Source organism: Sphaerodactylus townsendi, linkage group LG04, assembly GCF_021028975.2.
Source record: "Sphaerodactylus townsendi isolate TG3544 linkage group LG04, MPM_Stown_v2.3, whole genome shotgun sequence".
NCBI classification, from domain to species: Eukaryota; Metazoa; Chordata; class Lepidosauria; order Squamata; family Sphaerodactylidae; genus Sphaerodactylus; species Sphaerodactylus townsendi.
The window spans coordinates 71,070,155-71,142,243 of NC_059428.1; positions in this window are offsets into that span (position 1 = coordinate 71,070,155).

Sequence of the window (72,089 nt, forward strand, 5' to 3'; positions counted from 1 at the left end):
GCTTGATAGGATATACTTTATTATGCAGCAAGATCCTTTATGAGCTGCTAGTTTGGCAGCAATAAATATTTGTCTTCCCAGCTACTGTTTGAGTAATGAAGGCCAAATTTGACCATACCACGACTATAGCATCAGAAAAGGTTGGTTTAATATGGAAATGCTTGTCGATGCAATGGCCATTACTCAGTGAGAAGAGAAAGTTCTTAGTCTATATGTGATATAATATACTCTTCCTCTCTCTCTCTTTACACACACACCTGTGCATGGGGGGAAGGAGACAGATATGAACCAGATATTTTTCTCATACTTTGGGGGAAATTATCAACCTTTTGCTATCCACAAATTAGTGGATTTCTTAAGTATGCCAGTTACCTAAAAACAGTTTCTTCCTAATCTGCTCTCATAAATTCTACGTCATAAATCTATACATGTTTGATGCTAATGGAAAATCTGCATCATGAGTCCTCCCTTGAGTGAGCGACCAGAGGGTGTGACAATAAATAGCAAATATGCTGCCTAAAGTAAATGTGCTACGTAAAGGGAAAGAGATCAGAAAGATGGTGGTTTCTGTTTATGTTATATCTGAGCAAAGGAGTCTCTTGGTATCTCAAGCTGGAATTTAGCACAAGCAAAGGTCAATTTTGTATGGCATTTACATTCTTTTTTCATTTTTTGAGTATGTGCTTGTGTGTGTGTGTATGTGCGCACGTGCAACATTTCAGCTGAATGTCTGCTGTATAGTCTTGAGCTGCAAATCCAGCAGATTTAAACAATAGCTACTTAAGGAGCATAGGTGGTTGCCCTTACCCTTTAATTTATTAGCATTCTTATCCAGCTTTTAGACAGGAGTGCAGAGAATACATCAGAGTACCAGGATAATGAAAATGCCATTTTTACTTAGGCATAATGCAGTATGGGGTCCCTATAGTCAAGAATTAATGGAGACAAGCTGTTTCCTATAACCCACAGCTGAAGTAAGGTCAGAATAGCTATTTTCAGTAAAAAGAGCATTGTCTTCTTGAACCTTGCTCCAAAGCTGGAACCAAGAACAAACGACGTCAGTAGTTAAGTGTAGGAGGTATAACTGCTCATTTGACATTTGGAATTTTTGCACATCTGCATTTCCATATTATAAAGAATGTTGGGATATCATATATAAGGCTGGGCAGAGGAGGAAAGAACCCCCAAACTTGACAAAATTTGCATTTGTTTGTTTTTGTATGAATTTGAGCTTGGCAGCTTGCCAAAACTGTGAAAAGCTGCTTTTACTTTGACAAAAGAAAGTAAAGTAAAAGTCTGACAGTGTAATTCAAAGGGATAAAACAGCACTGAAGTTAATGGGCTATAACAGCACTGTTTTTTTTAATAGCTTTTATTGACAAATCAACATAAATCACACATACATTTTTAAATGCTTTAAAAATATTACAAACGTCATTCCATTCAAATAACTCATATCTACTTCCTTGTCTTTTCCCTAGTTCCTTTTTTCACTAAGTAACATAACACATCGTCATAATAAACTTATGTAACATATCTTCCTTACTGTTCTGCTAACTTCCTTTCCCCCCCCTCTAACTTATATTATTTAAGCAGTATCTTATTCTAACTTCCTACTAGCTTCATTCCTAAAGTATAGAATTTAATATTTGCTTTGCTTAAGACTTTTTTCTTCTCCTAACTTCATCATATTTCTATATAATCCAACACAAATTTATATTTACATTTATGTTCTTACATATATTTACATTAAAGAAAAATCAATAAATGAATGAATAATCTTTACGTATTTGATTCTTGCCTTTTGTTTTAAATAGAACAATAACTCATAATCTCTTTACATTCTTTCCTAATTTTCATATATGTTAAGAACGGAGACCAGTCTTCAATAAAATCCTTATTCTCCTTATTTTTCAATAAGGATGAAAGTTTATCATTTGCTGCATAGTCCGTAAGGGCATTCAACCAGTCTTCAGCTGCAGGCACCTGCTCCGACTTCCAATTCTTGGCTATCAGTATCCTCGCTGCTGTTGCCATATATAACAAAAGTTTTTTATATTTCAGCGAGTTTCTTAAACTCTTATCCAAAATATTAAGTAACAAAAATTCTTTAGTCAACTTAAGTTTTGTATTCGTAATACACTCTATTATATCCTGGACTTCTGTCCAGAATCTTTTTATTTTTTCGCACTCCCACCATATGTGATCATAAGTTCCCACCGCCTTCTTACATCTCCAACACCTGTCGGATTCACTCTTATACATTTTGGCTAATTTGGCCGGGCACAAGTGCCACCTGTAAAACATTTTAATCCAGTTCTCTCTTAAATTGATATTTTGTGTGAACTTAATATCTTTCCACAGATTGTCCCATTCCTCTAATTTGACCGAGCGCCCTATTGACTGTGCCCAAATTATCATACTATTTTTTATTCTCTCTGATTCCGTTTCTTTTTCTATTAACATAGTATATACTCTTTTTATTGCGCCTTTCTCTTCTTTAAACAAAGCTTCCCATAATTCACAGTTGTTTAATTCAAAGCCCATTTGAGCATCTTGTGCAAATTTATCTTTCATTTGAAGATAGAGGAACCACTGACACTGTTGGCCATCTACTATAATTTCTCCTCTTTCCTTCATCTTCCATTTGTTGTTGTTTTCTATAACTATGTTTTTATATCTGATGGGATTATATACCACGTTCATTTGTCTTAGGGATATAGCCTCTTGCGGGGATATCCACCATGGTGTCTTTGTATAGGTTGAATTTTTGTAACTTTCCCAAACCATTCTCAATGCTTTCCTCACATAATGATTATCAAATTCCCTGTTTACCTTAACTTTACCATACCATAAATAGGCATGCCACCCATATATTAAATCATAACCCTCTACATTCAGGATCTGTTTGTTTTCTAGTCCCATCCAGTCTTTTATCCACAACATGGCCGCCGCTTGATAGTATGTTTTCAAGTTTGGCACTCCTAGTCCTCCTCTTTCTTGCCTATCACAGACATTTTTGTAATTAATTCTCGGTTTTTTGTTATCCCAAATAAATTTTTGTATTTCTTTTTTCCATTGTTGGAAACATTTGTTATTCGTTATAATAGGGATCATTTGAAAAAGAAAAATCATTTTTGCCAAGATGTTTTGTTTGACTGCTGCTATTCTGCCCAACAGAGTTAATTTCAACTTGGACCACCTCGTCAATTCTTTTTGCACTCCTTTCCAAACCATTTCGTAATTATTTTTATAAAGCAAAATATTCTGTTTGGCCAATACTATACCCAAGTATTTGACCTTATTTACTATTTTGTAATTCATAATTTGCTGTAATCTCTCTTCCGTCTGTTTTTTCACATTAAATAACATTATATTAGATTTATTTTCATTTACTTTAAGACCAGAGATTTCGAACTCTTCTAAGATTACTTTCAGAGATCTAATCAATTCTAATGGGTGTTCACACATGACTATTATGTCGTCAGCAAATAATCTTATTTTATATTCCGATTTATTAACTTTAATGCCGCTAATATTCTCGTTTTCCTTGATTTTGGTTGCTAATATTTCTATTGCAAATATAAATAAAAGCGGGGATAAGGGGCAACCCTGTCTTGATCCATTCCTAATATTTATTGCTGCTGAGAGTTCATCATTCACTCTTATCTTTGCTACTTGGTTTACGTATATCGCTGATATCCATTCTACAAAGTTGTCCCCACACCCCGCCTATAACAGCACTGTTAGTGATCCCACCAAAACATATTTTTATAGAATACAAAGCAGTTTGAAAGTAGAGTTATTGTTTGTGGTCGTACTCTCATCCTACTTTCCTATTGCATAAAAACAGTTTGTAGGTTTTTGTGTTATTTCAAAAATCAGAGAAATCTGTTTTACCAAAAATCATTAGAAAAATTAATTTGTTCATTCAATATGGGAAGCTAACCCTCTTTTGTCACAGGGTGAGAAACGGCAGCACCCCAGAAGGGAGTGCGCTCCTGCAGCTGCACGTGCATGCGCGCGCGCAGCCGCCTACCCCCCTTCCAGCTCAGAAGAACTCAAACCATTTTCAAATGGGTGAGCAGAGGGGCCAACACCCCAGGCGCCACTTTCAAGGGTCATGGGGGTGCATTTGACTGCCCTTCCCCTCTGCACCCTCACTCACCAGCCTCTGCCCATTTGCTGCTTGCCCAGCCTGCCCACTGGTTGCCTGGTCCACCGGCCACTTGCCTGGCCTGCCTGCCCATTTGCCCAGCCTGCTGCTCACCCGACTCACCCACCACCCACTTGCCCAGCCTGTCCACTGCTCACCCATCATACCCACTGCCCATCCGCTCACTGCCCACCTGCTGAGAGGTAGGCAAGAAATTGAGGGCACCCTTTCCCTCCGCCTCTCCCAAGAAGCACAATTTGGGGGTGGTGGTGCAATTCTGGGGGGGGGGGGATTTAGGTCTTGCCCCGGGTGCCATTTTCTGAGTGTACGCCCCTGACTATGTTTAATAACTATTTACAAATCCACTGAAAACAACATTTTGATTAAAGCTTAGGAGGCTTCAACAACGTTGCCTCAGCATAATAAAACAGTAAAAATGGGAGAAAGGCAGAAAGAGGCAGTGGCCGTGGCAGCTGACTCCATGAATAACTTTAAAAAAAGAGAGAAGAAAGAAAGAAAAGAAAAAAGAAAGAGGAAAGGGAGGAAGGGAGGAAGGAAGGAAGGAAGGAAGGAAGGAAGGAAGGAAGGAAGGAAGGAAGGAAGGAAGGAAGGAAGGAAGGAAGGAAGGAAGGAAGGATGGATGGATGGATGGATGGATGGATGGATGGATGGATGGATGGATGGATGGATGGATGGATGGATGGATGGATGGATGGATGGATGGATGGATGGATGGATGGAAGATGGATGGATGGATGGATGGATGGATGGATGGATGGATGGATGGATGGATGGATGGATGGATGGATGGATGGATGGATGGATGGATGGATGGATGGATGGATGGATGGATGGATGGAAGTGTTACCCCAAATAGAGGGAACAGGATAAGTTACCCAATTCAGATTTAGAGAATCAAAGAGACAGCAAAGAAAATGATTTCAAGAAGTTAGTAAGTTTATTAGAGAGGAACAGGATGCATTAGCACCCTGGGAGGAAAGACTCAACTTCGGCTTTGGGGACCGTCCCTTTTATAGAAAAGCATCACATGCTAAGTCATTAAATTCCGATACATCACAGAATTCTATGACACCTCCAAGGGAGTCAATTACAGGACAATCAGCAAACAGTTTTTCCACTTTATTAAAACAACTTTCTCCCGAAGCTTCTCAGAGTCCCTGCGGGCACCATCTCAGTGCCCTGCCTTCCACCCGCTTTAGATGGATGGTAAAACACAGGAATCCTGACAGGATGGGAAGTGCAACTGAGAGAGGCAAGTGTATTCCTAACCACAATATGTGTCCCCTTTAACTTAGTTCTCTTTCCTCCTGACCTTGGATTTCCGATCCCAGGAGGATTTACTGCTGAACGCTTTGGCTGGGTAATACTTACCCTTAAAGGCCTCCTTTTGTTATGTGTTAGGGGCTTCTTTTAGGCTATGTTTTACCTATGCCTTTAGAGTCTGCTGAATCAGCAGAAAGTGTAGACATCCATGTTGTCTAGCTCTCCGCCATCCAGCTCAAGTTGAGAGCTGAAGGCCTTCCCACAATGAGCAACTCAAAATAGCTAGTATAACATGGGAATAAGCATATCATAATTATTGAATATAAGTGAGTAATAAATGTAACTAAATGTGACTAAACGTGATTAAATGCGATTTTACTTTCAGTGCTAACAGAAGGAAGTGTAAGGAATTCCATAGAAGCAGAAATAAAAGGCTTTTTGGGTGTAAAAGTCCGTTTATTAAGACATCTTAGAAAGCTCACGTACACGTAGTGGCAGGAATGACACTTCCCGCCAGAAGCACAGGTTATAACACCATTCACACCCCATCCCCCCTCCTGCTTCCCATGGGAGCGGAGTCTTCATCTCAGCGCGCAAAGATAAAGTGTCATGGTGAAGCTGGCCCATCGCCCGGGCTGTGGAATGCACTCAAAGTTTACTTCACCATCAACACTAATGAATCCCTTTGCAGCTCTGCCTCCCTTAAAGAAGACCCCTCCCCCCCAGGTTTGTCTTGGGAAGAAATTTGTGATTGGAAAGCAAGAAATAAATTGGGGAAAAGTCAATATTTTCGGAATAAACTGCGTGATTATACCCAGAGGAATATCCCACCCAAGAGACTAAATATTGCAAAGCGTTTGCGATTAAAAGCGAGAGTCCAGGATAAGCGTCAATTTAAGTAGTGCTTGTGACCATCAATAGTCGGTGGGGGCCTCTCTGGTGAATCGTAGGTATGCTGAACTTTGCTCCAGGCGGGAGCCTCCTTGAGCAAGCTGGGAATGGAAGACAGGATGAATATTGCCTTGCTAAGAGTTTAGGCAAAATCTAAGCGGGCAGTGACATCATTAATCGCTTTAGTAATCCTGAAAAGGTCCCACCGAATCTTTTGCCAAGTTTGGAAAGAATTGCTTGCGTCTAAGATTTTTTGTAGATAAATACACCCAAGAGCCCACAGGAAATCCGGCCGGTGTTTATCCGCTTGCAGCTTTTGGGGAGTCCATATATAGCAACTTCATTGTAAAGGCGGTCTGGACCGAACCCATCCCTCGGCTAGGGGGATGAAATCCATTGTTGAAACTCTGGAGGGTCCAAAGCTGCAGCGGGTGGTGCGTAGCAACTGGCGGGAAGGAAGGCGACCAAACACAATTTCAAGGGTTTTCTTTGTACTGCTATGAACCGCATTGTGCCGTACTCCGCCAACTGGAACAGCACAATTTATACTTGGTGACGGCGTTGGTGTAACAAAAATACTGCTCTAGGAGTTCTGTTACGTTCCTATACCGTCGTCACTTTGAGCGTGGTAGAGTGGCGGCAGCTAACAACTAACGCTTTCAAGAACTTTGGAAATGAATTGGGGGCCATGATCGGAGACCACTACTATATGAAAGGCGGAATGGAGGCGGTAAACATGTTAGCAGACGGAATGAACAATTAGAGTACCAACTTAGGAGCGGAGGGGATGGAAAGCGCACATGGAATAAAATGGGCTTGTTTAGAAAATAAGTCCACCACTACCCACGAAAACCCGTGTTGCCATGGCTTTTCGGGCAAATCCTGTGTAAAATCCATGGAGATGACTTCCCAGGAGAATTTTGGAGAGGTTTCAACAGTCCATGGGGCTTTCCCGGGATGGTTTTGACTGCACAAGCAGAGCAGCCCCTTAATGTATGCCTCCAATGTCCTTGCGCATTAGCAGCCACCAGAACTGTCGTGAGACCCAAATGCAGAGTTTTCAGAAAACCCAGAATGTCCAGGCTTGCGGGCATCGTGGCAAGCTTCCAGAACCTGCTGCCGGAGGGAGGCACGTGCCAGCATTCCTCCGCCGACTCCGTTACCTCCAAACGCAATTGGTGAAGTCTGCCTTCTTCAGCTGGGAGCCAGGCACAGCCCTGCTTCCCTCGAGTTCCCTTGGGAAAGGAGAGGCAGAGACTGTAGGAAGGCTGGGGAGCTGAAGGAGGAGTGGGAAAGCGTTTGAGACCGGGTGACAGTGGCACAACTGGAGAGGAGGAGAGAACAGTGCGTGGAATGTCTCGTAAGGCAGCTCCACCCCCCCTCCCGGAGTAGTAGCGAGGAAGCGCGTCTAACAGCCAATTTGTAGGTTTTTCGAGAAATGGGCTGAAGAGAAACTTGAGAAGAAATACGGCCCAGCAGAGTTGTTTCTGCACGGACATCTGGGGTGGAAAGAGCTGCCAGGTTTTTGTAGATCCGACCAAACCTGAAAGGGGTGTTCAGCCCCCCTCTCCAGCCAATTGAAAACTGAAGGCTAGGAGAGTGCTACTTCAATGGCCGCAGTCTCTTTATACCCCTACAGTCCAGTTGAGTTCAGCACCAGAGAATTTCTTAGACAAATAAGCACACCGCAGGAACAATACCCACCATCTTTATTTTTTTCTGCAACAGGGCTCGCGCCAGGAGTGCTTTATCCGAGGCATCCACGTGAACCACTGAAAAGCGGAGATCTAGGTCAGGGTGCTTTAGGGGATAGGTTAAATTGATACTTGCGCATGAACTTTAAAAAGTGAAGAGCTGTTTGGCTGACACTCCCTCAGTAGGACCAGAGGAAAGGGGGGCCCCGGGCTTGGCGGACAAGTGGATCTTTATGAAAAGGTCGTAAGAGGTCTGTGCCAAGGAGGGAGAGTCCAGTTCAGCCGGAATTGGGGTATAAAGTCACGTGCATTTAACTACAGCAAAAACCAAAAGAAAAGATTGGAGCTCTTCGCGGTTGGTGGAGGGCAAGGAGCCATTGGAGGACTGCGTCAATCTTAGCAGGATCCATTTTCAAAATACAGGAAAAGGATCCAGTAACCCAAATGGTGGTAGGTCTGGTAATGGCATTTTGAGAGTTTGGCAAAGAGAGAATTATCGAGCAAAGCGTTTCAATACCTCTCAGACCAATGTTTCATAATATAATACCTATGGTTTTGTGAGTAAATCAAAGCGTCATCTAGAAATTATACTGCAACTCCCTTGTACAATAAATCATGACTTCGTTGCAGGGCCATAAAAGCCCCGGGGGCCCCACTTAGCAAGAATAGCATTTATCAAGTATTCAAACTGTCCAAACTTTGGCTATTCTACGCATGATCTGAGGTGTTCATAGCCTACAGCAATTCTGACGGCCTGTAGTAAACTATACTTAGGTCCAATTTGATAAAATAAAGCGCGCTTTACCGAGAGTCATCTAAAAGGTCTATGATCAAAGTACAGAGGATATTTATTAGGACAAAGAGACCGCTTATTAAAGAGACCTCGATAATCAATACCAAAATAAAGGGCCAATCTTTCTTTTTTACAAGCTCATGGGAGCAAGCGTGTGTGTGTTCCTTCCTTGTATATGAACATGGCAGGGTTGCTATCCAAGAACCACGGAGTTCCAGCCTCTCCTCATTGGGACTCATCGCGGCAGATGGGTCTACCTTTGGGCAATTGCTAATTTTACTTGATGATTTTACAATTCAGTGCATCTGTGGGGTGGCAACTGGTAGCATTCTTGCTCTATGAAAAACTCTGGCTAAAATCACTTGATCACATAGGTGGGATACCAATAGAATTGGGAGCAATCGCTGAAGAAGCCGAGGGAGGGTGTGTCAGGAGAAGTTAGGTTTCCCCGATTCATGTATTCTACGCCCAGGGAGGGTCAGTGAATTCTAAGATCCAGTTCTTTCCAAATGAACTTTGGTTCATGCTGTAACAACAGCGCATGCCCAAAACGCTATAGAGTGTTTGGCCACTGGCATGAAAATAAAACTAATTTTCTCTCCCAATGGTGAAACATGGAGGAGAACCGGCTGTGATGTTTTAATTGGGCCGGTCCTTACCGTTTCGAGGGGGCCGTGTCCGTAGGTGAATGGTATGGAGGCCAGGGGGGAATTTGGTCCAGACCCGGCTCCTCTGCCACCTGGGGCCGCATTAAACAGTGGGAGCAGCCAGAATCCCACCAGGGCCGAGGCTCTCATGAGTGTGTTGTTTTAGCGGGGTTGGCCAAGAAGCGCTTGGACCTTGATAATGGGAACGCTGCCTTCACTCACAGCGTCAGAATTAGGGCCCATGTCCATGGGGGGGGGCTGAAGAAAGGCAAACAGCTGCTTCCCCCTCCTCTGGTGCGCGCCGATGGCAGCTTTAGAAGGCGAGCCCGTCGGAGCCACGGCCCCGATCTGCGGCGTGGCTTGGCGGAGTAAATTCGCGTGGCTGGAGCCCGGTTAGTTTTTGTTTCTTAGGACCAGTTGGCTCTGAATGACCTGGCCCTCCGCGGTAAACCTGGCAGTCGGCGGCGGCGTTCAGGAGGTGGTTTCGGTGGAGGCGGCTGGAAATTTGGCTTAGTGGGCACAGTGGCGGGTTTTGGTAAGGCTGACCTCCGGTACGAGCGTATTCCAAGCGAGGCGCCACCTGGGACCCTAACTGGATTCAATCTACCGTAATAGTACGAGGGCAGAATTAAAAACACCATTTCGCGCGGCTTGCCGTCAGCATCGAGTATTAGCATTTCATGCCGTTCAGGCCCACTCAGGAGGAAGTCAGGCAGCCGCCGCGCGTTAAATTCTGCAAGCGGTTGCCTTGCTGGATAGTTTTGATGGTCTTGGTCGATAGGCTTCATTCAGTAGCCTGGATCTTGGAAGTAGCTCTGCAAGGCTTGGAGGAATCACGGGCACCGTCTCTGCGAGAGTCTTGATCTTGCAAAATCCAAAAGAATCCGCGAACCAATGCGGCTGCTGCATCCAGGACTGAGCGAATGTCCCGTGTTCACTACGGCGCTCAGACGGTTATAAATCATCGCGTCTAGATGGGCATTGAGTTGCAAAACAGAGTAGGGGAAGTTTGGAGGCGGTCCCATCAAAGCGGGCTGGTGTCGGGGGCCGATAGTAGCCCCATTCTGTCGCAAGCGCCTGCTGGAAGGCCCGGTGGTTCGCAGCGGGTTAGGCAGGTTGGGCAGGCAGCTGTTATGCGGAAGCGGAGTCCTGGGGCGCTGGCGAGTGCCGCTGGCGTTTCAGGTGGCAGGACCCAGGTGCGTGGCCCCCCTGGCGGCGTGGTCAGTGGCTAGCATAAACTCCAACTTAGGGCTTCCTGATCTGCCCGCCTCCTGTAGCTCCCTCTCCAACGCACTTGGCCAACTCCCGCGCCTTTCCTTGCGGGTCAATGCATCCTGGAGTCCAGCGCATGCAGAGGCAGCTTTTTCTGCGTTCCAATTTAGCCAGTTAGTCCCGTTTACAGAGCTGGTAGGCACAAGCTTTACAAATTGCTTGCGCAGAGCCTGAGCAGCTTTACCAGGCTGCCGTTTCATAAATCCAGTCTATATGGAGTGTTCCAGGACTTTATCATGGATTACATTGAATTCTGGAAGCATATTAATGGTGGAAGCGCATCTTTGGCACGACCCAGCTCGAGTTGAACTTCTTTAGATTTGCCGTTCCAGGTCCCTCTGGTTTTGCAGCTGTGCCGATTATACCTCCCATAGCTGGCGGACCGGTCCCATGCTTCTTGGGCATCTACGCCCCTGATCGCCCCACTTCTTCATCCCAGGTCTCACCAGTGGGAGAGGGAACAGATCCGGCTGGGAGTGCAGGCTTTCTTAGGACTCTTCGTCATCTGGAAGACCTCGGAGACACCGTAGCCACCGGTGGCTCCCCAGGGCACCTCGGAAGATGCGGTCGCCCAGCCCGAGGATCAGGGAAGTCCCGATTGGAAGGCCAGTGCGGATACCCCACCCAATCCCAGAGTTTAGTCCCAGTATCGCCGGACGGGCCCCAGTGCTGTGTGCCCGCGGTACTGGTGGGTTCTTTAGAACATCGCAAAATACGAGTCCAGGAGTCGTTCAATGGATTCCTGGGTTGCATGAAAGGTGGTCAGGCCGATCTCCTCTCCGCGGCCGGTTGCATCTGAGGTTTGTAATCACCACAGCGGGCAGAGATCCGATCCACAGAGGCTCGATCCGCGAACAGCGCGCTAAGCGGCTCATAGAAGTCCCCATGGTGGTCGTCACGTCCCTCACCGTTCCAGCGGAGTAAAGGAAGGAGCTGTTGCAATCTGAGGGGCGGAAAACCTGCGAGGCCCGTTCTCCTGCGGGACTCCACCAGATCCAGAAGGGAAAGGTCGGAGAACCCTCTTTGGGGAACATTCTCCGCTGATGTGTCCAACCTCTCCATGTCCAAGACACCAGAGGTCCACTGCACTAGGAATATAGATGAATTAAGGATTCCTGCCACCAATGTAAAGAATTCCATAGAAGCAAAAGGCTTTTTTGGTGTAAAAAAGTCCGTTTATTAAGTTGTCTTAGAAAGCTCACATTACGTAGTGGCAGGGCCGAGCACTTCCCGCCAAGAAGCACAGGTTATAACACCATTCTTTACCCCATCCCACCTCCTGGCGCCGGAGTCTTCATCTCAAAGATAAAGTCTCCGCCCGATGAAGCTGGCCTATGTCGCTCCCAGGCATGGAATGCACTCAAGGTTACTTCACCATCCAACACTGTGAATCCTTTGCAGGAAGGAAGAGGAAGGAAGGAAGGAAGGAAGGAAGGAAGGAAGGAAGGAAGGAAGGAAGGAAGGAAGGAAGGAAGGAAGGAAGGAAGGAAGGAAGGAAGGAAGGAAGGAAGGAAGGAAGGAAGGAAGGAAGGAAGGAAGGAAGGAAGGAAGGAAGGAAGGAAGGAAGGAAGAAGAAGAAGAAGAAGAAAAAGAAGAAGAAGAAGAAGAGTTGGATTTATATCTCTCCTGTAAGAGACTCAAAGGGGCTTACAAACTCCTTTCCCTTCCCCCTCACGACAAACACCCTGTGAGGTAGGTAGGGCTGAGAGAGCTCAGAAGAACTGTGACTAGCCCAAGGTCACCCAGCTGGCGTGTGTGGGAGTGTACAGGTTAATCTGAATTCCCCAGATAAGCCTCCACAGCTCAAGTGGCACAGCGGGGAATCAAACCCGGTTCCTCCAGATTAAAGTATACCTGCTCTTAACCACTATGCCACTGCTGCTGAAAGAATCAGCACAGTGCATCAAAACCCACCCTAGAAGGTTCTCTCATTCAAATTAGACTCCAGAGATTTTCCAGCAGGGGTACCCAAAGGAGAGCCTCTGAAGGTGACAGGAGTGGTCAGGCTGGTTTGTATAATTATACGTGGTCCTTCAGGTATGTTGGTCCCAAACAGTATAGGACTTTGAAGGTGCAGACCAGCATCTTGAATAGTGCCCGTGTAGACAGGCCAAGCCTGGAGCAATATGGTCCCTAATGTTGGAAGTGAAGGACTTTGTACTGTCTCTTAACTTCAGACTTCGGGGCGGCGGGGGGGGGGGGGACTTGACCAGAGAGTCAGAGAGATAAAAGAGTCAAGGCACTGTGTATCGTTTCTCTACTGCTCTGACACTGTCCCTTGATGTGTAGATTGCTACTCTCAGGGAAACTTTTTTCCTTCTGCTTCTTCTTACATGTCTTCTCACATGCGTCCACACTTCTCCATCTTGCCACCATGAGATCCTGTACAGTGGAACCTCGGTTTTCATTGCCTTAGGTTTTCATCAATTTCAGTTTTCATCGATTTTTTTCATTGAAAAATTTGTCTCAGTTTTCATCGATTTGCAGTAAGGTGCAGGTCTTTGTGGAGAAAAATCACCCGGACAAAGCTGTTGCAGGCCATATCTGCAACTTGTTTAATAACAATATCTTGCCCCATTTCAGACAAATCATAAAGAGGCATCAGAAACAGGCCTCTTTGGACAGCTTTCTGGTGTGACATTGGTCCACTGGCTCTGAAGCTGGTCCTGGTGTTATTGCTTGTTACTGTTTTCAGCATTAAACACTATGTTTATTCACCTAAAATGTGTTTTTGGTATGTTTTTTTTTGAGTGCCTAGAACGGATTAATTGGATTTACATTGATTCCGATGGAAAAGTTTGCCTTGGTTTCGGCTTTCATCGATTCTTTTTGGACGGATTACCAACGAAAACTGAGGTTCCACTGTATCTCCCTCCATCCAAGTTAGTTAGACTAGATAAAGAAACTACACTTGCTGTCATCAGCAAACGGTTATAACTGTACTGGAGATTGTATCATTACACTGAGGTCGCCATTTTTCTGGTATATTGCTGCTGTTTTAATTATGCCATTAAAGGTTTATATATATATAACTACACTTGCTATACCCTATCCAGGAATGGAGTTCCTACAATAGCTGTAGGATATTAGTTTGAACAGACAAAAGGCTCTGAGTGATTTTTTTGTGCCTGGCACACACACAGGTTAGATTAGACTCTACTGCACACATGAAAGCCTTTTGCACTCTGCTAAATTATTGAAGCAAGAATCTGACTGTTCTTAAGGGGCCAAAATTTTTGAATATCCAACACCTACAACTTATACCTGTTAACATCCTGGCTGCAGCATTCTGTGACAATTGGTATGTGTGTGACTTGTATAGCCAAAATTAAGCATTTTATTTCTAATTGATTCTACAACTAAATTTTGTAAAGCTAGTTGACTTAAAATATTATAAATAAAACACAAGCAAAGGATAAATAGTGCTGGACTGCTAGTTTTGCCTTCCAAACTTTGGTCTAGAACAGGTGTCGGCAACCTTCAATACCCAAAGAGCCATTTGGACCCGTTTTCCAAGGAAAAGAAAACACTTGGAGCCGCAAATACTTTTTTACATTTAAAATGAAGATAACACTGTATATATTGTTTTTTTTTAATTCTTGGACAACTGTCCTACTTGGACAACTGTCCATCTGTAAATCTGGAAAGGGCTGAGCAGGGACAGGGGCTGCCCACACCTCCCTGCTGCGGCCGGTTTAGGAGGATCTTGCACATTTGGCGAAAGAGATGCTAGAAGTTCTTTTAGACGTTTCTTTTGCTCAGCCTGCTTTAAAGCCATGTAGATAGGGAAACGCTCTTATTTGGGGAATCGCATGCTAAGCCAAAGTCTTCACCTCACCCTTTTAACCCTGGATTCCGGAGAGCGCTGCCTCTGAGGAAAGTTGGGGGTGCCTCGGGGGGTCAGCGTGGCACCTTGGCAGGGGCTGCGCTGGGGCGAGGGCCGCGGGGGGACTGACGGAGGGCCCCCTCTGTCGCCGCTGCTGGGGTGGGTGCCTGCCTGGCTGCCTGCAGGTGTTGTTGGCACAGCTGGAGCGAGACGGGGGGTGCCAGGGGTGGTGGCGGCGGCGATAGCCGGGCAGGGCGATTGCCGTGGCCAGTCACAGGAAGCCCGGAGCCCTTTGGAGGGGTGTGCTGCTGGCTGCCTTTCCTGTGCCCTGCCCGGGTCTGGGGATGAGCCGCTCCGGGTGCTGCCTGTGGGGCTGGCTGGGGATCAAGGACGTAGGTAATGGGGGGGGGGTTCTTGGGTTCAAACATCCCCATTCATGTCCGAAGCTCCACCCCCCTGTTTGTGGGTTTTAAAAACATATTTAGTGGTTTTTTTCGGCCTGCAGGGGGTGCATTGTTTAGGCTAGCAGCACCAAACTTTCAGGGATTGTTTGGGGGACTCTCCTGATGATACTATCCAGGTTTTGTGAAGTTTGGTCAGGGGGTCCAAAGTTATGGACTCCCAAAGGGGGTGCCCCATCCCCCATTGTTTCCAATGGGAGCTAATAGAAGATGGGGTCTACACTTTTGAGGGTCCATAACTTTGGACTCCCTACACCAAACTTCACCAAACCTGGGAGGTATCATAAGGAGCACAGGCGTAGCTACCATGGGGACATCCGGGGACAAGCGCCCCGGGCGCCACCTTGTGGTGGGTGGAAAAATTGCAGGTTCGTTTGAAGCTTTCTGTATTTTTTACTGTTTTTTCCAATTTTGGTCTGCAGGAGGCACAGTTTTTAGGCTGGTGGCACCAAAATTTCAGGCTATCGTCAGGTGACTCTCCTGATGATATCAGCCAGGTTTGGTGAAGTTTGGTTCAGGGGGTCCAAAGTTATGGACCCCCAAAGGGGGTGACCCCATCCTCCATTGTTTCCAATGGGAGCTAATAGCAGATGGGGCTATCATTTTGAGGGTCCATAACTTTGGACCCCTCTGAATCAAACTTCACTAAAACCTAGGGGGTGGTATCATAAGGATAGTCTCTTTCTGGATACCACTCCAGGTTTGGTGAAGACTAGGTTCAGGGGGTCCAAAGTTATGGACCCCCAAAAGGAGTGCTCCATCCCCCATTGTTTCCAATGGGAGCTAATGGTAGATGGGGCTACCCTTTTGAAGGTCCATAACTTTGGACCCCCTGAACCAAACTTCACTAAACCTGGGTGGTATAATCAGGATAGTCTCCTCTAAAAGATAGCCCAAAATTTTGGTACTGTTATCTTAAACATTGCCTCTCCTGACAAGCACCCTCAAATTTTCTCCTCGATTCTCTCTTTAAATCCACCCTCCTTGGAGTGGATTTAAAGGGAGAATCTGGGCTCTCTAGATTAAAAAAAACATTGAAAGTATTGTTGAAGGCTTTCACAACCAGATTCAACTACTTGTTGTGGGTTTTACAGGCTGTGCGGCCGTGGCCTGGTAGATCTTGTTCCTAATGTGCCATTTCAAGTTTCTCTCAGGAGCTGAGTAATCTTCAGAGGTGTATCACAGGGAGAAGTCTGCTATAAGAGAAGTCTGGACACAGTGTGGCAACAGACTCCTCTCTCTGTGATACACCTCTGAAGATACCAGCCACTCTGCGATACACCTCTGAAGATACCAGCCACAAGATCTACCAGACCACAGCCGGATGCAGCTTAGAAAACCCACAACAACCAACTTTGACAATGGTGCTGTTTGGGGTGGATGGGTGGGAAATCTACCCTGAAACAGCATCACTTTCAATGTTGTTTAAACTAGAGAGCCCAGAGTCTCTCTTTAAGGTGAATTTAAAATGAGAATCTGGGCTCTCTAGTTTAAACAACATTAAAAGTGATGCTGTTTCAGGGTGGATTCCCCCCCTTCAAAAATAGCATCACTTTCAATGTTGTTTAAACTAGGGAGCACTGGGTGTGTTCAGATTCATGTGTTGGGGCATGTTCTATAATGTGATGGTGTTTGGTCATGGTGGGGAAGGGGGAGGGGCGCTGCCCATATGCCGGGGGGGGGGGGGCGCAAAACTCAGATTTTGTCCCGGGCTCAATTTTCCCTAGCTACGCCACTGATAAGGAGAGTCTCTTACTGATACCACCCAAGTTTTGTGAAGTTTGATTTAGGTGGTCTAAAGCTATGGATTCCCAAAGGGGGTGCCCCCATCCCTTATTGTTTCCAAAGGGAGCTAATAGGAGATGGGGGCTACACTTTTGAGGGTCCATAACCTTGGACCCCCTGAACCAAACTTCACCAAACCTGGGTACTATCATTAGAAGATTCTCCTAAAGATACGCTGAAAGTTTGGTGCTACTAGCTTAGCAATTGCACCCCTGACAGCAGGCACCCCCCCCCCCAAATTTCCCCAGATTCTCATTTTAAATCCACCCCCTTCGGCATGGATTTAAAGGGAGAACCTGAGGTCCCCAGCTCCCCAGAAGAAGGAGAAGAAGAGTTTGGATTTATAACCCCTCTTTCTCTCCTGTAGGAGACTCAAAGGGGCTTACAATCTCCTTGCCCTTGCTCCCTCACAACAAACACCCTGTGTGGTGGGTGGGGCTGAGAGAGCTCTGAAAAGCTGTGACTAGCCCAAGGTCACCCAGCTGGTATGTGTCGGAGTGCACAGGCTAATCTGAATTCCCCAGAAGCCTCCACAGCTCAAGCAGCAGAGCGGGGAATCAAACCCGGTTCTTCCCGATTAGAATGCACCTGCTCTTAACCACTACGCCACATTGAAAGTGATGCTGTTCCAGGGTGGGAGATAATCCACCCGAAAACAGCATCACTTTCAATGTTGTTTTAACTGGGGACCTCAGATTCTCCCTTTAAGGTGGATTTAAAAGGAGAATTTGGACTCTCTAGTTTAAACACCATTGAAAGTGATGCTGTTTGGGGGTGGATTCCAGCATCACAGTTATGACACTTATGATACCTCCCATGGGGAAGGCGCAAAACCGGTGGGGGGGGGCGGGGGAGGGCAGGGCAGGGGAGTCTGCAGTCCTGGCCTCGAAGAGCTACTTTTATAAGCGCTAGGTCGGGGTGGGGCTTGGAGAGGCGTGGCCATGCCCTAGGGGTGGGTGAAGGTGTGGCCCCGCCCCCGAACCCACCCATTAAAAATCTATACCTACGTCCCTGCTGGGGATGAAGCTCCGGCCGTGACTTCCCTTTGTGCAAAGGCAACGGCTGCTCCTGGCTCCTTCCCTCACGCGCTCCCTCCCCGTGCAAAGCTCCGGCGTTGTTTCCATTGGGCCAGGGCCAAGTTTTCCTTCTCTTGCAAAGCCACGATCCCCCCCCCCGTTTGCCCGCATGGGTGTGTGTGTGTGTGTGTGTGTGTGTGTGTGTGTGTGTGTGTGTGTGTGTGTGTTTGGAGGGGTGGTGGTGGTGACGGTGGATGGGAGCCCGCGGCTGGTGTGGCTGCCTGGGTTCTAGTGGGTCTGCTCTGTTGCCTCTCTGGGAGTGCATCCCTTCTGCCCAGGCTTCCCAGGGTGGGGATTGTACCGTTCGCCCTAGGCTGGGCCGAGGCATCTTCGCCGGCCGGCCTTCCAACCCCTACCTTTGCTGCCTCCTTTCAGCTGGAGCTCCGGAGCAGACCCACCAGGAGCCCCTCTTTTTACACCCGTCCCCTTGGCGTGGCTGGGTAGTTGAGAGGTGGGCTGGCGGTGGAGGAGAGGTAGGCGCCCCAGAAATGGCGGCGGCGGCGGCACCACTTTCCCACATGAAGGAAAGTGGCGTCTTCTTCCCCCTCCCTCGCTTCCTTCGCACAGCCGGGCGCTGCTCTCCACGCCGCTCCAGGAGCCAGCTGCGGGACTCAGCATTGGCCAGGCTGGGAGACGCGCAGCCGCCTCTCTCACTGCCCCCGGCACTGGCGTTGCTCCTCGCTTTGAGCGCCTAGTGGCAAGGGTCCCAAGGAGCTGCAGAACAACAACAAAAGGGCTGCTTGGGGCTCAAGAGCTGCAGGTTGTCGACCTCTGGTCTAGAAGTATTGATATCTGTAGATTCACACCAGATTTAGAAGCTGAGCTAGAAGAAGTCATTTAAAAATCTTGCCTACAAGGAGGAAGTCAATCTATGGCAGGGGTAGGGAACCTTTAACACTCAAAGAGCCATTTGGACCCGTTTTCCCTGGGAAAAGAAAACACTTGGAGCCGCAAATAATTTTTGACATTTAAAATAAAGATAACACTGTATATATTGGGGGTTTTTACCATTTACTCCGCTCATTCCGAGAAGCGCATGGATGCGTCCGCCCTGCTGCCTGCAGGGCAGGCAAGGATGAAGCTGGCGGCTTGGCCTTGCTGGCCTCGGCCCAGCTGGCTGCGGGTAATTGGTGCGCTCGCCCTGCTGCCTGCAGGGCGGGCAAGGATGTAGCCGGTGGCTCGGCCTCACCGGCCGCCGGGAAAGCACCCACCCCGCTCGAACAGGGCGGGTGAGAGGGAAAGCCCGCGGCGCAGCCCAGCCGGCCGCGGGCAATTGGTGCACTTGCCCTGCTGCCTGCAGGGCGGGCAAGGATGGGGCTGGCTGCTCAGCTCGTGGAGCCGCAGTGCAAGGGTAGAAGAGCTGCATGCAGCTCTCGAGCCGCAGGTTCCTTACCCCTGATCTATGGCTACCAATCTTGATCCTCCTTGATCTCAGACTGCAAAACCAGGTGCTCAGGAGCAGCAGCAGCAGAAGGCCATTGCTTTCACATCTTACACGTGAGCTCCCAAAGGCACCTGGTGGGCCACTGCGAGTGCTGGACTAGATGAACTCTGGACAGATCCAGCATGCTTGTTCTAATGAAACATACATTGCTAAACTATCAACATTACTTTGGAGCCATGCACAAAAAATTAAGTACGATTCTATTTTATGGGTCAGTAGCCATTTTTGCCTGTACAGCAGTAGTACATCAACCTATTCCTAACAACTCTCTAGAGTATACATAAGCACTTAAAGAGATATTGATTAGAACTGCTTTTGGAGAAAGTGAACAAAGGCCAGAACACACTGCAAGAAAAAAGAATTCCATTAAGCTGTTTGGTGTATGAAGTACATAGATTCTGCCATAAGATGTGAAGTTCACTTCTGAGGAAAAGATTGCATAGTCCGAAGAGAAGAAATATTCTTAGCAAATACTCTGAGAGAGGAAACAGTATGTTTAAGATATAATAATAAACCAAGGGATATCTTCAAGGGGTTTTGAAGCACATGCTCCCCTTTTCTTCCCCCTGCAAACCAACTAAATAGAAGGCTCAAACCATAACTGCTTGTTAGGACTGAACTACTATCTAAAGTCCTGTTCCACTTTAAATGGTTTGCCAGTTTAAATTGTGCTTGAAATTCTCTTTGTCAAGAAGGAACAAAACCATAGTTTGTGGTTCAGTTGTAACAACAAACCATGGTGATGACAAAAGAGAAAACATTTCATCAGACCACTGAATATAAGGAAAGGAGTGAAGGGGAAACAGCAAGATAGACAAAGGATTCCAGCAGACACCACTCAAGGAAGTTCCTGCAACTGGACTTCAAACAAGCTACGTAATCCCTGAGCTTGTCCAACAAACCTTGGAAAGCAACCCACTGAGCTACAGCTTATAAATGTTCTCAATAAAGCCTTCCTCTCAGGTCATAGGACTAGCAACAGCTCTGCTCCCAGCTCTGCCTACAGTTTAGGGGAATGGGATTGCTTCCAGAGCGTATGAAAGGGTTTACCTAAGCTTTAGCACAGTCCCATAGATAACCTTCCTCAAAAAGGAGGGCTTCTTTTTAAAAATATATGTTTCAAGAATAATAAAATAGGATACTGAAAAGACATAAGAAAGCAGCAGGAGATATGCTGTAACTGACAGAAGATGGCATTCTTACGTGATAGATAAAATGTTATACCACTTGTATTTCTATGTCAAAAATAGTTTGGTTTGGTTTTTTGACCCTGTCACATTGCCTGACCATCTTTTAAAGAAATGAGGTTATCAAAATGAACAGTCTTCTTTTTCTTCTGGTTCTTTGTACTGCCAGAATGAAAAACAGGATTCGAATTCCAGATTAAAGAGAGACTGTCCCTTTTTGAGGCTTGTGCCTGTCAGAATTAAAATTTAAATTTAAAATTCTCCACATGAAGGCATTTTATGAAACCCTTCTGTCTGAGAGGAAAACCACTCTCCCTGCTACCACAAGCCTTATAAGAGAGTGGCTGCTCAGTCACCTAGTTCTTAATTGTTCATTTCAGTATGTTAATTATTTTCAGCTGGCAGGGCTAACAATGATTCTTCTACTCCCCCTCCCCCTCCAAATAGCTCTGCAATGCAGGACAGCCAGGCATTCTGAGAAACAGAGTCAGCATTTTGAGAAGCCAGTGTGGTTTAGTGGTTAGATCATCAAGTTTGGCTGTGAAAATGCCAGTACCAATCCCCACTCAGGGCCAGCTCACACTTAATCCTTTAACCTCTGAACAAAAAGACAAATTGCATGCAGATTATAGTCAATTGTGTACAAAATGGCCTAATTTACCTGTTAGTACATACATAGGTAGCAATCAGGAAAGGATTTGGCCTCTCTGAAATGTTTATTATAGGGAAACCTGATCATTTAAATGTACAGGCACTATTTAGAGTTGACAAGCATATTTTCCTGTTCAAACTGGATACCTCTTACTGTCAAATAAAAAAGTAAGGGCTGTCAACCATACAACTCAGGGCCAATTAACAAATTACAGAGTCCTCATGTTTGTTGGGGTATGGCATGAAATATGCAATACATTTGGGATGGGGGTGCTTTCTCTGGACCATCTGCGGCCTGGGGAGCTTGGGGGTGGGAGAGGGCAGGGCGGGGGTGGCTGTTTCCAGGCCCCCTGTGGCCCGGCTTGAGTTGGGGGTGGTTGGGAGGGTGTATGGACCTGGGGGGGGGGAGAGAGAATCCACGTGCCTGCTGCACATGATCCGCAAACCGGACAACCCTGTTGAAGAGTGCGACCCTCACTGCCAAGCAGAACTCATGGACGGCATCCATGTCAGGCCCACAGCAAATTGCTCCTGGACCTCACGGAAACAGTTGGAGCTGGCCAGATACCAGATGGCCATGCTGACTGTCATCTCCAGGCAATGCAGCCCACATGTTCATTTCCTGGCACTGCAGGTGGGGTCTGAGGCTCTTGGCGATCCTCATAAAGATCCTTCTGGTCATTCAGAAGTTCCTCAGCCATTCCTCGTCACCCCAAGATGACATAACACAGGTTTTCCACCAGCCCCTGGTTCTTGGGGGCACTGCAGGACTGTCGCAAGGGCGAGCCATGCCTGCCTGCAACGTGCCTTGATCACAGCAAAGTTAACAGATGCCAGAGTTAACAGAAGCCAGCAAGGGCAGCACTCAAGAGGCTGTTGAGCGATGCCATGAGTGCAAGGAACACATGCAGCAGCTGCGCCACCTCTGAATCTAGATGCATGATCAAGAGCATGGCCTTCCCAAATTCTGTGAATTTTTCAAATGCGAAATGCAGGGCGGAGACTGTTGTTCAAGATCTGCCCCACAGCTACAGCTAATCTGAATATGGGGATGTCGGGAATGACTGTGCATGCACAGAAATGTTTTCGCGGTAAATGCAAAACAACCGGGGTCGTGCAAAGCAAAATGGATTACTTCATCTCGGTCTTAACACAATCCCTGACGGAAACGGGCAGCCATGCAAAGGGAGAAACCGAGATAAAAACAACCCAAGATGTATGATCCTGGTTCTATCCCAGGATATTTGGTCCATGTGGAAAACGCCTTAGACTCAAGATAGCTAATAATATATCCCAGGCTGCTTCCACATGAAGAATTTCCTGTTTCAGGCGCCTGACTGAATCATTCCCCCCCTTCCCAGTTTCCACCTATCACTCTCTATTTGTGCACAAGCCATTAACATCCTGTTCTTTTCTGCTTTATTTTAAACTGGTAAATAGGCAAAACCCTTTCATCCTGAGCTGTTTCTTGTGTCTAGTCTTTTCTGCACAAGTTGTTTGGCTTGTATCCAGCCCACTAATCTTTTTCTGTGGACTTCCACACATCTCCCGCCTTTTTTTGGTTCCGGAAACATTCCAACTATCTTTTCCTTCAGAGTTAATGAACACTCTTACCACAATGTTTTTCCGAGAAATGTTTTCAAGGTAGCTTCTTTTACCAGTGTGATCATAATGATTTGATATATTCTCCTGCCAAAAAGCATGGCTGTTATCCATGCAACCTGTGTGGTTATTCAACCTCCGCTTCAACATATAGTCACCATTTTCCCCCACCCTCCATTCCTTTCCTCTGTTCTTTTTAATTGCATTCTCCTTCCCCACCCTTTTTTTTGTATTATCAAATTAGCGAAATACAGCATTTTTGTTACAGCGCACACGCAGGAAAAGCAAAAAATATTATGAGAAAAGGGGGGACATCCATTGTACAACAAATAACACTGCAACCTGTTTGAAGGAGGAAAGTGTGGACAAACTTCATGGAAAGCAATGAGATCAAAAACACTTTAATATGGGGTAAATGCCGCATGGAAAAAAGGCCTCTGAAGCATACAACATGCTGCAGCTAAGTGAAGTATTAGTCAGTTACACTTTAACAAGACTTGGCAACAATCAGAGCCAGTGTGGTCCAGTAGTTAAAAGTGGTAAATTCTAATCTGGAGAACTGGGTTTGATTTCCCACTCCTACACGTGAAGCCTGCTGAGTGACCTTGGGCTAGTTCCCTCAGAACTCTCTCAGTCCCATCTACCTCACAAGGTAAGAGTGCATCTACAGAAAAGGACACGCAGGGAAAGCACTGAAATCATGACCCCCCCCCCCTCAACATCTGACACCCATCTTTTAGATAACTGCAGTGGTGTAGTGCCCACGGGATAGGGGTGTGTGATGCCCTGGGGTGGAGCCAAGGCGGAGGCGTGGCTGGGCCGTGGTGGGGATGTTTCGCTTCTGGATAACTGTTCCATACTATCAAATAAAAATACAAGTCAAGTTCCTTACCTGTTTATAACTAATGCTTCTCACCTATGGGTGCTGTGTGGTTTCCGGGCTGTATGGCCGTGTTCTAGCAGCATTCTCTCCTGACGTTTCGCCTGCATCTGTGGCTGGCATCTTCAGAGGATCTGATGTTGGGAAAGCAAGTGGAGTATATATATCTGTTGGAGTGTCCAGGGTGGGTGGAGAAACCTTGTCTGTGAGTAACAAAGAAGGTAGCCAGGTCAATAGTTGAGGGCATCTGAATAGAAGTTGAGGGCATCTGAATATGAATAGTTGAGGGCATCTGAATATGAAAATGAACAGAACTTGGCTGCCAGTGTTGAAAAAAAATACTAGAGTCAAGACAGTGTCTAACCAGCTCCACACAAACACAGGATGACCATAGACAAAGCAGAAACAAAGGCCATGGGATACTTCTATTCAGATGCTCCCACCAGTGACCCTTTGCTATCTCCAGTGTTACGCCCCATGCTATAGTCTTCTATTGTTACTCATACTTCTATTCAGATGCCCTCAACTATTGACCTGGCTGCCTTCTTTGTTACTCACAGACAAGGTTTCTCCACCCACCCTGGACACTCCAACAGATATATATACTCCACTTGCTTTCCCAACATCAGATCCTCTGAAGATGCCAGCCACAGATGCAGGCGAAACGTCAGGAGAGAATGCTGCTAGAACACGGCCATACAGCCCGGAAACCACACAGCACCCAAGTGATTCCGGCCGTGAAAGCCTTCGACAATACATTACTTCTCACCTATGCTAATCAAGGACAGATTTTAATGAATCGGGCTATAGGACGCCTGTCATTGATGTGTCAACTGCTGTTTTAATAGTTTTTAATGGATTTTAGTTATATACTGATTGTTGTGTGGTCACTATTGTGAACCTTATTTAATTGTATATATATTAATGTTGTGCACCGCCCAGAGCCCCTTGGGGATGGGGCGGTTTGTAAATCGAATAAATAAATAAATAAATAAATAAATAAATAAATAAATAAATTGTACATCTAAAACAAACATGCCAAAACAGGAAAAGAAGTGGAAAGGGGTGTTATGGAAGAAGAGGCCATAACAGATACCCTTGGAACTAATAGATAGATTATGACAAAGAGGGGATGCCATAATTCCTGTGCAGGAGGTGACCCAAACCCCACTAAGTGCATAAGTGAATTGGTAAGCACCTTCCTTAATCCAAAACCTCATCGATCTCAGAACTGTAATACATGACTGCAAATGGCTGAGGATATACAACTGTTAAGGATGTCATGATAAAATGAAGAGTCCTATCAGAATACTGTCAGCCTCACCTACCTTACAAGGTGCCTGTTTGGGGGAGAAAGGAAGGTGATTGTAAGTTACTTTGAGACTCCTTTTCTCTCTTTTTGTTCTTAAAGAAAAAGACAGAGATGGGTGTGTGTGGGTGTGTTAAAATACTTGAAAATGAATACTGAACCATACAAGTTGCCTGCCTAAGACCTAAGTCACTCTACTGGGGCTTAAAAGGTTTAAAAACAGGGCCAAATCAGCCATGCAAATTGAATGGTCTTTTCTGTAGCACAGCAGAAATAAAATATCTTGAGGTTGTTTTAAAACCTACTTTGGGGGAGAAGTTCACACAGCTCTCCCCCAAAGCATCTTCAGAATATTTTATTTCTCTCAACCCAAGTTTTTTTTAAAAAAATAGCTAAACTAGCAATTTTTTTCTCCCAACCTGGGTTGAAGATGCCTACTGCCTACTGTGCAAACAAAAGCAGGCAAGAAATGCTCTTACTTTCATTTTCAGGATACATGCCCGTCATTTGGGTGCAGCAGCGGATTCTCTGTGAAGTTTTCCTCACATAGGTTTCCTCTGCTTGCAGCTCATCTGCTTTCAATTTCCATGTAAAAAGTAGATAAAGTTTGTTTTGCCTAACCATCTTGCGCGTGTGCCGTTTTCTCTTTTTTTTGTTTTGAGATGTCTGCGAATCTATGATGACACATGATGCTGTAGTTTTGAGCCATAGCTCTCAAAACAAAACAAAAAAGAAAAACCAACAAGTGCGTGGGGTGATTAGGCAAAACAAACTGTATTCATCTACTTTTTATACGGAAATTGTGAAGGTGAACTAAAAGCAGAGGAAACTTCCAAGGGAAACATTCATGGAGAATCTGCTGTAGCACACAAAATGTGGGACGCAACTTTGAAATTGACCAGAACTCCATCGGCCAGCAGGTTTGAAAAAAAATTCATTTTGGCTGGGAACTCTTGTGTTCTCTGTGCTGTGGGAACACAATATGCCTAAGCAGATCTTTTTAAAACATCTGTAGGACGTTTTATTTCTGCTGTGCAGAAAAGACCACTGTTAAGATATAATAACCCAACCTCTGCTCAGTTTGCCTGGGCCTCATTATCTCTCTTTTCCCCATCCTTTAGCTGCCTCCCTACACCCCCCCTCCTGATGTTTTCATGTTCTCAAACTGACCCATAGAGCTGCTACTGGTTCCTCTATGAAATTGTATGCTTTCATGGCCAGTGGAATTGACTGCCTAGGGAGGTGGCGAGCTCCCCCTTACTGGCCCTTTTCAAACAGTGGCTGAATGAACATTTGTTAGGGATGCTTTAGACCAGGGGTCTGCAACCCAAGGCTCTGGAGCCGCATGCGGCTCTTTCAGCCTTATACTGCAGCTCCTCATGGCCTGGAGGTTGGAGGGTAGCGTGGGCGTGTCCCTCCAGCCCTTCAGAGCAGGGCTGGAAGGAAAGGTGAGTGGAGGGGCTAAACCGGAGGCACTTTTCGCATCCCCTCCACTCATCTCCCCTTCCAGTGCTGCTCTGGAGGGTTGGAGGGACATGCCCACGCTGCCCTCCGACCCCTGGAGGTCGGAGGGTAGCGTGGGCATGTCCCTCTTGAGCAGCCGCCATCTCCCCCATGCCATCCCCCCTCTGCACCACGGAGCAGGCTGCCTGCTCCGTCGGGCAGAGAGGGTTTCCCTGCCCAGCGCTGCTGCCTCCCACAGCACAAGACGCGGCGGCACCGGGCAGGCTGCAGTTTTGGGGCAGAATGGTAGAAACACAAAAATAGTAAGGATGGAAGGCTGAGTCAACCTTGAGCTGGTTACCTGAAACCAATTTTTTTCAGAATCGAACTCAGGTCATGAGCAAAGTTTTGACTACAATACTGGTTTGTAAACAATTTAAGTTGTAAACAATTTAAGTTGTTCAGTACCGGTAACTACCTGTTAGGTTTGGAAGTATTTAATTTCCCACTTATCTAGCAATAATAATGACTAGGAAAGCTGGAACCTGTACATGGAAAGCAGGGAATCGGGATGAAATGAAGGGAAAATGCTGACCTAAGAGATGGTGATTCTTGCGACATGGACAATTAGCTCTGTTTGAGGCACATGCTGGCTTCTCTAAAGAGCAGCCAAGCACTTAGCAGCACTGGCAGTGACTAACAGTCTCTTCCTTACAGTTGCTTCTCTCACAGCAGAAAAGAAATGCCAAGGATCATGAGGCCTTCAGATTCATTCAATATTTTCATCTCCCCAAATCTCTTGCCTTGAAAACCCTACTGGGTTGCCATAAGTCAGTTAAGACTTGGTGGAACTTTACATATTCACACCCTACAAGGAAAATAAATACTTTTAAAATTTGTCTATGACTGGTGAGAATGTTGTCTTCCCAGGGAATCTGAGAAAGTACACAACCAGCACAATCCTGTGCATGATTACTTGGGAGCTTACTCCCAAGTAAACATGCATAGGATTGCAGCCTTTGGGCTGTTTCCTAGGCAACAATACTAATAAAGCCACTCTGACGCATTACAGTGTCTTCTCCTGCCACTGTCTTATCCCCTCTCCTACCAAATCAGATCTCTTCTAGCATCACAAATTTTAACTATGCTAAACTTAATTATCCTAAATGAAGAGGTACAGCAGACCTGGTGACACCATTTATCATGCACATATTCATAACTATACATGCCCAGCTTTTCCTGTTCTTCATATTTTTCCTTCCTCCTCTGTGTTACTAAAACACTCTATATTTGTATTTTTACCTTTAAATTCTACAGAGCCTTGAAAATTATCACTTTCAGACCTTCTTTATCCCCTGCTAGAATTATACAAGTAACTGTGTCCTTCATTTTATTTTAAAAATCCAATCCATTGAAACAAGCAGTCTCCAAGAGTCAGCCAAACTCAGTATCAGTCCTATTTGAAATGATCTAGAATTATCCAGAGAAGCATTTCAAATAAAATATAAGAAAAGCACCACCAGTTTCCTGCAGGTCACTTGATGGTCATCATTCCCTTTATGTAAAAAATAAATAAATCCAGATTGTCTCCCATGTCACCCCTCCCGCATCTGCTTGCGAGATAACTAACCTCATTGTGACATCACGCTCCTGCCAGTCACAGAGAGTTAAAAGCACCCTGAACGCTGCCTCGTCAGGCTCCGCTGAAAACTGACGCAAATGAAACACTTCCAGCAATCCCTGCAGCTGCCACAGACTGCTCTGACTGTAGCCCCTTAATTCCACTGGGGAGAGCGGGGTGGGGGGGGGGGAGGGTTGAGGGTGACTCAGTCTGTTGTAGCTCAGACTGGTTTTCCAGATAATCAGCCTCTTCTTTAACCTGCAGTGAACACGGCATGTAAGATCATTTGCCTAGATCAAGGAGAAACTGTTCTTTCTCATAGCAAATGCTGCTTCACTACTGCACTGCCCAGTTAACCTTCAAAAAATATCTATGGCTGCCGTGTGTACACACTTTCTCTGCCCCACATCAACAACACAATTGTGCTTTAAGTTGGATACTTTTTTATCTTAAATTCAGCCATGTGGCCTAGGATGTACGAATAGACATTTCTATGCATTGAGAGAAAAAACAAATCATAAGAAAATGTAGATATTACAGAGAAAAATGAGCAGTGGAGTGCAGAGCAATTTCATCTGGATTGATTTGGGTAAGTACAATGGACACAGTGTAGCAGAAAGTGGGAAGATTTCCCACTTGTTCAAATATGTGTGTATGCACTGATTACAAAGTGCTTGTACTTGTTAAGAATGAACTTAAATAAGAGAATTCGGTCTTATCTGTCTATTCAGTGATACCTCATTCTTCATCCACAGAGTTTTAGAATAGGATACATAGCTTTTCATTCCTCCATTTTTCTTCCTCATAGGGTAGAACTAACTACACTATGAGATAGGTTAGAGTGAGAGAGAAAGAGTCACTGGCCCAAGGTTACCTAGTGAGCTTCATGGCTGAGAGCTAAACCAGAAATCCATGTTTGGTGTTCACAATGACTTTTTAAGTTCATTTGTGGGTAGATGGGGCTCCCATGCCAATTATGGCACACAGGAAGGGGTGAGCTTAAGACTTCTCTCTCAGCTGTTTTCAGGGCCTGAAAGAGCCTCCAGGAGCTTTATTGTCCTGCAGGGCTATACTCAAAGGTCCTGAGTGCAGATTTAAACCAGATCTCCTGAGTTCTGCTCCAGCCCAGTAACCACTACAATGGGCAGATTCTGCTGGATTAGACCAATGGTCCATTTAGTCCAGCTGTCTGACTCGTGGTTTATTTGGAGAGCAGATAATTTTGGTCTTTCCGTATATAACCAGAATGTACTAGAGAGGCTTGTTTGAGTATTCAAAATGCCAAGAATTACTTAGAAGGGCAGACTTGTAACTTTAAGAAAGAGAATAAATGCCTGGGATTCTGATTACTTGCATTTCAAATCTGCAGCATATTTACGAGCATCTTAAAATGCTCTAAATAGTGTATGTGAGGGCAAAGCATGAAAATGGAGACTGATGAAACCTAAAACCATCAAAATGTTTCCTGAGAAGCTGTCATCTCAGCAGTCACTGTACAGTTCAACAAATTGATGACAAGACAGCAGCCGGCACAATAGTTCAAGCCCCAGTACTGCCATCAGGATCAGCCAGTGGTTTCTGGTTTCAGGCAAGGAGTGTCCAGATCCCCAGCTTGCTTTTGGGAATGTGGTTAAGATTTACCGAGGTTTCAATAAAGAAGACAACTAGTCAGAATTTTTTGCTGTCTGCTGGAATGGCTGAGTAGCAAATTCAGTACAGACAGTGATCCAATGTGCAGAGAAATGATCAGGGATATGCAAAGAGCTTTTATTTGGTTTGGGCGAGTTCATTTTACGATGTTGTTCAGATCCTTGTATATTTTAACATTGCACATTCAGATTCATTAGCATAATGGGTGAAGTTTACACTGGTTTCACAGGAACATACAGATTCCCACCTATAACACCTCAGTCCCCAACTGGAAAAATTGTCATGGATTGAACTGTCAACTAAAGGACTTTCCATATTTCGGGCAGATTATTTTTTCACCTTTCAGTGCAAGTATACGGAGACATGTGACTGAGTCACACATTATAAAGTTCATGTGTCCCACCTGTCATTCACACCAAAAATGTCTTTTGATCTGTTTCCCTTGTTTGATGGGAAAACTGTCCTCAGCTATAATTTAGAGTTCAAACAAAAGTGGCTTTTAAAAAATTGGGTTAATTAATAGTCTGGAACCCAAAATACACCACTATTTTTATTCACAGTGCAGAGTTCTCATTCAGACTTCATCTGCCTTCCTCCTACCCTTATACTGTCTTTGCCAAATCCTTATCATAGAATGGGGGTATTTAATGACCAGCAAAATCTCATATTTTAAAGAGCCAATCTCGATCTAGGTTGCTTAAAGGATCACCTACTTGCACATTCATCTATCCAACAGTCAAGATCTTTTCTGTGGGGCCCCACCTTCAGAGCTGAAAGTGGCAACTGCTACGAACTAGACAAGAGCAGTTTTGGTGTTGTCATCTTGATTCTCTCTACATAGAGACTGGCCTGGCACCTGGCCTATTCAGTCTTGGGCTCTAGGTAAAAATGTTCCTTCCCCTGCCCCAAAGCTTCTGGTTACTTGTTTTTAAAAGGTAAAGGTAGACCTTCAAGTACCAGGTCAATACTGACCCATGGGGTGACACCACATCATGATGTTTTTAGGCAGACTATGTTTGCAGGGTGGTTGGCCATTACATCACCCCCAGGCAAGCTGGGTACTCATTTTACTGCCCTTGGAAGGATGGAAGACTGTCAACACTGAGCCAGCTACCTGAAACTGACTTCCATCAGGACTGAAATCAGGTCATGAGAAGAGCTTTGACTGCAGCTTGCTAGTCTGCAACATGAGGCCCATATTTGCTTGTTTTAGGATCCCAATTATTTGTTCTTATTGGCTGATTTTATTTGTTTATTTGATTTACCGTATTTATTAGATTTGTCATTTTTAGGCTGCTTGTTTAATTAATATTGATTTTCGTTTGAGCTCTGGATGGGAAAATACCTGGTGGGCTGTGGGGTAGAGCCTGGGAGTGGAGGTGTTTGGGGAGGGAGGAACTTCAGCATGGTACAGTGCTATACAGTCCACCCTCCAAAGCAGTCATTTCCTTCAGGTGAACTGACTGCTGTTCATCTCTGATCTCTATTTATCAAGTATAATAGCAGGAGATCTCCAGGTCCCAACTGAGGTTGGCAACCACATTTCAGTTTGTTGCATGGATTATTTGAATTGTTTGCTTATGTTGTTTTTAAATTGACTTGGAAGCCATCCCAGGAACTTTCTCAGGAAACAGAAATTTCCTAAACAAATACTTCACTGGTTTGGAACATCCCAAATCATGTGGATGATCATGAGACTGGATAAATGAGAGTGCTATTAATTCAGGTTCACAGATTAATCTCCTGGCTTGCCAATATTTTCTTTGCATGGTTCAGACTGCAATCCTAAAAACATGTCCCTGAGACTAAGCACCATTTAATAAAATGGGACTTACTTCTGCAAAGACCTGCTTAGATATTTCTCCCTTAGAAAAGAATGGCTTGTAATTTATCATGTTGAAGTTTTATGACATTCTGCTTGAATAGCTTATGACTGGCTAAACAGTAACTTGCCTATCAACATAAGATTACAATGAAGTGGACCTTCCTATGAGACGCACATTAGGTTAAATTTAGTTAAATGTCATACACTATAAAATGAATCCATTCTGAGTGATATTTTCCATTACTAAAGGACAAACAAGGCATGATTTCCATTACTAAAGGACAAACAAGGCAGACAGAGAGTGTCTGCCAATTATTGTTGCTTTTTTTACTGCAATGGAGGCTCCAAATTTGAGCAGAGCAGTTGTGCAGGTGACAAGGTGCTTAATATTACCTTGTATTTCCCCAGGTACTTTTCACCCTGCTTGGGAAAAGATACCAGATCCAATAGCTGTTCCCTCTGAAGGCAGGGTAGGATTTTGATTAGGGGTGGGCAAAAACAATTATCAATATTTTTCAGATTTGGGTTTATTGGACCCATAAATTTTTGAAAAAAATATTGCATAATTCTGAAAATATTCAGGAAATCATGCCTTGTTTGTCCATTAAACCAAAACCACAAAAATATGCATGCCTCTGGACTCCATGTGGGTCTGGAAGGCAGCAGGTGGTACAGAACTGAACCCATGTCACCTGTTGCCTGTAAGATCCATGGAGATTTCAGAGGCAAGAGTAGAATTGGCCAAGGCTCTGCCTCCAAAGGCCATGTGAGCTTCAGAGACAGAATGCGCAGTTCAATGCTGGATGTGGCCAGGCTGCAAGTAAGCGAAGGAGAGGGTCCTGAACAGGACTGAAAAAAGGCTGGAAAAATGGCCTTTTTCAGGAACCCATTTTCAGGTGAAACACGCCTTTCCCACCCTCCCCAAATACCAGTAGTTCTAGTTGGATTTACCAAAAGCCCTTCCCTAATTTTGATCATGAAAGTGGCCTTGAGAGGAAGACTTTACCTTCCTAGAACCTTACTTACCACATGCCACTCAGTTTCATGACTATTGACTAGAGAGCAGTGGCAGGGATCAAAGTGTCTTGCAACGTGAAATCATAAAATTTCTGGCAGGTTCTTCAGGAATATTGTTGCCAACTCTGGCTTGAGAAATTCCTGGAGATTTGGGGGCAAAGCCTGGGGAGGAGAGAGAGCTCAGTGAGGTATGATGCTATAGAGTCCACTCTACAAAATAGCTATTTCCTTCAGGGGAACTGATCTCTGTCCTCTGGAGGTCAGCGGTTATTCTGACAGATTGCCAGGCACCATCTGGAGGTTGGCAACGCCAGGAATATGTTCCCATATGGGCAAAAACACTTGCCAAAAGCAGACAATGCATGCCATTATTGCAGCCCAGAAAAAAAAGCCAAAAACCCACAAATAAATGATAAAAACCCACAAATAGAGGCAAATTTGTATAAATACCTGAATAGCTGACAATAACAATAGAAGGATGCCACAAGGCAACAAAGGAATTAAGAGTCTATACAGCAGACCCCTCTTAAAACATTCAGTGCATGCAGAGGTAATATGGTGGCCCACACAGACACCTGTGTTCAAACGTAAGCTTTTACTGTATAGTTTTATTCAATAAACAAAACAATGGTTTTTATAACGTAAACAAACAGATGGGGCTTCTTTTAAATGTCATGGTAGAGCGCCATCTGCTGGATATGTGAAAACTGTGTTAATCCAAAGGCAAAATAATGAGAAGTACAAGAAAATATGCAGATTTGCTAAGGTTTTTTCTTGGCCTTTATGTGTGTCTGGCAGGGAGGCTTTCCTTTAAGGCATACAGAGTGATGGAATTTAATGCCTTCCCATCACAGAGCACAGGAGCCCTGTCAAAAAATAATTTAAACATTATGAATATTATGATAGCAGAAAAGGATTGTGATGGATACATTTTCCCACTCTCATTTTCTTGTTATGGCCATTTTGTTTCTGCAGAAGGGCATTATGCACAGGTCTTTGGCTTGTGGCAAGGATGAATGTATGGGGGATTCCTCACAGCACAAATATAATGTCTTCAGAACATTATAAATAACATTTTGAGGAAGAACTTCACCCAGCTCTCTTCCCAAAAACTAGTTCTTCTCCAAAACAAGTTCAACCCATTATATTCCTCTCAACTAAAAAGTGATCTTTTCCACCCAACCTGGGTTGAAGACAATCCCTTCCTACTGAGCAAATGCCTGCAGGCAGGAAATGCTTTAGTTCTTCCACCATCAAGCCTCTTACTTTTGTTTTTGCCACTCGCACCTCTGTGGAGAATCCCTGTGGAGGTTTCCTCAGCTTGCAGCTTATCCATTTGCTATTTTGCTATAAAAAGTAGATGAATAAAGTTTTTTAGCCTAGCAATCCTGTGCAAATGTCATTTTTCCTTTTTTTGTTTTGAGGAGAATGTCTGCAAAGCTACAGCAATATGATTAGAGAAGCAGCAATATGCTCGTGTTTGTGTTGCTGTAGCTTTGCAGACAACCCCGTCAAAACAAAAAAGGAAAAACAACACGTACATGGGATCACTAGGCTAAACAAACTTTATTCGTCTACTTTTTATAGTTAAATAGGAAACTGATGAGCTGCAAGCAGGGGAAACCTCCGTGGGGAATCTCCACAGAGAATCTGCTCAGCGCACAAAATGACAGGCACCCCTCTGAAACTGACAAGAGCTCCATGCAGCAGGCAGGAAAAAAGATCCATTCTGACTGACAATGCTTGTGTTTTCCTGTGCTGTGGAAACACAAGATTCCAAAATGGATTTTTAAATAACATCCTAAAGACGCTATATTTATGCCAGGTGGAATCCGCCTGCATGAGCAAAATCCACCACATGAGCCTAGTTCACCACAAACACTTTTTAAAAATTGTAGATTGAATCTGAGAATGGGTTATGTTAAGTTCTAATTATGTTGAATTGCAAGAAACTGCAGCTTCTATTATTGACTACTGGGTTAAGGTTAATAAATTCTTTCTGTGATTCAGTTTCTAAATAATATCTATAAAAATTCTGGAGACTAATGTATTGTTGAAGGCTTTCATGGGTGGAATTAACTGGCTGTTGTAGGTTTTTCAAGCTATGTGCCATAGACTGATCATTTTTGCTCCTAATGTTTCACCAGCATCTCTAGCTGGCATCTTCATAGGTATGTCATGAAGATGGAAGTAGGCAAAACATTAGGAGCAAAAACTACCAGACCATGGCCACACAGCCTATAAAACCCACAACAGCTATCTGGAGATAGGAGACACCATCTAACCTTATTCTGTCAAGACACACAGGGCATTTATTTTAGTTTTGTTCTACTGTGACTGTCACTGTGTTACCAAAAGAATTATAGGAATTGTAGTTTGATTGGTATGTGTGTGAATTTTCTGTTATACAATTGTAGCCTTTGTAACAGAACTGCCATTTCTAGGATTTCTTCAGGACTATTAGACCAGTTTAATTGTGTGAAGCAGATAACGCCACACAGTAAAATCACATTCATTCAGTCCAGCTATCTCTGTGTCCAGTGATTTTGGTGAATTTTTTTTGATCAGGTGGCACTGGATTGTTTTGCATTTTGCTTTCTCTGTATATAACACTAGAGTTCCAGGGGAGAAGCACTTCATAACTGCTAGAAAGGCAGCAGGTGGACTATTAAGTGGTGGAGACTCCAGAATCAGTATAAAGGAGCATTGTCACCTTATGTGAGTTTCAGATGTTCCTTTATCTCAAGGAAAATATGCATATATTATGTATTTGAACTGATTAAGTCTAAAGAAACAAAATCCTTTCATTCCATTTGAGACAGACAAAAGCGAGTTTTTAAAGAAACATTAAGAACGTTAAATGGAAGTGTTAAAAAGGCATAAAGAGTGAGAGGACAAGTATAAATTGGAAACCACAGGGACAAAGACAGCTTAACATGGAGATAAAGAAATCCCTAATTAAACAGGTGGGGTCAGGAAAAAAATAACTCTGTAGAAGCCTTGAATGCCATTGAGTTACATTTCCTGTGATAGCAAGGAAATGCATGCAGTAGAGCAGCATAAAACTTTTTGCTTTAATTTCCATGGTTTTCAGTTTCGATTCAATTTGGATGCAATTTTCTAAAATTGTCCCCCTTGTCCACCAGATTTTTCCTGAGAGACAGGAGAACAGTTTCTAATTTAATTGGCAAAGTGAGCATAGAGAGGCATTTGGCTCTCCAACAAAGCAAAATTACTTGTTATGTGTAGCTCTATGATCTTTTTTCTTTCACCTGCAAAGGGGAGCTAGGCAGGGGGTTATTCTTCCCCTGTCATTTTCCTGCCTAAAATCACCATTTCTGATATGTTTTTACCTCTATGGGCTCAGCTGGTATTTGGCACCCCCATGAAGAGGAGCAGCACTACAGATCTGACGCTTGGGATCCCCAAGAAAACAAAACCGCCTAAGGGCAGGCACAACTCCCTGACCCTTGAAAATGTGTAGCTATCTGTATTTTTTGTTCGGGAGCAGCATTTTTCAGTAGGCAAACAGCTGGGAAGGAAATGGGAATGCCAGCCTTCAGGTGGTATCTGGTGATCTCCCACTATTCCAACTTGCCTCCAGGTGACAGAGGTCAGTTCCCCTGGAGAAAATGCTTTGGAAGGTGAACTCTATGACATTATATCCCACTACAGTCCCTCCCCTCCCCAAACCCTCCCCTCCTGAGACTCCTCCCCCAAAATCTTGAGGTATTTCCCAACCCACAATTAGCAACTCTAAGAGGAAAGAATTAAAGACCCCATTGTCTTCCTGTTCTCCTGCTCTCAGCCCCAGCAGCTGCATTGCAGTGCGGTGTGTGTGTGTGTGTGTGTGTGTGTGCGTGCGTGCGCGCGCGCGCTCTGAGACACACTATATGAGTCCTTGGTAGAAATCACTTATTGTGAGTGCTTTTTAGAAAAAACTACAAATAACATACACAGTGACAGTCAAACTGGCTATTTTTGTGCACTCCAATTACACACAAAACAAACTCATACTGAAATCAGAAGTCTGCATGCAGACAAAATCAGTCTTTGATTACCTAACCAAAGACCACAGATACTGAGGTGGAAAAAATGTTTGCCAGACTCTCACTCTAGTTATAGCAAAGCTCAAGATAGATCCTGAAAACATTCACCTTCCAAAAAAGCAGAGCCTGGACAAAGAGAGAACTGGGAGAGGCAATGTGAATTTCAAATGTAGAAAGTCCCTTCAAACCCCTGAACCTGCAGAGTGAAATTCTGTGAAAGAAAGACCTAACTGCAGGGTTTCCTTCTGTTGTAGGATCTGAAGATCAGAAACGTTCCATTGACTCATCTCTCCCAACTCTCCTCCTCTCTTTCCAAATCTGTGCTCTTGCTCTCTAAACTCTACTGCCAAGCAATATAGAAACAAATGGATTTATTGGTTTCCTGGGTTATTTTCATTATCTCCTAAACAGAAATTAATAGGGCTTTTCATTTCATTTTTAATTGGTTTTAAAACAAATGAGGAGCATCCAGGTCTTTAAACTTTCTGCAGCATCTGAAGACGTTTTTTCTCATTGACCTTTTCCACATGCTTGAGACTCCTAATTTCCTTGGGAGTCAATCCACAAGCATTAGAATTGGCTTGAACAGGGTTCTTCATGGGGCCAGCCAGGAGTCAGGACCACTGCAAAAAGTCCAAGCTGAAAAGCCCATTTTGAAAACTGTAATCTGAAGGAGAAGGATGCTCTGATGGCATCTGAGTAGCTAGGACTAAATAGTGTGGTTGTATAATGATGTGATTTTAATAGTTTTAAGGGATGTCTATTTTTATATTAGGGAAAAGTATAAATACCCTGAATATATATAATTGCTATCAGTGAAGCTGTCAATTGCAAACATAAGCAAAGAAGTGATTGAATGGAACAATTCGACATTAGTAAGTCCTGTGCATCAAATAACTGCTTAGCATCTGCCTTTATTGCCAGACTGTGATCATACAACAGAAATGCTATTTACTTACAGGTATGTTTGTAAGCAGAAGAGTCCTTTGTTTTATCAACACTGGGATTAGAACAGTGTGGGGAGTGAATGTACGTAGCGTTTTGTACAACCTCGAGAATTTTGGAGGTGCATTGAAAGCCCACAAAATAGCCAAGTACCTGCTACTTGTGCTCAACAAAAGTTAAGCTAAAAATGCAACCCCTGTTTTAATATGCCAGAGTGATGATTTCTTCCCATTTTGACTTGCCTCACAAAATTCATCTATTTTCCTGTATCTTTCATCATGGTACATGTTGTTTCACTCTTATTACCGGACTCATTTTGCATGATCGCATGCCTGGTGTTTCCAGTGACTGCCCCATAGAGAAAGAAGCATGGAAAGAGACAGAATACTCCTTTTAATTGCCTATATTTTTCCCTTCGGCATCCAAAACAGATGTGTGGAAAGGGAAATTATTGGTTATTGTGTAAATGTGACTCAGTTTCTTGATGCTATACTCTCATTTCTATAACCCCGCGACAATATTCATTTCATGTAAAAACAATTGCAGAAGAAGGGATTCAGCGACATACCTTCTGACTCACCTCCAGCCTCCCCATGTTCAAGTGTCATTCGCATAGCAGCCTTTGTGTACATCTGACCAGATGTGTGCTGCCTACATTCAGTCTACACTCTACACCAGCAGTTCTCAACCTGTGGGTCGCGACCCTTTTGGGGGTCGAACAACCCTTTCAGAGGGGTCGCCTAAGACTCTCTGCATCAGTGTTCTCCATCTGTAAAATGGATAAATGTTAGGGTTGGGGGTCACCACAACATGAGGAACTGTATTAAAGGGTTCCGGCAGGAAGGTTGAGAACCACTGCTCTACACCCTTCATATTTGCAAGGTATGGATTGTGTATTATAAGGGGGATATGTTCTTTTTGGTATATTTGAGGAGGCTCCTGTGTAGATACCATGTGGACACTGGTCATTTTGTATGCTTGCAGTAGCTTTTGTTAACTTTATTCCTCTGACATTAGCTGCTAATATCACCAGTTTCTAGGGAATTGTTCAGTTAGTGTATTTCGCACATAGGATGCTGATTCTAGTAACCATGCTGTTCCCTACAGGGGTAGATTCTAGTATAACTTTTCATAAAAACAGCATAATAATCAACATTTCTCTATCTGTGTGCCTCTAGATGACCTACCTAAGCACTTTTATAAGCATCGGTTCTCTAAGTCCAAATGTTATTTGACAAGACCAAGTCCAAACAGTCTCAAAGTCCAAGATAGGTGTCCAGCCAGCAAAGCTCACCTGGTCAGGAATCAGGAGATGACCTAAAGACAGATGTAATTTAGACACGGAACAAAACTAGAATGAAATATTTCCTTTATGCCAAATGACCTGTGATTCTAGTCAACCGATCAAATATATGGTAAATGATGTAACTTGACCAATGAGGTGTGTTGCTAACAAGTTTTAACCAATCAAATGTGCTATCATCATGCCGTCATGCACACTATTGCTGTACAAGGCACGAGTGGGAGAAGGCATCTTTTTGTAGGTGAAACCCTCTTCCCAAGTTATTTGGTCTTAAAGCCTCTGGGCCCAGTGACTATACCAACATTCCTTATTTTGATTTCTGAAACTGAAGTCAGCATGACCTTGAGATTTCAGAGACAAAAGCTGGAATGATCCTTGTGCAGGCCTCAAGCCTGAACCAATGTTTCCAAAAAGACAAGATACTGTTGGGTCTCTTGACAGTATACTTACAGATTTGTTGCACTAAAAAAGGGGAAAGCATGCATATTATGTCAGGACCAGATTCAGGACTGCACTTATAATATTCCCTGTGAACTTATCAGAATTTGTTTATTCCACAAGCTGCCTTGCATATTCATGTTTGTGTATCACACAGAAAGCTTTATAGAACAAGTCTGTGTGCCGCTTAGTCACAAGGGAGGCCTATGCTAGTTTGTAGCCTCAGGTGAAATGAGACATGCTTTCAGATAAGAGAAATAGAAAAGAACATTAAAAGATTCTTCCTCTGAAACATCATATATTGTTGCTTTGTAAACATTTCCAGCCCTCCAGCTGTTTGCACAGATGCCATACACTCTGAACAGATACAGTAATAAGTCCCCTTTTCACAAAGCTCTTCATCTATCAGATGAGCCATTGGAAAAATGGTTCTGTATAGAACCAATCTACAAGAAACACTCCACCAGGCTGGAACGAGCCTCACAGTTCTGTTTCCTGCGCCTTATTTCTCATTATGGCTGTAGCGCCCCCGCCATTCTTCTCATAAACACCCTCAGCTGCCATAATTTCAAAATAATGGGAATTGCAGGGATGGTATCAAAAGTTGCATTTCTACAGTGAGAGATAATGTGGTGAAAAACAAGATAATGTCAACCACCACAGTGTACAGAAGCTGACAGTAATTGTATCAACTTGTGATGTGCACTGTACTGTACTTGTGCACACCAATACTGGACCAGCCCATAGCACATCATCATCTTAATATTTCTACTAACAGTAATAGTCAGTGACTATCTCTAATTAACATATTTTTCTCCATGTTTTGACCAGACATTTAGAGTAACTGTTTTTAACCTTTTTGTTTTTATTTTTGGCATTCTCATTTAATGTTAATAAAAATTACAATCATGAACAATATTTATGTGCATTCCTTTTGTGTGTGTGTGTGTGTGTGTGTTTGTAACAAAATATCATATAACAATAAAAATATGCGTGTAATATCTGTTCATGTCTTGTGGCTCTCAAACATCTGAAATTTATTCTAAGTGGCTCTTACGTTAAGCAAAGCCCCCCCCCTCCCCGCACTTTTGACAAAATCTACTATGAGATTATCTTGGTGTGGCTGCAAGATAATCTTATGAAACCACCATTACATGTGTTTATTCCCCTCTTGCAAAACACCTAAATTGGCCCTGGGAGTCTTCCATGCCATGTGAATAATTTATGAGGGTTTAGGAAATCTCAGGCATGGCAAGGCAACACCTGTGATCAAGCATGCCTCTTTTGTAAATTAAGCAAATACTACAGAAGCACCAAACATCTCCTATGCTCTCTTTTCCAAAATTACCCACAATAATGAAGGTCTTGTGACTCAGGGAAGTGGGAACATATGATTCCTTGGAAGTAGCTATCTCTAAGCAGTTCATTGCCCCTATTGTTATTAAATACAAGTTATATGGATTATATACATAAATAGGTTGAAATTACTATCTCCCAATCTTCCATTAGGAATCTTTTAAACAATCCCCCTGTCATCAAGGGGTCTAATAATAACCGGCTTCTGATATTGCTAATGAAATTACTCTGTCTTAATGTTTTTAGCAAAATGCTCTTTGCGTTTTCTTTCCACATGTTATTAAGATGAATGAAATCTCACCCTCCCTCATTTTTATTCATTATTGACTTGGTCTTTCCAAGCAAGAGACAGTGAGCATTATTACTGTTATTATTATCATAGATTAAGGTGACCAGACGTCCCGCTTTTGGCGGGACAGTCCCGCCTTAAACCAATCTGTCCCACGTCCCGCGGGGTTTTGTAATTGTCCTGATTTTGCCTTCTGGGGCGCTCCCCTTTTCCTGCCCCAGAAGGCAGTGGTCCGCCCACTCTTGAAAAGACCATCATTAGATCCCGGGGATCTGGCCAATTACCGCCCCGTTTCGAATCTTTCGTTTCTGGGAAGGTAATTGAGAGAGTGGTGTTGGAGCAGCTACAGGGTTTCCTGGATGACACATCGGCTTTCGACCCCTTCCAGTCCTGCTTCCGTGCTGGGCATGGGACGGAGACGGCTCTTCTCACCGTCACAGATACACTCCGTATGCAGCTTGACCAAGGCGGATCGGCGCTGCTGGTTTTGCTAGACCTTACCGCAGCGTTTTATGTGGTCGACCATGACCTTTTGGCCCACTGCCTGGCCGTTTCCGGGGTGCGGAGCACTGTCCTTCAATGGATTGTCTCGTTTCTTCGGGACCGATGCCAGCAAGTGTGGTGCGGGGATCAAGCCTCCCAGAAGTACCCACTTTATTGTGGTGTACCCCAGGGGGCGCTATTATCCCCACTATTATTTAACATCTATATGCGACCACTTGCTCAGCTGGTACGGAGCTTTGGGCTGATCTGTCATCAGTATGCTGATGACACTCAGCTCATTTTGTTGATGGAGGGGGGAGCGGTTAGGGTTATTTCTGGTTATTTCTGGCAATAATTCATTAGTATGGTCAATGACAGTGCAGATTTTTTGCTAGGGTTCTAAAGGGTTCTGCTGAACCATGGCCTTCAGTTGGTGGCCTAGAGCTCCCCTGTGGCATGTTGTGCCTTTATCTAATATGACAGTTAGGATCATGATCTGACCACAGTGAGCTGTGCTCTGATTACATCCAGATTAGATTAATGTAATGTGTTTTATGTGGGGCTGCCTTTGAAAGTTGTCTGGAAACTTCAGTTCATCAAAAGTGCAGCAGCCAGGAATCGGGTTGCCAGTTGTGGGTTGGGATATTCTTGAAGATTTGGGCTGAAGCATGGGGATGGTGTGGTTTGGGAGGAGCCTCAGTGGGGGATAATCCAATACAGTCCACCCTCCACAGCAGCCATTTTCTCCAGAGGAACAGATTTCTACAGTCTGAAAAAACAGTTGTAAATCCAGGAGGTTGGCAACACTAGGTGTGTGTCAAGGGGATTGTATCTAGGTGATGGAGATGCATTCCCACTACAATATATATGTAACTATCCTGCTATATGTTACCCTTCCCAGCTAAGAAATTCTTTCCTTGATCTTTACTTTATGGCTTCACACACTGAGTAGATTACTAAGCTTTCTCCTGACACTTTGGTCTCATGAGAACAAGGACTGTTTTCATTATCTCGTGGGAGCAGGATGCCAGGTGGTTCTCTATCATTATCTATCACCGACCTTGGGGCACCTCAGCTCCAAACTAACCATTTCTTACATTTCTTGGGAAAACAGGAGGGGGAACTAACACCAGGATAAAGGGGCTAGTAAACAGGGTTTGCCAAAACTGGCTTTGTCAAGCTGGGTGCTTCGATGCCTATCAATAAACACTGCTGATCAACAATACAAAGTCTGTTTATGCTTCAAGGTTCAAGACCTAACAGTAAGCTACAGAGATTGTACCATCCAGTGCTGAAAGACACTGCCCATTGTTTACAGACACAATTTAAGAGCTGAGTCTTTCCTTTAAACCCCTAAATGATTTAGGGTCAGGGTACTTAAGGGACCACCTTCTCCCATATTGTCCAGATCTCATGTACAAGCTTTGCTTCCTTCAGAGGTGAGGTGGGTGGCAACCAAAGACAGGGCTTTTTCAGTAGTGGTACCTCACTTGTGGAGTACCCTTTTCTTGAGGCTCATCTAGCAGCTGTGATGCTTTCTTTTAGATGCCTGGCCAAAATGTTTTTGTTCACCCAGGATTTTATTTAAAGAGTTGATTTTAGCACTGTTCAGCACTGTTTTAGCCTGTATTTTGTTTTAATGATATATGTTTTTATGCTGGTCTGGGGCTCTTTAAAGTTGGATTTTAATAAATATCATTTAATTTTCAAATTGTTTTTTATTTCATAAGCTACCTGGGACAGGTTCCCAGCTAGATGGTATAAAAATGTTGGAAATAAATAAGACCTAATTCTAGACAAATGGACCAAATTCCCAATACTTTGATTATCATGAGAGACCAGGAAAGTACTTAAAGTTGATTCTGGGTTTTTGTATGAGCTGCTGTTCACCTAAACACAATTTTGCCATTTGCAGAGAGTATACACATAAATGACTCTTCTCAATCAAAATTGTTGCATCAAAAATTAATAAAGCATTCAGTCTCAGCTCCAGCATTGCAGTGGCTATAGTGAGATGGGCAAGAGTGGGCCAGGATAAAAAGAAATTGTTTTCTGAAGAGTTTATTGAATTAATGGAATTGCATGGGAGAAGACCACTGTTAAGATGCGTCTGTTAGCTCAAAGCACATGGCTACAAAAAAATCAAAAGGTTCATCATTTGTACATGTCCTGCTGATAACAATCAGATTAAATTGATACTTCCTACAGTACCGTGACTGACGTCAAAACAGTTCTTGATTCCTATGTTTCCATTGAAACTCTAGAGACTAAAACAACCCATCGTTGCCCAGCTGGCTTATTGACATTATCACATTTCAGATTGTTGCAGTGCAATCCTAAACAAAGTTATGCGCCACTAAAATAATTGATTCAAAATGCTATAGACAGGTGTTACTCTACAGTGGCGTAGTGGCTAAAAGCAGTGGCTAGGAGCAGCAGTGGTGTAGTGGCTAAGAGTAGTGGCTAAGAGCAGGTGCACTCTGATCTGGAGGAACTGGGTTTGATTTCCAGCTCTGCTGCTTGAGTTGTGGAGGCTTATCTGGGGAATTCAGATTAGCCTGTACACTCCCCCACATGCCAGCTGGGTGACCTTGGGCTATTCACAGCTTTTCGGAGCTCTCTCAGCCCCACCCACCTCACAGGGTGTTTGTTGTAAGGGGGGAAGGGAAAGGAGATTGTAAGCCCCTTTGAGTCTCTTACAGGAGAGAAAGGGGGGGGGGATATAAATCCAAACTCTTCTTCTTCAAACTCTACTTAGGATTGCTTTGTTAGAGATTAAGCCTTGGGAATACTAATGGAGTACATATTTTTTGCCAAGCATTTAGATGAAACTAGCGGGGCCCGGCCACGCGTTGCTGTGGCTTATTGTGGTGAAATGGGAAAGGAACAGTAGCAGCAAATCAATTGCAGAGGCCAGCAGTACGTGCTGATGCAAACACGCAGCCTGATACTGTGCGATGTCATTGATGTGTGTGCCCGCATTCCTTGGGGGGGATGGAAAGGCACCCCTCACACCAGGCTGGCTGGTCATGGTCCTTTACCTGGAAGTAAGTTTGGTTGGTGACAATGGGTGTCACTTCTGAGGAAACCCTCTGAGGGGCGCGACGCAGCCATTCAAAGTATGTCATGGTTGCTGTACCGAGCTTACTCCTGAGTAATGCGGGCCTGGTTTTCTTAACTGTAACTGCAGTATTCAGGGAATCTAGGGTGCCTGGCCCCTCCTTCCCATCCCTTGCATGTCGCCCCTCCCTCTCTTCCCTCCCTCACTTCTCTTCCCTTGCATGCCACCCCTCCCTCCCTTCCCTTTCTCTCCGCTAGGGTGGGTGGGTCATATCAAGATGCTGGGCCCCTGCCTCCCCTCCCTTGCATTGCCACCCCTCACTCTCTCCCCTTTCTCACTTCTTTCCCTTGCATGCCTCCCCCTCCGTCCCTTTCCTCTCCCTCCCTCTCTTCCCTTGCATGCCACCCCTCCCTCTCCCTCATGTGTATGTGTGTATGTGTTTCACTTCCACTGGAGTTACTGCCTATGTACTGTTTTCACTGCTCGTATCTGGCCATCTGAGTGAACATTCTAAGCTGCATGAACATTCTAAGGGTGACAGTTACACACAGGCAGCTGCATGTCCTTCACCATGGAGCACCAGGAAAAAGACGTTTTACCTGGGCCAGGTGTGAAATTTCAGGTATGTGAACATCTAAAGACACTCTCACCTGGCTGACTATAGTGGCTGGGAATTTTCAGAGGAATTGGCCCAGCAGTTATTGAGTTATAGTACCACTAACAAAACACTGTTAGCTTTATATATATATAGATTCTATGCAAGCTCAGTTTAGTTAATTAGTTGTGGGACTGTACTCATATAAGTAAAGTAGAAATTTGCTTATCAAAATGATGGAATAGCATAGTAAGTATTCTGATGTTCAAATATGACTAGAAACTGGAGAAGGTAAACAAAGATAAGTTTCCTTTACAAATGCTCATGTAACCTCAGCTTGTGGGTTCTGTGGGGCAGTACTTGGAAGGAGTTGCAACAACAATTTTTAAACAACAAAATGGTTTACTTTTCTTTACAATTAACACTTTTAAAACATCAACATTTAACGTTACAATTCAAGGTCCTGTCCAGGTTGCATTTCAAGTCCTTCTGTTTACAGTCAACTGATATTGCCAAGTCCAAATTCTTCTTTGCAAGTTGGCTGGCTCCTGAAGACTCCAAGGGCTTGATGAACAGGTTGCAACATGATGAAGGTCTCCAGGAGAACTCTCACCCATTACAACCACAAAAGAAAACCCTGAAACAATAAACTCCAACATTTACAACATAGCAAAAACAACAACTACCTTCCCAGTAGTTCCCAACAATATTGCAATTACCTTAACAAGGTGTTAAGGGCTTATAGAAATCAAGGTCCGAGTCTGGTACCCTTGTCTTCTGCAAAGAGCTCTTTCAGCCTTTCTGCTGCTCTGAGTCTCCACCCCCTTACTGGGTCAACCCATTCTGGGCCAATCCATTCTGGGCATGGGGGTTACACTCACAGATTCCAGGATTGTATTTGCAAAAGCATATGGTTGGTTTAACAACAGTAAAGTATGTTTAAACCAAATAATACTTATTGCACCACTGGTTGATTATGCACTAATTGTGTACCCATGTGTGATTTAAGGAGGCATTCAGTACAGGCTGACACATCTATGGCTCCACATAATACTTGTCTCATGTTACCTTTTTCCTGGCACTGGGACAGGAGAAACTATAGTAACCCCTTTCCCTTCATCCTGACATTACTTCCGAATACACATCCTCCTGAGTAGTGATGGAATTCAAATAATTTAACAACCGATTCCAGTGGTGGGATTAAAATAATTTAACAACTGATTGTTTACAAGCACTATTTTAACAACCGATTCTGCTGAAGTGGTGCGAACCTGCTGAATCCCACCACTGCCCCCGAGTACACATTCAAAGTTTTTTGAATATATGTACTTAAGAGTTTTTTTTAAAAAATCTGGACCAAGAACTGAAGCTCACCTCGACCCTCAACGAAACCAGCATTTCTATTCTCCTATATACAGATGATGCTGTTCTGCTATCACACTCAAAAGCAGGCCTGAAGCACCTTCTGTCTTGAAGCACTGAATATTGTAAAAACAGCAATCTTACCCTTAACAGATCTAAATCTAAGATCTTGGTTTTCATAAACAATTGGAGACCTTGCAAATGGCTACTTAATAACAAGTTCATAGAGCAGATTAAGCACTTCAAATATCTTCCAGTGAATTTCCATCATTGGGCTGGTTGGGTCACCCATAGAAGGCTGGCTGTTACTACCAGAAAAATAAATACTAGGGCTATTATGCATTTTTAATAAGAGAGGGCATGAATACATTCCTGCAACACTAAAGGCATTTAATGCCAAAGTGTGCCAACAGCTCCTATAAGGCATACCTCTCTGGATGCAAGCCTAGAACAGTGTTGTAGAGCATGTTCAATCTTGTTTTCTACATAATATCTTCAGCTTTCTCCACTCGGTGCCCTATGTTGCATTGTGTCACGAAACTGGACATCTTTTAATGGAAACTAGGGTTGGTGAGTTACATTTCAATTTTGCATTTGCCTGTGTTTTAACCACAGTGACACTCACCTCTCAGCTAAGGCATTATCTTTTCTACACACCACTGACTGGTGGGCCTACATTGAAGCTAAATTGTGTTATTTGGGCCTCCCTGCATTATTAAAATGGAAACCCTAAAGATCACTGAAAAAGGCATAACCAGTGGCCCATTCCGCATGGGCCATAAAGACTGGCATGAGGCCAGTAAAAGCACCATTGTGGGGGAGGACTTCACACAGCAGCCGCAGCTGGAATGAAGCCACAACAACCCACCTCCCCCACAACAGTGTTTTTCTGACTCGCTCAATGAGCTAGTCTTTTGAAACAAGCTAGTCTTTTAAAAAATGACCCTCAGTCACTTGGAAGCATTAGGACTGTGGAGGGCAGGTCTACTGCCCATTGAGACGATACTGGTTTAACGGTCACAACTTGGTTTCCAATATATGGATCAGAGCAATGAAAAGGGCAGGGCAGCCACTAAGAATGGATAACCCATGAGACACGTTCAGAGGTTTTGCACCGTACTGAACCATGTTCAGAGGTTTTGCACAGTTGGGAAACACTGCTCTGTGGCTTCATGTTCCTAGTGAGTTCCTTCCCAAACTCCATCCTGGAGGCTCTACTGCCAGATATCCAGAATTTTCTAACCCAGAGCTGGCTGAAGGAGGGGTCTGGCGGGACCAGGGCTGGCCAAGGGGGGAAGAGGGAGGGGTTTGGGAAGTGATGGGGGAAATGACCGAAAAGGGGCCTACTTGGGGCATTTGTCCCCACCCCCTTCCCACGGTAGTTACGCCACTGTACCCTGTTAAAGTCCCCCCCCCTTCCCAGGCTCCACCTTCAAAATCTCCAGGTATTTCCTCACTCAGAGCTGGCAACCCTACTCAGTATTTATGATTATTCATTAATCTAACGTCTATATACTAAACTATAGTATCTAAATCACTCTTACATAAAAGCCTGCAAGGCAAAAAAGTTATGCCCTCTGCTCTGTAAAAATAGCAGAATTAGGGCACTAGTACCACAACTGCTCTGTCCCTTGGTACTACCTGTCTCAACACACACACAGTCACAGGTAGGTTGAGCAAGGCCTCTGATAATGAGGTTTAGGCAGGAACTTATGAAAACAGACATCCTGGCTGCAAGACATTTAGGAAGCTAATATGCATTGCCCCATCATCTAATTTCACACACACAGGATCACTTCACACAGTTGGAATGATTTGTTTACAGAGCTATACTGAGTAAGCAGGGAGGGAAGGCATGCTTCCTTCCCTCCGCTTCCTACTTCCCACTGCACATTTGGCCAGCATTTTGTCCAAACCAGTTTTCAATAGAGAAATGTAAATCATCCCTTTAGTGTACACAAGATATTCCCCGCAAGGAATTGATTCTGATGTTAACAATTTGACATTGTGCAAGGCACTAGCTATCACTCATTTTTAAGAATGGCATCTGATCAATAGAAGTCCTTTGCCCTTCACAGGAAGGCTAGATCTCACGGATTCCTCTATCACTCTAGTAAGACATCAACAAAACACACCAAACAGAACAAGTCAGTTCATTTTATGCTAGAGAATACATTTATGTAGCTGCCTATTATGAGAGGCAACATTGAGCCAGTGTCTTAAACATTATATCCCAGGCTATCATTTCAGGAGAAACTTGAACCGCTGTGTGTATGCACAAGAAATTTCAAACCCAGAACTTGAAGCTTATTTCCTCAAATGACAGTTTAATTTTCTAAGAATAAATTTACATTTTTAGTTGGATTAATGAGCTACGTATGATTCACAAGAGCACTATTCATAACAGGCAAGGAAGCAGTGGGAAGGCAACAGAATAGGCAGAATATAACAAATATAAAAAGTATTCAAATGTGTTTACTTAGGAAGAGTATAACATAAAGATCATTTCGCCCAAGTACCAGGGAAGCGCCTGGCAATATGTTACAGGATTTAGTTCACCTGCAACTGCATTATATCACAGCCTCTGCAAGCTTGAAGTCTGCAGAACGTAAGGTGAGATACAGACCAGTGGTGGGGTTCAAATAATTTAGCAACTGGTTCTGGTGGTGGGTTTTGTTTAATTTAACAAGCAGTTGTTTACAAGAGGCATTTTAACAGCCGGATCTTCCGAAGTGGTGCAAACCTGCTGAATCCCACCACTGATACTGACCCTTTGCACACAAACATTTAAAAATGTTTTCAGGCAGGAAATAAAACATTTTCTCCATGGAGTTTAGCACTGTTCTTTTCCCCTTTGGTTTTGAAAATGACTGTTTGCTCTTTGTTTCTTTCCCCTCCCTGTTTTGGTTTTTCTCCCTTTGTTTCTTCAGTTGCGTTTATTCCTGCTGCTGAAATCATATATTCCTGATAGTGATGGGAAGTCATCTCTGTGATACAGAAGAACAACCTTCCCCTTGTTTTTCTTTTGTGCAAGTGCTCTAGTGTTGCTATGCAGTTACATTTTAAAATAGCGATTTAAAAAATGTCTCAGCTTCCATTTCTACTATTGAGAACTACCAGCCCAAAATGGAAGTAAAAAAAATCTCTTGGAGCAGGCACCATTACGAAGGAACAAAATTATGTAGCCTATCCCCACACACAAAGAACCACATTTTACAGTCAAATTTGATCTGCAGTAAGTAATGCACCATCATTACTGCAGCAGTCCCAATTACATGCAAAATTTTCTCCTAGTGCTCCTCTAAATTGACCCCCTTTTCAAAATCAAACTCTGCCCTTATGTTACATTGGTAGTTTGTTATGAAATTGACAAAACTGATCCAATTGACCATGCTTGCTTGTATTTCTGCCTCAACATTAAGACAGCATATTCTATGTGAAATTGGCAAAGCTGATTCAGTCAAACATGCTAGTTTGTATCTTTGCCTCAACAATACATTGCCAGTTATATATGACAAAGAGGAAAAAAATAAAATTCCTTTTGAAAACTGAGGAGGAGGAGAAAATGGCTGAAGTGGAGGTTGGGCAACTGCAAGAGGCATGGATAAGGGCCCCTACTTCAAAATAGAAGTCAAATCTCTCCCCCCCCCAAAAAAAACCCTCCTGAAATTGGTGCCATTACCTGATGAAACATAAAGGAACGGGTTACTTCCCCCTACAAAGAACCACATTTTGGGCCAAATTAGAGTTGCAGCAACACACTATCATTACCAGCAAAAGCAACTTCCCTTGTCAATTTCACTATGTTCACGTTTCAAAAGAGTTGGTTCTCATATCAGTATGCCATACCAACTCAATGCAAGTTGATTAGCTCCTGGTTTCCTTCCCTAGTCAAGGGAGGAACAAAAACAGAACTAACTACTAGGACAAGTAGAAAAAAGGCAAATGTACAGCTATGCCACTTCGATATTGCCAAGAAAACATTGGAAACTTGTGCCATTCCTTTGCTTTGCTTCTGAATTATAATTCAGACTGAAAATCAATTTTTGAATCTTCAATATATTTATGAGGTCAACCTACTTTAAGGGCTCAGTGATAATTATATTAGACTTTCTTAGCTTTGAATAGAATTACATGAGGGTTTCTAAGCTTTGGATAGAACTGAAGGACTGAAAGGAATTAAAATGTCTTGTCAAGATCCTCTGTAATTGAAGCATAGGATATCTCATTTGATTTGATAGTATGTCATAAGAAGAAAGCTGTCTAGAGAAACTAGAACCATGCCTGCACTAAGATATTAAAACAAAAAACAACATTCTTCCTACGGAATAAATTCCAATTAAGTAGCTGTTCTGGTTTTTCTGGGCTGCGTGGCTATGCTCTGATCATTTTTGCTCCTAATATTTTGCCTACAAGATGTGTTACTTTGACATGCCTCTGAAGATGCCAGTCATAGATGCAGGTGAGACATTAGGAGCAAAAACTACCAGACCACAGCTACACAGCCCAGAAAATCTACACCAGCCAGTTGATTCTGCTTGTGAAAGACTTCAACAATAAACTCAAATCCCAATAAACTCTTTAAGGTCTACTGGGTATACATTTTGAAGATCATACTTGAGGTTACTATTTTACACACATTGACATGATAGCGACTGCAGGTATGTCCATGACTTTGAATAAAAATGAACAGGATCATATCGGCCTGTGAAGAGACTAGGGATTCCTATGAGACAATACTCAACAGCCTAACAAGACTGCAATTTGTATGGTTTCTTCTAAAGAGCAGCGGCACAGTCTTAAAAACAGTTTCATTTTGTGTAGGGATATGCTCTGAAGCACGTCAAGCAAAATGTGTCTAAAAGACAAAACAAAATGTAATAGAACATTCCCAAATGACACAAGCAAACCAGTTATGATAAGTTGTTCTCGAGTAAGCAAAAAGAAAACGAGGTCATACATTCTTTATTTGGAGATGAGAAAAAATTATAGCAGAGTCTCCATTATTACTTACTTAATTTTTTTCATATTCTGTTTCTAGTGGATGTAACTGACTTCATACTGCTTAAAATAAGCTTTTGAAATTGGCATTTCTGTGGCAGTTTTCACAGATGGGTGGATTCCTGTGGGTGTTACCTCTCAATCTGTTTATTGTGATTTGCAGGAGGATTACCCTCAGGCATCTTTTCACCTTATGTTTAAAACACATCCCTGTTCATTTGGGAGATTTTATTCCCAGAGCTTTTGCTATTTGCATTCGCCTTTGCTTAGCTTCTGATTTTTCTCAAATTCTTCAGTTTTTAATGGCTATAGTCAGAGTAACCAATGCTAGAACAACTTTTCATTTATTTGACATGAGGCATCATGTTAATACAACCTAATTTGTCTTTCGCTTTTTGGTGACTTGAACACCACATATCATCAGTTCAGATCAAAAGTGTCCCTTCCTGCAGCACACAACAGCCTCCTCAATCAGTTCCATGCATGCAATCAATTCTTGCTATGAACTGCCAGCTGGTTTTGCACTTTATCTCTGTCCATTTCACACAATTTATCTTTTTCCTCTGTTTGCCACTCTTTTTTCTGCATTTTAATCCTGTGTGGGGATAAAGTTGTGTCAAGTAACAGCTGATTTATGGCAACCCTGTAGGGTTTTCAAGGCAAAAGATGTTCAGAAGTGGTTTGTCATCACCTTCCTCTAGGCTGAGAGAGTTCTGAGAGAACTGTGATTTGCCTAAGGCAGGGGTAGGGAACCTGCGGCTCTCCAGATGTTCAGGAACTACAATTCCCATCAGCCCCTACCAGCAATTGGGACACACAGTATACAGAAAACCTACGCACACAGACAGATATCTACACAAAAACTCCAATCACCATCCAGGGCAAAAAAGGAGCACCATAAAAACTTTGGTACATCGCGCAAACAGAATCTGTGAACCTCACCTCCTACAAGATGAATTGAATAACCTAAACAGGGCTCTACAGGCTAATGGTTACTCTAATATAGAAATCAGAAGGGCTGCAAGACCAAGAACAAGCCACATGAACAAAGATAAAGAGCCATCTAGAGGGAAAGTGTTCTTACCATACATCAAGGGAACCACTGATCGCATAGGAAAACTGATGAAGAAGCACAACCTACAAACAATCTACAGATCCACTAAGAAAATTCAACAGATGCTACGTTCAGCAAAGGATAAGAGGGATCCTTTAGCTACTGCAGGAGTCTATCGCATACCATGCAGCTGTGGACAAGTCTACATAGGAACCACCAAACGCAGCGCATAGACACGTATCAAAGAACACGAAAGGCACTGCAGACTATTTCAGCCTGAAAAATCAGCAATAGCAGAACAAATGATAAACCAACCTGGACATAAAATATTATTTGAAAAAATAGAAATTCTGGACCACTCTGAAAGCCACTACGTCAGACTACACAGAGAAGCAATTGAAATCCATAAGCACATGGACAATTTTAACAGGAAGGAAGAAACTATGAAAATGAACAGAACTTGGCTGCCAGTGTTGAAAAATACTAGAGTCAAGACAGTGTCTAACCAGCTCCACACAAACACAGGATGACCATAGACAAAAGAAACAAAGGCCAGGATACTTCTATTCAGATGCTCCCACCAGTGACCTTGCTATCTCCAGTGTTACGCCCAGGCTATAGTCTTCATTGTTACTCATACTTCTATTCAGATGCCCCCAACTATTGACCTGGTTGCCTTCTTTGTTACTCACAGACAAGGTTTCTCCACCCACCCTGGACACTCCAACAGATATATACTCCACTTGCTTTCCCAACATCAGATCCTCTGAAGATGCCAGCCACAGATGCAGGCGAAACGTCAGGAGAGAATGCTGCTAGAACACGGCCATACAGCCCGGAAACCACACAGCACCCCAGTGATTCCAGCCGTGAAAGCCTTCAACAATACATTATCAGATTCCTTTTGAAGTCCAGCATTGATAAAGGGTTAAATACAGGTTGTATTTGTTATAAGTAGCCAGGTTAGCCTGACAACATAAAAAAATATATTGTATGTGGAACTCCCGCACTATTTTCTCCAATTATCCATTTTCTCTTTTGCTTGTACTCCAAGCAAGTACTCCCAGTAACACAATTCATTAGGTGCTTGAACATAGTGCTAAGAAGATAGAAGATGGAGAATCCTCTCATAGCATGTGGGGATCCACATGCTGTTTTGCCCTCTCACTTTTTGCTGACAAGGTTTTCAGCTTGCGAGCTGATGACATCAAGAAGATGATGACAGAATCTGTATTTCATACTTTTATTTGAACAAACTAGCCTGATACTTGACTACAGGTCTCTCTGTTGCTTCAGTAAACTGGGTGGGGTCAAACCTCGTCATAGCTGTTCAGAATATTGTTGTTATCACTCAACATGGCCTAATTCCACCCACGGATGTTCCTTGTGCTGATTACAGTGTTTTAACATGTAAAATTCTTATATAAGCCTTCAAGAACACTATGTCTTGGGGATGTTTCTTCATGCCAATTTTCTGTATGACTGGAAACTAATTGCAAGTGGAGCATGGGAAAAAGGCAAAAAGGGAGCATGCTGCAGATACACTCACAACAGTGCATCTAACATAGATATACTCCAATAAAGTAACTTCAGTAACTACCAGAACTGTCTCCACAGTCATATTTAATGCAAACATCCATTCACAATCCCCTTCCAAAATTTCTTCAGGTCCTAAAATGTAATACCATCTAGAACAAAGGTTATTTCAAGGAGCATGGCACAGCACCAAATGACAGCAAGTGATGCAATATATTATGCAACCAAAAACTTAGGCAAGAACCAACTGGAATGCAACCAGGATACCTGTCAAAAATTGACCTTCTCTGGCCATTTCTTAGCTTTTTCACAATTTTAGTGCAGACTTTGGGCCTAGGAAAATTTTAGAAGATTTCTCTGAGTGAAACTAATGTCAAGATAACTTGCAAGTTCAGAGGTAAGAGGATGAGATGGATTCAGGTGCAAATAAGATCATGGGAGCTTCAAGCCCAGGATCACCAGAAGCAAGTTGTGTACTTGCATTCCATCTTAAGGAACCGGGGTGGGGGTGGGGGGGCTGTTGCTCGACTTTGAGGACATAGTAACTGCAGAAGTATGTGGTCATATGTCTTGGCAACACACCTGATTAGAGAACCACAATCAGGCCAGCTGCTGTTAGCTTAGCATAAAGGAAAATCATTCATTCTACTCTGTACCTTTTCATCTTTGGGTCACCCTTTTGACTGGGCCAGGCCTCATGTTGCTGGAATACCTGCTCTTGGACTTTGGATACTGAAACTTTCCCTGGACTCTGTGGTTCGTTCTGGTCAGGTAATATGTGGGTCAGAGGACCTAAAAGCCGAGTCAAGTATTTTGGATTAGCTATTCAGGCTTTACTGTTTGTTTTCTTGCTTTACACTGCTCGTATATTTGTATATTCTCTTACATATAGTAATCATCTCCCAAGTTGGTCTTGTACAGGCCATAAAAGATATCTGCACAGGCTTGCAATTTGAACAGAGTAAATGAGGCCCTGGATTCCTTCTAGATTACAACTCAGGGGGTTTCAAATGGTGTTAAGCAAAAAAGTTAAATTGTGGACCATCAAGAGTTCCAGAAATAAAGTTTTATTGTTTGCCAGCGAGAGAAATGAGGCCTGTGCCCATTTTGCATTTCTCTGTGGAACTCTGCCCAAAGCAAGTCTTTTATATACTGAAAAAAGAATCGGGCTATTCCAAATCAGGTTACATGCTGTACCTAAATTCATTAGTTCATACACATTTCAGTTGTACTGGACATGTCCAGTTCTTCTTTCAAGTTTTGCAATCTTTTATTACACATGTCTGCAGATCTGACTTTCCCACTTAGCACTTATGGATTCCTTAGCAAGCAAAGATTACAGAAGCTAAAGCCGTAATGTACATATTCATTAAATATGATCTATAATGGGGAAGGTGAGGTGCAGGATGATATTTTGCAAAGGCAGCTTCTGCAGTAATATTTGGGTCTGAAGGGAAGAATTTAACTGTACCTTTAGTATCTGTGTGGAGATACTAAAGGACATAGCAGACTGTACGACTTGAACTATCTCTTGTCATCCAGATATTAAAGAATCACAAATGTTCTTCCACACCAAACCTAATCAAATCTGCCAATTCAGTTAATGTCAGTGGGGCATATGCCTTAAAGTTAAGGACTGGCAATCATTTCCACTATATATGTGTTTTTAAAATTAATGTTTATCATATGACTCAAAGCCAAACCTCATTTCAGAGTTAGAATTTAAACACAAACACATGAGTGTTTGTTCTCCAGAAGGTCATAATGGTAAATCAAGTGACCTCAGTTTGGCTGGGAAGGAAACATGAAGGGCCTTATTCAAGCACAGTATAGGTTAACACTGTTAATTTTCAACTACTGCTGCTTTTTGTGATTTTGTTTTTCAAAGGTTTAAAGTCATGACTGTGTTGACATTTGCAGCTTTGACACAGCAAAGACATATAACATATTTGTTGTGTGCCCAGAAACTGCATACGGTCAGATACCTCTCCCCCACCCCCACCCACAAACGCCAGCTGCAGCTGCCAAATAACAAATCACCTGGTAGTGATAGAATCCCTGCTGTGCTGCTCGCATCAGTCTCAAGAGTTGCACTGACAGCATTATGTCAGAAGATCTGGAGGACTTGCACATGGCCAAAGGAATGGAAAAGGTCAGTTTTCATTCCACTACCAATAAAAGGTGACCCTAGAGACTGCGCCAACCATGGACGTAGGTAAGTGGGGGTTCTCAGGTTTGAACCCCCCCCATTCATGTCCGAAGCTCCGCCCCTTCGTTTGTGGGTTTTTAAAACATTTTAGTGCTTTTTCAGTTTTTGGCCTGCAGGGGGTGCACTGTTTGTGCTAGCAGCACCAAACTTTCAGGGATTGTTTGGGGGACTTTTCTGATGATACTACCCAGGTTTGGTGAGGTTTAGTTCAGGGGGTCCAAAGTTATGGACTCCCAAAGGAGGTGCCCCATCCTCCATTGTTTCCAATGGGAGCTAATAGAAGATGGGGGCTACACCTTTGAGGGTCCATAACTTTGGACCCCCTGAACCAAACTTCACCAAACCTGGGATGTATTATCAGAAGAGTCTCTTATTGATACCAACCAGGCTTTGTGAAGTTTGGTCCAAGGGGTCCAAAGCTATGGACTCCCGAAGGGGATGCCCCATCCCCCATTGTTTCCAAAGGGAGCTAATAGGAGATGGGGGGTACACCTTTGAGGGTCTATAACCTTGGACCCCCTGAACCAAACTTCACCAAACCTGGGTGGTATCATTAGGAGAGACTCCTAAAGATACCCTGAAAGTTTGGTGCTTCTAGCTTAACAATTGCACCCCTGACAGCAGGCACCCCCCAAATTTCCCCAGATTCTCCTTTTAAATCCACCCCCTTCAGCATGGATTTAAAGGGAGAATCTGAGGCCCTCAGTTTAGAAGAAGAAGAGTTTGGATTTATATTCCCCCCTTTCTCTCCTGTAGGAGACTCAAAGGGGCTTGCAATCTCCTTGCCCTTCCTCCCTCACAACAAACACCCTGTGAGGTGGGTGGGGCTGAGAGAGCTCCGAAAAGCTGTGACTAGCCCAAGGTCACCCAGCTGCCATGTGTGGGAGTGCACAGGCTAATCTGAATTCCCCAGATAAGCCTCCACAGCTCAAGTGGCAGAGCAGGGAATCAAACCCGGTTCCTCCAGATTAGAATGCACCTGCTCTTAACCACTACGCCACATTGAAAGTGATACTGTTTCAGGGTGGGGGATAATCCACCCCAAAACAGCATGTTTTTTAACTAGGGACCCCAGATTCTCCCTTTAAGGTGGATTTAAAAGAAGAATTTGGGCTCTCTAGTTTAAACACCATTGAAAGTGATGCTGTTTGGGGGTGGATTCCAGCATCACAGCGGCTGCCCCCCCCCCCCGCAAAACTCAGATTTTGCACCAGGCTCCATTTTCCCTTTATGCCTCTGCCCAGAGGGGCAGGGGAGGGCAGGCTGCCATCTCTGACCTCGGAGAGCTGCTTTTATAAGTGCTAGGCCAGGGGCGGGGCTTGGGGAGGCATGGCCATGCCCTAGGGGTGGGGGGGTGGCCCCCCCAACCCTCCCCCCACAAAAAATCTATACCTACGTCCCTGGCGCCAACTATAGAACAATTGCCCTAATCCCCCATGCCAGCAATATACTTTCAAAGATCATACAGAAGCGCTTGAGCAACATCATTAAACGAGAACTTCCTGATATCCAAGCTGGTTTCTGCAAGGGCAGAGGAACCAGGAATCACATTGCAAACTGAGATGGATTATGGAAAAGGCAAGGGAGTACCAGAAGAAGTTCTACTTATGCTTCATTGATTACACCAAGGCTTTTGATTGTATTGAGCACAACAAGCTCTGGGAAGCATTGAGAGAGTTAGAAGTGCCTATATACCTAATCAAATTGATCAAATCACTCCATGACAGCCAAGAAGCCACAGTGCGAACCAGGTATGGGGACACAGACTGGTTCAAGATCAAAAAGGGTACTAGACAAGGATGCATCCTCTCTCCTTTTCAGTTCAGCCTCTATGCAGAAGTGATCATGAGGAAGCTGGACTTAAATAGTGGGGTGAAAATTGGTGGAAGAACCATCAGCAACCTGAGATATGCAGATGATCCTACTGGCTGGAAGTGAGAAGGACCTGAAGAAACTGGTACTGAAACCAGACGAAGAAAGCAAAAAGAAGGGACTTCACCTAAACATCAAAAAGACCAAGCTCATGACCACTGCCAACAAAGAAGTCCATATTAAAATCAACAATGTAGAAATAGAAGTGGTTGACAGCTTCATTTTCCCTGGATCCCTCATCCATCTTAATGACAGTTCGACAGCAGAGCTCAGGCGACGCTTAGCCCTTGGACGCACAGCCATGGTGAGTATGGACCAACTATGGAAGTGCAAAGATGTCTCAGTCACCACCAAACAAAGACTGGTAACTGTTCCCAGTCATGACATATGATTGTGAGACATGGACACTGTCAAAAACAAATAGAAGAAAAGTGGATGCCTTTGAGCTGTGGTGTTGGAGAAGACTTTTACGAATCCCATGGACAGCTAGAGTCACCACCAAAGTTGTCCTGGAGTGTATTAACCCAGAGATGTCCCTGGAGGGCAAGATCACTAGACAGAAGCTGACCTACTTCGGACAAGTGATGAGGGCAAATTCACTGGAAAAAAAGATGCTACTCAGAATGGTCCGTGGTGAACGGAAACGGGGCAGGTCAATGACTTGTTGGTTGGAAACCATTAAAAAGGACATGGGCATGAACATCAACCAATTGAAAGAAGTTGTGGCAAACAGGGAAGCATGGAGGGGACTGGTTTACAGAGTATCCAAGAATCGGACACGACTAAACAGATAAAGAAGAAGAATTTAGTAGAGGGCAGAAATGTGAATAAAATATAGGTCTGACCTTTGAAAACAGTTAGGTGATGTTGCAAACAGTTAGGTAATGTGGTGCAATCAGCACCAGCTGTGTATTTAAATAAGTGACTGGGTTTTCAAATCCACACCAGAAGAACAGAAAAAGACACTGTTGAAAATTAAAGTTTTTTTAAAAAAATAATAATAATAAACTTGACTTTTTTCCAAGAGTCTAAAATGCAAATAGAACTCATAGGATAAAAATTGTTTAAAACCAAGAGTGAGCAATTTGATATTCTCCTACTGAGTGTATGGCAGACATGAAATCCAAAACAAGGAACTTGTATGCTGCACATACAGTCTGTGATACACTATAGACCTCTTCAGATTTCCAGAGGAGGTAGTACAAACACACAGAGGGAGCAGAAGCAGGACTAGAGGGGGCCTCCAACCTGAACACATGCATATGAATATACATACTGAGCCCATATGGTCACATGGACATACATATGACTCTCTTCAGCCCATCAGACAGTTTGATCTGAGTCCAGTAGCACTTCAGAGGCCAGAAAGATTTTTAGAGAATAAACTTTAAAGGGTGCATCTCCAGGCAATCAGTAACCCTGCATGTACCTAGGATCTCTTCATATGTTCAAATAATGGGGGGGGGGGGGGAGAGATTTACTGCCATAATTGCATTTCCCTCATCCATTTTCATTTTATCTTCTACAACCATCTGAAGAAGACCTGTGTTAAGTACATGAGAGACTTAGCAAATTAGCCAACCATTCATTCAAGCAGATCTACAATGGCACATTTGGACCACACTTCTATCCTTACTTGCAGTCCCAAAGGGCAAAAGCAGGAGTGAGGGGGTAAGGAGGAAGATTATCATACAAAAATGGCAAGGAAAAGCTTATATTGAATACAGCAGAAGGCGCACTTGTGAGTCATGAAGACAGCTTTGGATGACCTGCCTGCCGCTTAGTGTAACCCTATTCCCCAAGCCTGCCTGATGGGAGGGAGGTAGTAACTGAGTAGTGGCAAACCCCACGATGGTGGTTTGGGCACAAGCCACCATGTGGTTTCTTGTAGAGTTGCCAGCTCTGGGTTAGGAAATGCCTGGAGATTGGGGTATGTGTGTGAAGTGGGAGGTGGAAGGGGTTTGGGGTGGGGAGGCAGACAGACTGAAGCTAAGAGAAATTTTAAAAACCTAGAACACAATCCAAATAATATCATTTTTTTGAGACCAGTCCATTTGTGGGATTCAGCAGGTTCGCACCACTTCAGCAGAACCGGTTAAGATGGTGCTTGTAAACGACCAGCTGTTAAATTATTTGAATCCCACCACTGGACCAGTCCAATGATATTTAACAGTACACAAGTTTTTGAGTTCACTGGAACTCCTCATCAGGCTGAGAAAGTGATTTACCAAAGTCACCTAGAAAATATATGGCTTATTCTTTTGCCACTAGGCTACACTAGACTCTAATGTTATGAAGGAGATTTCATGAATTGCAGCTAGCACTCCATGATATGGAATGTGGAATAGTCTGCTCAAGGAATTTGGGGATTTCTCCTACACGCACAAGCATAAGCTACTCTCAGAATGGGGAGGGGAATCTGAAAAACAGTCTAGGATGTAAGTCTGCAAATGGGTACAGGTTCCACAGCCATGTGTTGGGAGGGAGGAGATGGTCCACATCAGGCAGCAATATCTGTGCTTAAAGGTACATTAATAGATTGCCATAATTAAAGGCATGTCTTGCTTTTCTATATGCTGCAACATAAACATGTTGTGAATTCACTGTGCATTGTGCAAGACAAATTGGATCTCATTTTGTGCATTGCATTTTTAAGGTCTTCTCCCCAGGAGTTATTTTTAGCAGTAGGGTAGCACACGGTAATTAGTTGTTCCACTCAATTTTCTCTGTCTGTGGTTGATGTAAAATGTCTTATGTTTAAAGAAAGGTGTAATTTTAATGTTTAAATAGAAAAGGACTTGAAGAACTATCAGCAGTATGTGCAGCTGCACACAGTGATCACTTGAAAAAAATTGATGGAAGACTTTTTTCACTTAAAGACTGAACCATTTACACTAATTACTTTAAATTATTAGATCTCAGAATTCAGATAAAGAATTAAAAGTCTGCTTTGCTAAATGAAATTTAGTTATTTTGATGGTTGATCCAGACATTCAGTAACCCTTCCAGATGTTTCAAGGGACTGGAATCACTGTATAGGTTGGGGGAGGGGGTCATGGCAGAAAATTTTGCCCCCAACTTATGTGAACTCCTTGGAGTGTACCTACAAGGTATATGTAAACAGTAGTGCAGTTAGGAAAGTTTAGATTCTGGATGTAATTGTGTTACCTCCCTTCCCCATAAGTGGTAATTCAAATGGAAAGCACGGAATGAACAATAAACAGGCTTCTGTTATCCCACCCCACTGTCTCTATAGATAAACAAACATGTTGTAAGCTGATTAGATGCCTGATTACTCAAGTCCCATGCACTTAGAAAAGATTGCTAACTGCGTCTTGAATTGGGGGTCTCTGGTTGAGCTCCTTAGCTGGGACCCTGGATTTTTATCCATAAATCTGGTACTGATAGTGTCATTATTTATATATAGGGCTATTCACAATATGGAACTCTGAAGATGCTGGATTCCCAGTCTATCTATCTGGTACAATTTGTCCCACCATTCCTCTGAGAATCTCAGGAGAGTGTATATAGTTCTCTTCCCTGTTTTATCCTTTCAGTAGCCCTGTAAGGTAAGACTGAGAGATAACAACTGCTATCAGATCACCTAGTGGGCTTTGTAACTAAGCAGGGATATGAACCTTTAGCATTCTTCATGTGAATAAACATATAAAACATTGCCCCAAACAGGAAGAGTTAAGTGATGTACATATTCTTTCCTTTAAAACAACCTGAGGGAAATAATTTAGAAAGATCTGTGTAGGAATATTTTCCCTTAACATGGGGAAACAGAGATCACTCATTATTGTGTTTCTGAAACAGGAATAAGATAACATCTAAATCAGGAATGACCAACTTTTTAACATTAGGTCTATTCTTGTGCTTTTAAGGACAGCATGGCCAACAGACACTTAGTGGGGAAAGATAGAGGTAAGTGGTTGGAAAAGCTTCACCTTCTAAATGTCAGGCTGTTCTTAACAGCTGTAAAGCAGGATAGTGAAAAGAATGCCAGTGGTATTAAGATATGTAGAACTAATATGCAAAAATGATAGAAGCTATGCAGTTTTCAAAAGCCATTATGAGTAAAAGTTGAAGGCAGATCATAAAAATCCTTGAGGAATGCCCCTAAAAGGTGTTGATACTCATCTGGGACAATCTGAAATCTAACTAGATTTCTAAAATCTAACTAGAAAAGCAAGCAGTTCATCACAAGAGCTTCAGATGGAGTATAGTGAGCAATCAAGGGCAGTCAGAATAGCTGATACTATTTCACTTATGTTGGTTATATGAGGATGGATCTTGAAAAGTGTTGCATTCTATTAAAGAAGAAGCAGCTGGTGGCAGCCCACAGAGTTTCTGTGTGAGTTATATACTACCGGAAATGTTTATCAGCCCACAGACACAAACCTCAAGTGTATTACATAGCCAGTAACTTTCACCCACACACAGAGTTTAATAGAAGGACAAAATGAGCGCACCTGAAGTGTCTTAATTGTAATTAGCAATGGAATATTTGTTTTAGAATGTTCTGCATTGTTCAAATCCTTACGTGACTTACAGAGGACCCAAAAAATGAGAAATGTTGGGTTGAAAAAATAAGCCTCAAATCTTGTCTAAATTGTTACTTCTTAATCTGACACATTAAGAAGTAACAATTAAGACAAGATTTGAAGCATATTTTTTCAGTGCAACATTTTTCATTTTTTGGGGTCCTCTGTAAGTCACGTAAGGATTTGAACAATGCAGAAAATTCTGGAATATACAAATTCCAGTGTGATATAGTGGTTAAGAGCAGGTGGACTCTAATCTGGAGAACTTGATTTGATTCCCCACTCCTACACACAAAGTCTGCTCGGTTACCTTGAGTTAGTCATTGTCCTCTCAGAACTGCCCCAGTTCTACCTACCTCATAAGATGTCTGTTGTAGGGAGAGGAAAGAGTATTGGACGCTCAGGGATTGGACGCTCAGACTCCCTTTCTGGAGTCTGCCTCACTCCAACTCTCCCCAGAGGAAAAAAAATAAAGCCCCTGACAAAACAAATGGAGGGAAACTGTGAGAGAGTTTTGGCTTTTACGCAGCCAGACACCACCCTTTGTAGACACACACAGGAAAATAGACTGGCACTCTTTGGTAACATGAAACAGAATTTTTAAAGTTTATTTGGCTAGAAAATGATGGTTTCTCAGTTGACTTGAGAGGTTTTAAACGCTTGTTGGTTACAGACAGCAAAACTTATTTCTTGAGAGGTTATTCAGTCAGTTACACTAAAGTTTTCTGTTTGGTCACACGCAGTTGGCCACTATACTCCTTCTCTTAAAGAGGTTCTGGTTCTTAAGCTTTATCAAACACACAGGTTCTGATTTACTTCAGCTTTCTCTCACAGAGGTCTCAGCTTTTTGTTGTTACACACACAGAGACACTAGATTTTCTCTGATCCACACCCTTTCTAGTTCACACAACCACCCAAGTCTTAAGACTGAAAGGACTCTGACTTAACACTCGTCACCTTCCCTTTCAGTCCCCTGTTAAGGCCTAACTGCCCCCTTTATGGACTGGTCTTCTCCTGACTGGGTTTTGAACTGTGGCTGGACAGACACTAGTCTGGACAGCCAAGCTGCCAAGCACCTGAACGGCGGATTCACCTTCCACCAAGCCCAGGGCTTTCCCTCACACTCTATCAAGCCTCCTCAGCCTGAATAGAGCAGTCTGACTACTGTCAGAATGCACAAGCAGCGACAGATCTCTCTCCCTGATCTGCACTCAGCTTTCTCCATCTTAGTCCAAGACAAAAGAACCCTCAGCACTCAAGCTGCCTCCTTTTCTTTTCCCTGGCAATTTCCTTCAGCCAATCAGGATTGAGCAGGACTTAACTATTTCAGGGCAGTCTCTCCCTGGAAACCACTTCCCAAATATGGGCATTTGTCACATGTTTGTAAGCCACTTTGAGACTCCTTATGGTTGAGAAAAGAGGGGAATAAACCCAAACTCTTCGTCTCCTAGTGTGTCTAACCAGGAGATCTTTACTGGTTATTTGGGAAAGCCAGCCTCATACCAGTGGCTTCAACAATCAAAAGCGTCCTCTCAAGAGAAAAAAAATGTATTCAATCTAATAGTGCAGGCAAAGATCAGTTTCAATACAAAATTCAGGATGCTTCAACATCTGCCAGTTCAGCTCATATCCTGTTCACCTATGGCAATTAGGCAGATGATTAATGGACAGGCTATTCAGCTGTTCACAACCAGTTCACTTCTATTTGCAGAAACAGGCTACTAGCAAGACAGCTTCTGACCTCCTGCTGAGAAATTCTACTGTTATCCAGCAATGGGTTATTTCATTTTTGTGTAAGGAGGGGGAGAGCAGGTGCCAACTCCCAGCTGATCATCAGGATCTCCTGTCATGGAAACCTTGCTGCATCCCACATTGGCTGAGATGAAGGAAATTTGGCAGGAAGAAAGAGAACAGAAGCCCAGGACAGCAAATTCCCCTTCTCTTCTCCCCACTCTAAGCTTGGGCTATAGAGAAAAGGAAGAGATGGTTCCTGTTCTCCTTAGTCCAAGCTCTCAGTTTGAGATTAAGAAAAACCAAAAGCGGTTGGCTTGGGCTGCAGAGAAAAGGAGAGAAATAGTCTATTTCTCCTCTCTTTCACAATGGGGAGATCAAAACCAGCTACTTCTGGTATATAATTTCACTGCATAGCATTGTGGAATGGAGTGGGGGAGGGTGGAGTGGGCATTTCAAACTGTGAATCATCTTAAACTTTCCTGTATCCCAGCCAGTCCTGGATTAACCATTAAACATAATAAGCACGTGCTTCGGGCACCAAGGGCAAAGGGGAAACAACAGAAAGTGAAAAAAGTGCATCACCACCACACACAAAAATTACTGTGGCTAAAAAGGGTGTGTGTGAAAAAGGGGCACCATCACCACAAAAAAGTTTGTTCAACTTCAAGTGAACTAGGGTCCCACAATAAAGGTCTCTGACATATACATACATGTCTTACAGATAGAAATGCAGCCAATACGCTTAATTAAAATGAATACAGATCAACATGTCTCTATTCTGTCTTCGTGTCACCACCTAGGAAATGAGAATTCTGGCTGCTAAATTTACTGACTATAAGCACACACACAGCAACCGGGAGTAGCCAGTTTACTTGTATATACATATTATGATAGTATCAGTACAGGTATATAGGTAAGCATGCACCTATGGCTTCTAGATCTATTATTATTATTATTATTATTATTATTTAAATTTAGTATACCGCCCTATCCCCGAAGGGCTCTAGTAAACTATCACTAGGTTGTAGGCCTATAAACATAGTAATGTATGTACTAATAATCGATCTCTGTGTGTGCTTGCCTATCTGTGCCCCAACAGCCAAAACAGTACATTGTATTACAATTTTTCTTTCACAAGGTTCAGAAAAACTTGTTCTAACTTGTTCTAACTTGAAGCACTTGAAATTGTAGATAATGTGATCAACTGCAAGAAAAAAGTATTTTCAAAAGTGCAGTTTTGTCTAAAACAACTTACTGTTTATGTAACCTCTATCTGTGGGTTCTGTGGGGCAGAACTTGGAAGGAGTTGCAAAGAACTAAATGTAAAACAAAATGGTTTACTTCCTTAACAAATAACACTTCTAACATTAACATTTAACATTAACAATTTACAGTCCTTTTAGGTTGCATTTCAAGTCCTTATATTTACAATCTACTGATAATGCCAAGTCCAATTCTTCCTGCTGGTGGTTGGCTTATGAAGACTTCAGAGGCTTGGTGAATGGGATCCAAGATGATGAAGGTCCCCAAACGAACTCCCATCAACTACATACATAGCAAGCCCTGAAACAATAAATTCTAACATTTACAATACAGCAAAAACAAACAACTCCCTTCCCACTAGTTCCCAACAACCTTGCAGTTACCTTAACAAGGTGTTAAGAGCTTATAAAGGATTAACTCAAGGTCCCAGCCTGGCAGCCTTGCTTCCTCCAACTTCACCAGTTTTTGCAGCCTTCTGCTGCTTTGAGTCTCCACCCCTTTCTGGGTCAACCCATTCTGAACATAGGGGTTACATTTACAGTCAGAGTGAGGCAGAAAGTCCTAGGAATGGGGGAGCCACCTGACTGATTGTAGCTCCCTGCACTCTGACCAAGTAACTGTATGATGCAGAGGGGGAAGAAATTATCTCCATGTCAGAAGAATTTGTAAGGCTTTTTGGTCCTGAGCATTCCTGCTGTTAAGCGCTGAGGGTGAACAATTAAACATATCTGACGGAAATAGTCAGTCAAGGTGTGGGACTGCTCCTGTTATCAGTCTGAATGCTGGGTGAAAATAAATATATACACAGACAAAGTATACTGATGGAAGGGTTTATTGGAGGGCCAAGCCCTGGTCCCAGCATAACAAGGCTAAGATACAGAAATCTGCTAGGGGATCAGGGTCCAGCTCCAAGGTGATCCCCAATCAGCTCTGAACAGATTTTTAACCAACAGACTTATTTAGCAGTTGTTTGAAGTGCTCCATTGAAGCAGCATTTCCCTCATCAGTTTACAGGCTGATCATGAATGCTGAACTGGGTATGTCTGCTTGTCAAAAAAGTTTGCTGTGAAATGGAACAACCTTATCTGAAACACTCCACTGGAGGAAAGGGTCATTCTTTTGCACCAGTGAATTATCTGTTTCCACATTAAAGCATGAGAAAAATTGAAAAGAGGGTTCCATTATTTACTTAACATAACACTCTATCCCCCTTAAAAATGTGGCAATTTCTCCCCCACAGGCAAGAAGTCAATGTCCTTCAGCAAGGGTCTGTAGCTGTCCCTAAATTGTTCCCCTTTTCTTCCTTAGCTTTTAGCATAATTAAGCACCTCCTGCTGTCTTATGGCTGGCTGTTACACTCATGAGTAAGTGGTTAATTATCAACTGGGGAGAAGGATAAGTACTTATTTTTCAGTTTGTAGCAAGCCAGAATTATTACTCATGTTATGCTTATATATCATAATGCACTTACAAAATAATGATCACAAAACAAAAAGAAGATTAGTGACCTGGCTTCCTACAAATAAAATAAATTCAGTTTTTAACAACTTATCCTGTTCTACCCCACCAAACTGATAGTCAAGGAAGCCACACAAAAGAAATAAAGCTGTAGATAGAAAGAAGAAAGATGTTCAAAGGAAGCAGACCTGTGAACGCTAAGAGCACTGTGATAGGACACCCAGGTGCTAAATGTTTGTTTTTTAAAAAATGACAGTTAGGTCTGAACTACCACAGAAAATATTGGAGTAAAGCTAGTTGACCATGATGTCCCTGGATTGTCCATAAAAATGAATGTGTGAATTGTAGCAGTTCCTGGCTCGTGGGGAAACAGCCTTGGTTTGACCCTATCATAGATCCCCAGTTTGACCTCCTATCCCAAATTCACATTCTGCCAGGCTGTTGTTATGTGTAAAAGAACAGGGAAGGTGAACAAAGCTGGCAATACCTCACATGGTTCTCATCTTTTAAAGCAGTTTTCTATGCCTCTCCCTACTTCCCATAGAGGGCATATACGGACATGCATGTTTTGGCTTTGCCACCTGCAGCTGTCAAAACAGCTTTCAATTTTAAAGTTTAATTAGTCATTCTGTGTGTGCCATTTAAATTCCTAGTTCCCTCAAACAGCAGATGAAGCAGCAAAATTATTCTTGTATTGTACCATTTTTGGAGTGCTAGTGTGGGATTCACAGAGATTACTGCTCTCCCACAAGATAAAAATTCCTCGCACATACAGAATGAGCATATTGGACTAAAAAAATAGGATAAATAGGAAGCTTCTCTCTGACACCTCATCTTGTATGTATATTCAACCATGTAGTTCAGATACAGTCCAAAAATAGTTTTCTTACCTCATTGGCTGCTTGTGTGAATGAGGTAAAATGTGATGGCGTTAATTAAGGAAAGTGTTTTTACTTCTCAAACTATACTTGCCACACACAACCAGTACAGTCACTTGAACAAGAAAGTAGGAAGTTCAGGTCACCAGGATCAATATGAAAACAGTGGGGGCATCTGTTGCTATTTCAGACAGATCTGCAGTTCACATCCCTCTCAGCCTTCACATCAACTCATTTTCCACAACCTCTGTAATAACCCCAGGCTGCTGCTGCTGCAGCTGCTTTAGGAATCTAGTAATAGACTCTACAGGAACTGGAATGAAGCTTCTAATTCACTTTGTGCAAACCAGTAGAAGTCCAATATAGAGTACTGACTTATTGCTGGACTGTGAAGCAGCCAGATACATACTACATTTAATTCGCTTATTGGCAGATATGAAATCCAAACAAGAGTAATTCCTTATTAATAACTCCATGTGGTTCTGTCTGTCTCTTTAGCTTTAAATGAGTAAAACACTCTTGGCTACAAAATAATGTAAGGATTTTAGTTTCTATCATCACACTTTTACACCATTTAAAAGAATACAAAATCGGAGTAGTTGCAATAACCATGTGGTCAGGTCTTCCCACAAGTAGTAATTAGTTAAAGGTAAAGCTTTAGTTATCAGTGAAACCTTGGTGACTTAACACTGAGAAAAGTTGAACTTTATTTTTTTTCTCCTTTCATCATGTTTTGGAGTTTTTTTTTTAAAAAAAATAGAATGCTACACCAACATCTGACAGGGAAGGTGTTGGTGGTCCTGGCAATTCCTGGCCGAAAACCTATCTGGTCATTCTCAACCAGGGTCAGGGCTTTTTCAGCCTTATGTCCAGCCTGATGGAACTCTGTCAAAGACCAGGTCTCTGCGTGACATAGCACAGTTCTGCAGGGTCTGCAAGATGGAGATGGTCCACCAGGTTTACGGTTGAGGACAGAAGCAGTTTTCTTAGCTGGCCTCCCCTCCCCTCTTGAGAGCCAGCTATGGTGTAATGGTTAAGAGCAGGTGCACTCTAATCTGGAGAACTGGGTTTGATTCCCCACTCTGCTACTTTTGCTGTGGAGACTTATCTGGTGAACCAGATTAGCGTGCGCAGTCAACTAAGGTTGGCTCAACCCCCCCAGGAACCCCCTAGCCCACCCCCAGACATGCCAATGTCTGTAGTTACGCCAGCACAGCCCTAGTGCAGGTAGCCTCTGTGGTGTCTGCCCACTGCCTGTTTGCCCTCTCCACAGGCATAGGTGCCACCTACATCAGTGGAGTATTGGTGCAAATGCATTGATGCAAACCCATGCCACTTCTCAATTGTGTTTCCCCCGTAACCCCTGATTGTGCTGCCCATGATTTTTATATAATTTAATTCTGTGTTGACAGTTGCCTGAGCTCAGTTTTAGTCAGGAAGGGTAAGATAAAAGTATAACAAATACATAAAATAAAAAATGTGTTCATTGGTCATCTCAAGGAATGAGATTTTTTGAAAGAAAGAACTTTTGCAGTTTAGAACATATTTGCTTATAACGTTAGACATTGGGGGACTCTATCTTACTTTGGTCTGCTTTGACCAGAGGGGGCTTCCAGGCATAGAAGGGTTATTTTACTTATTTAAACATTTCCACCTCCCTTTTCTCTCACACCAGACCTCACAGCAGTTGACAAACAAAACACAAAAATACAATTTAAACAAAGAGGAAAAAAATGCAATACTGCAACACTCAGGGCTGGTATGGAGTGACAATGTTGACTAGAGCCACACCCGAGTTAAAAATGTCAGTCATGAAGTGAGAGAACAGAGGTTCAGATGGTAGAGATGGCTCCAGTGCCTATTGATAGGAGATGCTGAGGAATGAATGGACCTGGGGCCTTCTCCAAGCAGGGCATTTGCTCCACCACTGAGCCACAACCCTTCACCCCAGGGGTGGCTATACTTGTCATTTTAAAATTACTATTCTTTTTTCCTAAAAACACCAGCACCAATCACATTTCACTTACCAAAGCTAGTTTGTCTCCCAGCAGATTGTAATCTCTGAACCTGAAGGTTCCATTTAGCTATCATAGCTAATAGCCATTGTTGCCCTCCATGTATTTGTCTACTCTTCATTTAAAGCAAACTAATTCAGAGGCCAAAACCATGCATTGGAACCTCAGACTCCATAAGTTAATTATACATTGTGTAAAGTGGAACTGTGAGACTCCACAGCCAATCAGTTTCATTGGCTGGTCTGAGTTCTGGTATCAGCAAGGGAGAAAAATGTCTATTTTCCATTCTATGCATAATTTTATAAACAAAAAGAAGGAACTTGCTTTACTAACTGATTCAACATTCCCTTTAAGTTCCGTTGTCTTCTGTGGTGGCAGCTATGCCAATAAAAATGCATATTCTGCAAATTAATGTGGGAAAAGGAAACATTTTGCTAAAGTATGTAGGCTGCAAAAGAGGATAAACAAACCAAAGTCCCACATAAATAAAGAACTTAGTAGTAAACAAGATTGGATTTGTGACTAAAAACTAAGCATACTAAAAAGGGAACATTCAGCAGTCTATAACAAGAAAAACAATTGCTTTAAGATTCAGGAACAAGTATTAACATTTTTGATTAACTGAATTGTGGAGGACTTGAACACACACTCACTTAAAAGTTACCGAATGGGTCCAAAAATAAGAGGAATCCATAACTATCGTAAAAATAGCTCAGTACAGCAGTTAGCGGTACAGGGTAGGATGTAGGAGACCCAGGTTTGAATCCCCACTCTGCCACAGATGCTTGCTGGATTACCATGGGCCAGTTAAACACTCTCAGTCTAGCCTACTTCATAGGATTATTGTGAGAATAAATGGAGGAGAGGAGAATGATGGGAACTGCTTTGGGGAGTGGGGAGAAAGGCAAAGGATCGGTAAAAATTGATCAATAACAATACCTTCTAAGCAGTTGAATAGAATTCAGACCCACTGTTAGGCTTTCACACCTGTTGGTCTAAATGTTATAAATGCTGTAAACTAATAAAACAACAAAATTGTTTTGTTTTTATGCTGTTGGTTTTGCTGTATTGTTTTGGTTTGTCAGCTGCCTCAAGTACCAACCTAAGATGGCGCCAGGAGCAGAACGTTAGTAAAGAGTTTGTAAATACTCGGGTTGGCATTACCCCCTTGGCCGCAAGTTCCCGATGTTGACGCAACAGCCTGTTAAGTATTTCACTTGAGTTGAAGGTTAAAATAATTCTTAATGGCTCATTGGTCCCAAAAGTTCTGCGTAATTCGAATACTGACACTAGGTCAATAAACTTTGGCTTCTTCCTCAGTAAGATGCTTAGATGATGCCTGGCAAGTTCTGTGGAGTGCCAACTAGGGAGGAACCCCTGATATGCGAACACTCTCAGACAAACCTTCTTCGTCTCTAGCACTAGCCGTTGGTCACATATGTTATTCCCAAGGGAAGGGACTTCCAGGTTTGAATTAAAGCTACTGGAACCATGGATTTCCCTACATTGTAATGTTTTGGTAGAGTTCAGCCCAGCATTAATTGTCCTTAGCTCCTTGAATATAGCTGCCACGGTATCTGCCATAAAGGTACAGAAGTCAGAGAGAATCCCAGTTCCATTGGTAGGGTGGCAGCATCATAATGAGTCAGGTCATTAGGCATGGAGGGAGACGGTGGAGGTGTAGTATCATTACCATACTCTCTATGGGCTGTCACCGCTTCGGCGGCTCCTTTTGAACTCTCTGCATTAAGGCCCTCTCTAATAGTCAGGGAACTGCTATCCGAGATTGAACTCTTCAGCATGTAGCTTGGGGCCTCTCCACATCCCAAGGGCTGGAACCAATTTTCTGTGGGGATTGTGAACTCCTCCTGGAGAGCCTGACTTTGCTCCACTGGCACTTGTGAGCAAAAGAAGTTGCCAATTTTTAATTGTTTGGAGCATGGATTGGGGCTAGTATCTTCCCTATCACGACAACGTTTCTTACAGCCCATCTCACAATAGTAAAGAGTTCTGTGGTTTTATTCTTTCTGGTTATTTTTACCTATCTTAACCTAAATCCAATGGTGACTCACTTATTGGGGTTATTTTTCTCTTACTTCTGCTTTTCTTGGTTCAGGAACTGGCTAT